Here is a 72089-nt window from a genome sequence, read left to right on the forward strand (position 1 = left end):
GTTCAAGTAAGATTTTTACTTGAATTAAGATAGTTTATAGTTATAGAAATTGAATCAAAGTTTGAATATGAATATTACCTTGAATAAGAAAGATAACCTACTGTATATAACAAAGGTTTCTTGATCTTAGATGATTACTTGGAATGGATTAGAAAGCTTGGAAGTAAATTAGTAAACTTGAAGGGATTTTTGAAGTGTTCTTGAAGTGTTCTTCCTATGATGATTATAGCTTGATTCTTGAAGTGATTTTTGATGAAGATGATGATTAACTACTGGAAAAATACGTTCATAATAGTGTGGGTGTGTTGAGAGAGAATTAGAAAGAGAATTGGAAGTGAAATGGAGTGAATGATGAGTGGTAATTGGTGAGTGGTGAGTGGGGTTAAAAGGAGTTCTAGTTAGTTGACTAGCTCATGGTAGAAGTTAAAATTGATTAGTCATACATGACATAATCAAGAGTGGAATCCCATGCTAGTTCCTATTGGTATATACTCATAGTAAGTACGTTTTGAAGCTGTGTATAATACGGGTAAAAATACGACTAGAATTCTTGATGAAAGAAAAGAATGGGAAAGTAACTGTAACCATTTTCGTTAAGTATGAGTGTTTTGATATATGTCTTGAAGTCTTCCAAAAGTATTTTAATACATCTAAATACACTACATGTATATACATTTTAACTGAGTCGTTAAGTCATCGTTAGTCGTTACATGTAAGTGTTGTTTTGAAACCTTTAAGTTAACGATCTCAATTAATGTTGTTAACCCATTGTTTATTATATCTGATGAGATGTTAAATTATTATATTATCATGATATTATGATATATTAATATATCTTAATATGATATATATACATTTAAATGTCGTTACAACGATAATCGTTACATATATGTCTCGTTTCGAAATCCTTAAGTTAGTAGTCTTGTTTATATGTATATAACTCATTGTTAATATACTTATGGAGATACTTACTTATCATAATCTCATGTTAACCATATGTATATCCATATATATATCATCATGTCGTTTTTGCAAGTTTTAACGTTCGTGAATCGCCGGTCAACTTGGGTGGTCAATTGTCTATATGAAACATATTTCAATTAATCAAGTCTTAACAAGTTTGATTGCTTAACATGTTGGAAACATTTAATCATGTAAATATCAATCTCAATTAATATATATAAACATGGAAAAGTTCGGGTCACTACAGCATTCAAGTCATTGAGTTTATCAATATTATTATTAAGTCAATTATAGTTGGATATATTATGAAATGGTATGCCTGCTGTCAACTTTCGATGTAATGAAAGTTTGTCTTTTCAAAAACGAATGCAATATTTGTAAAATGTATCATATAGGGGTCAAGTACCTCGCGATGTAATCAACTGTTGTGAATCGTTTATAATCGATATGGACTTCATCCGGATGGATTAGGACGGGTCTTCACAACTCTTGTTATGGAGATCCTATCTTTATGCATTAAAAGAACCATTGAAGAAAATGAGGGCTTCAAGTATCACCCTGATTGTCAAAAGTTAGGTATCACTCATCTTTGTTTTTTGCAGATGATCTCATGATGTTTAGTAATGCAGATGCTAGGTCTATTCAATTATTGCACAATGCACTTAATGAATTCAGCAGCTACTCAGGCCTAAAGCCAAACATGCTCAAAAGTACCACTTTCTTTGGTAATGTGACTGAAGTTCAACAAGCTGAAGTCATTGATATCATGCCTTTTGAAGTTGTGAATTTCCCTGTTAGATATTTAGGGTTACCCCTCATATCTACTAGGTTATATGCTAAGGATTGTACCAATCTCATTGATAAAGTCAGAAAAAGAATTCAAGATTGGAAGAATAAGTCCCTTTCTTTTACTGGGAGACTCCAACTTATCAAGTCTGTGCTCATTTCCATACAGGTCAAATGGATCTCCATGTTTGTTATCCCTAAAAGTGTCATTTATGACATTGAAAAGATGCTCAGGTGTTTCCTATGGAGTGGTACTGATAAGGGTAGAGTAATATCCAAAGTCTCCTGAAAGGACATTAGTTATGATAAAAAGCAAGGTGGCTTGGGCATTAGAGACATTCACCTATGGAACAAGACCTTTATGACCAAGCACATTTGGAACCTGGTGTCCAACAAAAAGTCTATCTGGGTGAAATGGATTAAAGAGCATAAGATTGGTGATAGAAATTTTTGGTCCATGGATTGTGAAACTGTGGAGGCTTCAAGTTGTTGGAGAGGTATTTTGAGAATAAAAGAGTCCATCAGAAGCAACATCTTTCATAAGCTTGGAGATAGAAGAGGTACTTCTATTTGGTATGATCACTGGAACCCTAATGGTCCCCTTTATAAATTTGTTACCAAAAGGGACATACTTGAAAGTGGTCTTACCCTCAAAAGCACTGTGAATGACATTAGAGATGGTAATGAGTTAAGATGGCCAGTTGTTTTGCTCCAAAAGTATAGCAATATCCTTTCCTATAAGCCACAATTTTCTATAGGAAACCAGGATGAGGTCAGATGGGTGTCAATTGATGGTAAGCTAGCTGATCATAGTACAAGTAGAGCATGGTTGTGTAGTGACCCGAACTTTTCCATGTTTATATATATTAATTGAGATTGATATTTACATGATTAAATGTTTCCAACATGTTAAACAATCAAACTTGTTAAGACTTGATTAATTGAAATATGTTTCATATAGACAATTGACCACCCAAGTTGACCGGTGATTCACGAACGTTAAAACTTGTAAAAACTATATGATGACATATATATGGATATATATATAGTTAACATGATACTATGATAAGTAAACATATCATTAAGTATATTAACAATGAACTACATATGTAAAAACAAGACTACTAACTTAATGATTTTTAAACGAGACATATATGTAACGATTATCGTTGTAAAGACATTTAATGTATATATATCATATTAAGAGATATTCATACATGATAATATCATGATAATATAATAATTTAAAATCTCATTTGATATTATAAACATTGGGTTAACAACATTTAACAAGATCGTTAACCTAAATGTTTCAAAACAACACTTACATGTAACGACTAACGATGACTTAACGACTCAGTTAAAATGTATATACATGTAGTGTTTTAATATGTATTTATACACTTTTGAAAGACTTCAATACACTTATCAAAATACTTCTACTTAACAAAAATGCTTACAATTACATCCTCGTTCAGTTTCATCAACAATTCTACTCGTATGCACCCGTATTCGTACTCGTACAATACACAGCTTTTAGATGTATGTACTATTGGTATATACACTCCAATGATCAGCTCTTAGCAGCTCATGTGAGTCACCTAACACATGTGGGAACCATCATTTGGAAACTAGCATGAAATATCTCATAAAATTACAAAAATATGAGTAATCATTCATGACTTATTTACATGAAAACAAAATTACATATCCTTTATATCTAATCCATACACCAACGACCAAAAACACCTACAAACACTTTCATTCTTCAATTTTATTCATCCAATTGATCTCTCTCAAGTTCTATCTTCAAGTTCTAAGTGTTCTTCATAAATTCTACAAGTTCTAGTTACATAAAATCAAGAATACTTTCAAGTTTGCTAGCTCACTTCCAATCTTGTAAGGTGATCATCCAACCTCAAGAAATCTTTGTTTCTTAGAGTAGGTTATCATTCTAATACAAGGTAATAATCATATTCAAACTTTTTTTCAATTTCTATAACTATAACAATCTTATTTCAAGTGATGATCTTACTTGAACTTGTTTTCGTGTCATGATTCTGCTTCAAGAACTTCGAGCCATCCAAGGATCCGTTGAAGCTAGATCCATTTTTCTCTTTTCCAGTAGGTTTATCCAAGGAACTTAAGGTAGTAATGATGTTCATAACATCATTCGATTCATACATATAAAGCTATCTTATTCGAAGGTTTAAACTTGTAATCACTAGAACATAGTTTAGTTAATTCTAAACTTGTTCGCAAACAAAAGTTAATCCTTCTAACTTGACTTTTAAAATCAACTAAACACATGTTCTATATCTATATGATATGCTAACTTAATGATTTAAAACCTGGAAACACGAAAAACACCGTAAAACCGGATTTACGCCGTCGTAGTAACACCGCGGGCTGTTTTGGGTTAGTTAATTAATAACTATGATAAACTTTGATTTAAAAGTTGTTATTCTGAGAAAATGATTTTTATTATGAACATGAAACTATATCCAAAAATTATGGTTTAACTCAAAGTGGAAGTATGTTTTCTAAAATGGTCATCTAGACGTCGTTCTTTCGACTGAAATGACTACCTTTACAAAAACGACTTGTAACTTATTTTTCCGACTATAAACCTATACTTTTTCTGTTTAGATTCATAAAATAGAGTTCAATATGAAACCATAGCAATTTGATTCACTCAAAACGGATTTAAAATGAAGAAGTTATGGGTAAAACAAGATTGGATAATTTTTCTCATTTTAGCTACGTGAAAATTGGTAACAAATCTATTCCAACCATAACTTAATCAACTTGTATTGTATATTATGTAATCTTGAGATACCATAGACACGTATACAATGTTTTGACCTATTATGTCGACACATCTATATATATTTCGGAACAACCATAGACACTCTATATGTGAATGTTGGAGTTAGCTATACAGGGTTGAGGTTGATTCCAAAATATATATAGTTTGAGTTGTGATCAATACTGAGATACTTATACACTGGGTCGTGGATTGATTCAAGATAATATTTATCGATTTATTTCTGTACATCTAACTGTGGACAACTAGTTGTAGGATACTAACGAGGACAGCTGACTTAATAAACTTAAAACATCAAAATATATTAAAAGTGTTGTAAATATATTTTGAACATACTTTGATATATATGTATATATTGTTATAGGTTCGTGAATCAACCAGTGGCCAAGTCTTACTTCCCGACGAAGTAAAAATCTGTGAAAGTGAGTTATAGTCCCACTTTTAAAATCTAATATTTTTGGGATGAGAATACATGCAGGTTTTATAAATGATTTACAAAATAGACACAAGTACGTGAAACTACATTCTATGGTTGAATTATCGAAATCGAATATGCCCCTTTTTATTAAGTCTGGTAATCTAAGAATTAGGGAACATACACCCTAATTGACGCGAATCCTAAAGATAGATCTATTGGGCCTAACAAACCCCATCCAAAGTACCGGATGCTTTAGTACTTCGAAATTTATATCATATCCGAAGGGTGTCCCGGAATGATGGGGATATTCTTATATATGCATCTTGTTAATGTCGGTTACCAGGTGTTCACCATATGAATGACTTTTATCTCTATGTATGGGATGTGTATTGAAATATGAAATCTTGTGGTCTATTATTATGATTTGATATATATAGGTTAAACCTATAACTCACCAACATTTTTGTTGACGCTTTAAGCATGTTTATTCTCAGGTGATTATTAAGAGCTTCCGCTATCGCATACTTAAATAAGGACGAGATTTGAAGTCCATGCTTGTATGATATTGTGTAAAAACTGCATTCAAGAAACTTATTTTGTTGTAACATATTTGTATTGTAAACCATTATGTAATGGTCGTGTGTAAACATGATATTTTAGATTATCATTATTTGATAATCTACGTAAAGCTTTTTAAACCTTTATTGATGAAATAAAGGTTATGATTTGTTTTAAAATGAATGCAGTCTTTGAAAAACGTCTCATATAGAGGTCAAAACCTCGCAACGAAATCAATTAATATGGAACATTTTTAATCAATAAGAACGGGACATTTCAGTTGGTATCCGAGCGTTGGTCTTAGAGAACCAGAATTTTGCATTAGTGTGTCTTATCGAGTTTTTTAAGATGCATTAGTGAGTCTGGACTTCGACCGTGTTTACTTGAAAAATGACTGCTTAACAAATTTTGTTGGAAACTATATATTTTTAACATGTGAATATTATGTGATATATTAATCTCTTAACGCGTTTGATATTATGTGATAGATGTCTACCTCTAGAACAAATCCCATTGACTCACCTAATAATAATGAAGAGTCAAATGTAAATTGGAATGATTCGAGGACTGATTCACAAGTTCCCGAAGAGGAATCGGAAGAAGAGTCGGAACCGGAAGAAGAATCGAAACCAGAAGAAGAATCGGAACCGGATGAAGAAATAGAACCGGTGGGGGAAATAATAAAACGGTTAAGTAAAAGAAAATCCTCAACCAACCGACCAAGGTTAATTATGGTCAATGGTGTTTCCGCCAAGGAAGCAAAATATTGGGAGGATTACCAATTCTCTGATGAATCGGATTCCGACGAGAATTCCGATGATGTTATAGAAATTACCCCAACTGAATTTAAAAAGGCAAAAGAAAATAATAAGGGAAAGGGCATAAAAATAGAGAAATCTAATTCCAACCCCGATGAACTTTATATGTATCGTCAACCCCCGAAGTCCTTAAGTTGTAACAATGACCCGGGAACCTCTAAACCACCAGGTTTTTCTAAACCAATGTGGAAAACGATGGCTCATATTAGGGGAACATCATATATCCCTAGAAACTTGGCAAAACGAACCAAAACCGAAGAAGAAGAAACAAGCGAGTCGGAATAAGATAGTTGTATTCGTGTGGTGTAATATATGTAATATAGTGTGCTTATGCTTTATGATATATGTAAAAATTGCTTGTATTAATAAGTATTTTTTTTTTATGAATCTAACTCTTGTCTATTTTACAGTATAAAAACACAAAATGGATAGACAACCCAATATTTTAAGAGACCTACCCGGAGACATGATTGATGAAATCTTGTCTAGAGTTGGTCAGAATTCTTCGGCACAACTATTTAAGGCGAGATCAGTTTGTAAGACATTCGAAGAACGTTCTAAGAATGCCTTGGTTTATAAAAGGCTTTCGTTCGAAAGATGGGGGATATCACATTGGGAAATCCATAAGTTACGATGTGTTTACTTTGACGCATATATTGCGGGGAACCCAAATGCTATTTTACGCAATGGGTTAAGAAATTATTTTGACTCAATATATCCGAATATTGGACTTCGTGATTTAGAAAAAGCGGCTAACATGCAACATAAAGAAGCATGTTATGCTTACGGATTAGTAATGTTCGTTTCTCACCAAAGTGAGAACAAGAACATCGGGCTACAACTATTAAACAAAACGTTCCCACAAGTGACGGAGTCGGTAATTGGGGTAAGAAATGAGGTTTTTAGATTGTTACGGGACTGTTGGACATTACGTAAATCTTGTCCCTTTGACGACGTTACAACACGCTGTCTTATCAACGGCCATAACGGTTATGTTCCACAAGACCAAGGATGGGAAGTAATCCTAGTAAAACCAGAATGCGTGACTTGTTTCTGTACGTATGAATTACGTGTCTTTATTGCCTTTGCTGAACGACTTGTGTACTAGCTAGAATTATCTTCACAACCATCTTGTATCAAATTTATTGTGTGCTATATTTCATGCTATATGTAAAATAAGCGGTATTGTAAGTTTGTAAAATATTGTGTAAAAGTTTGAACGCGAAATATTATTATAATCAGTTTTTCATATAGAATTGTAGTAGTTGAATTGTATATTAGCTACTAAGTATGAACTTAACTGGTAGGTACTACCCGAATTTAAACTTATAAAACGCTAATATGAAGAAAAAGCTTTTATAAATGAGTTCATATTATGCTACGAAATACTATTAACTACTCTTAATATTCTGTATGATTAACTTGTTCCATTTGATTATTTTGAAGGAAATGGCACCGACTACTCGACACACCGTGAATATGAATGAAGAAGAATTCCGTACTTTTCTAGCTTCAAACATAGCCGCAGTACAGGCTGAGCTACATACCAACAATAACCTTGGATCAAGCAGTACAGGAAATCGTGTAGGATGCACCTACAAAGAATTCAATGCCTGCAAACCTTTGGAATTTGATTGAACCGAAGGACCGATCAGATTGAAACGGTGGACCGAGAAGGTCGAATCGGTATTTGCCATAAGTAAGTGTACTGAAGAGGACAAAGTGAAGTACGCTACGCATACCTTCACAGGTACTGCGTTAACATGGTGGAATACCTATCTAGAGCAAGTGGGACAAGACGATGCGTACGCACTACCGTGGTCAGCATTCAAGCACTTGATGAACGAGAAGTACCGTCCCAGAACCGAGGTCAATAAGCTCAAGACAGAAGTTAGAGGGTTACGAACCCAAGGATTTGATATTACCACGTACAAAAGACGATTCACAGAATTGTGCCTATTGTGTCCGGGAGCATTCGAAGATGAAGAAGAGAAGATCGACGCGTTTGTGAAAGGATTACCGGAAAGAATCCAAGAAGATATAAGTTCACACGAGCCCGCCTCCATACAACAGGCATGTAGAATGGCCCACAAACTAGTGATCCAGATTGAAGAAAGAATTAAAGAACAGACTGCTGAAGAGGCCAATGTGAAGCAAGTCAAAAGAAAGTGGGAGGAAAACGGTGATAAGAATCACCAATGCAACAACAACAGCAATTACAAAAATAATCGCAACAATTATCCCAACAATCGCAACATCAATCGCAACTACAACAAATGGCCCAACAACAACAACAACAACAACAACAACAACAGCAACTACAACAATCATCCCAACAACAATAATAACCGCAACAACAACAACAACAATCAGAAGCAGCTATGCCAAAGGTGTGAAAAGTATCACTCAGGGTTTTGCACCAAATTTTGCAACAAGTGTAAAAGAAATGGTCATAGGGCGGCGAAGTGTGAGGTCTACGGACCAGGGGTTAATAGAACGAAAGGAACAAATGGTGTCGGAACGAGTAATGGCGGAGCAAGTAGTGTCGGAGCAAGTTATGCCAATGTAGTTTGTTATAAATGTGGAAAACTGGGCCACATTATTAGAAATTGCCCGAACTAGGAGAACACGAATGGACAAGGCCGCGGAAGAGTTTTCAATATTAATGCGGCAGAGGCACAGGAAGACCCGGAGCTTGTTACGGGTACGTTTCTTATTGACAATAAATTTGCTTACGTTTTATTTGATTCGGGTGCGGATAGAAGCTATATGAGTAGAGATTTTTGTGCTAAATTAAGTTGTCCATTGACGCCTTTGGATAGTAAATTTTTACTCGAATTAGCAAATGGTAAATTAATTTCAGCAGATAATATATGTCGGAATCGAGAAATTAAACTGGTTAGCGAAACATTTAAGATTGATTTGATACCAGTAGAGTTAGGGAGTTTTGATGTGATAATCGGTATGGACTGGTTGAAAGAAGTGAAAGTAGAGATCGTTTGTTACAAAAATGCAATTCGCATTATACGAGAAAAAGGAAAACCCTTAATGGTGTACGGAGAAAAGGGCAACACGAAGCTACATCTTATTAGTAATTTGAAGGCACAAAAACTAATAAGAAAAGGTTGCTATGCTGTTCTAGCACACGTCGAGAAAGTACAAACTAAAGAAAAGAGCATCAATGATGTTCCCATTGCAAAAGAATTTCTCGATGTATTTCCGAAAGAATTACCGGGATTACCCCCACATCGATCCGTTGAATTTCAAATAGATCTTGTACCAGGAGCTGCACCAATAGCTCATGCTCCTTACAGACTCGCACCCAGTGAGATGAAAGAACTGCAAAGCCAATTACAAGAACTTTTAGAGCGTGGTTTCATTCGACCAAGCACATCACCGTGGGAAGCTCCTGTTTTGTTTGTCAAGAAGAAAGATGGTACATTCAGGTTGTGTATCGACTACCGAGAGTTGAACAAACTTACCATCAAGAACCGCTACCCACTACCGAGAATCGATGACTTATTTGATCAACTACAAGGCTCATCTGTTTATTCAAAGATTGACTTACGTTCCGGGTATCATCAAATGCGGGTGAAAGAAGATGATATTCCAAAGACTGCTTTCAGAACACGTTACGGTAATTACGAGTTTATGGTCATGCCGTTTGGTTTAACTAATGCACCAGCTGTGTTCATGGACCTTATGAACCGAGTGTGTGGACCATACCTTGACAAGTTTGTCATTGTTTTCATTGATGACATACTTATTTACTCAAAGAATGACCAAGAACACGGTGAACATTTGAGAAAGGTGTTAGAAGTATTGAGGAAGGAAGAATTGTACGCTAAGTTTTCAAAGTGTGCATTTTGGTTGGAAGAAGTTCAATTCCTCGGTCACATAGTGAACAAAGAAGGTATTAAGGTGGATCCGGTAAAGATAGAAACTGTTGAAAAGTGGGAAACCCCGAAAACTCCGAAACAGATACGCCAGTTTTTAGGACTAGCTGGTTACTACAGAAGGTTCATCCAAGACTTTTCCAGAATAGCAAAACCCTTAACTGCATTAACGCATAAAGGGAAGAAATTTGAATGGAATGATGAACAAGAGAAAGCGTTTCAGTTATTGAAGAAAAAGCTAACTACGGCACCTATATTGTCATTGCCTGAAGGGAATGATGATTTTGTGATTTATTGTGACGCATCAAAGCAAGGTCTCGGTTGTGTATTAATGCAACGAACGAAGGTGATTGCTTATGCGTCTAGACAATTGAAGATTCACGAACAAAATTATATGACGCATGATTTGGAATTAGGAGCGGTTGTTTTTGCATTAAAGACTTGGAGGCACTACTTATATGGGGTCAAAAGTATTATATATACCGACCACAAAAGTCTTCAACACATATTTAATCAGAAACAACTGAATATGAGGCAGCGTAGGTGGATTGAATTATTGAATGATTACGACTTTGAGATTCGTTACCACCCGGGGAAGGCAAATGTGGTAGCCGATGCCTTGAGCAGGAAGGACAGAGAACCCATTCGAGTAAAATCTATGAATATAATGATTCCTAATAACCTTACTACTCAAATAAAGGAGGCACAACAAGGAGTTTTAAAAGAGGGAAATTTAAAGGATGAAATACCCAAAGGATCGAAGAAGCATCTTAATATTCAGGAAGTCGGAACCCGGTATAGGGCTGAAAGGATTTGGGTACCAAAATTTGGAGATATGAGAGAAATGGTACTTAGAGAAGCTCATAAAACCAGATACTCAATACATCCTGGAACGGAGAAGATGTACAAGGATCTCAAGAAACATTTTTGGTGGCCGGGTATGAAAGCCGATGTTGGTAAATACGTAGGAGAATGTTTGACGTGTTCTAAGGTCAAAGCTGAGCATCAGAAACCATCAGGTCTACTTCAACAACCCGAAATCCCGGAATGGAAATGGGAAAACATTACCATTGATTTCATAACTAAATTGCCGAAGACTGCAAGTGGTTTTGATACTATTTGGGTAATAGTTGATCGTCTCACCAAATCAGCACACTTCCTGCCAATAAGAGAAGATGACAAGATGGAGAAGTTAGAACGACTGTATTTGAAGGAAGTCGTCTCCAGACATGGAATACCAATCTCTATTATCTCTGATAGGGATGGCAGATTTATTTCAAGATTCTGGCAGACATTACAGCAAGCATTAGGAACTCGTCTAGACATGAGTACTGCCTATCATCCACAAACTGATGGGCAGAGCAAAAGGAAGATACAAACGCTTGAAGACATGCTACGAGCATGTGTTATTGATTTCGGAAACAGTTGGGATCGACATCTACCGTTAGCAGAATTTTCCTACAACAACAGCTACCATTCAAGCATTGAGATGGCGCCATTTGAAGCACTTTATGGTAGGAAGTACAGGTCTCCGATTTGTTGGAGTGAAGTGGGGGATAGACAGATTACGGGTCCGGAGATTATACAAGAAACTACCGAGAAGATCATCCAAATTCAACAACGGTTGAAAACCGCCCAAAGTCGACAAAAGAGCTACGCTGACATTAAAAGAAAAGATATAGAATTTGAAATTGGAGAGATGGTCATGCTTAAAGTTGCACCTTGGAAAGGCGTTATTCGATTTGGTAAATGAGTGAAATTAAATCCAAGGTATATTGGACCATTCAAGATTATTGATCGTGTCGGACCATTAGCTTACCGACTTGAGTTACCTCAACAACTCGCGGCTGTACATAACACTTTCCACGTCTCGAATTTGAAGAAATGTTTTGCTAAAGAAGATCTCACTATTCCGTTAGATGAAATCCAAATCAACGAAAAACTTCAATTCATCGAAGAACCCGTCGAAATAATGGATCGTGAGGTTAAAAGACTTAAGCAAAACAAGATACCAATTGTTAAGGTTCGATGGAATGCTCGTAGAGGACCCGAGTTCACCTGGGAGCGTGAAGATCAGATGAAGAAGAAATACCCGCATCTATTTCCAGAAGATTCGTCAACACCTTCAACAGCTTAAAATTTCGGGATGAAATTTATTTAACGGGTAGGTACTGTAGTGACCCGAATTTTTCCATGTTTATATATATTAATTGAGATTGATATTTACATGATTAAATGTTTCCAACATGTTAAACAATCAAACTTGTTAAAACTTGATTTAATTGAAATATGTTTCATATAGACAATTGACCACCCAAGTTGACCGGTGATTCACGAACGTTAAAACTTGTAAAAACTATATGATGACATATATATGGATATATATATATATATAGTTAACATGATACTATGATAAGTAAACATATCATTAAGTATATTAACAATGAACTACATATGTAAAAACAAGACTACTAACTTAATGATTTTTAAACGAGACATATATGTAACGATTATCGTTGTAAAGACATTTAATGTATATATATCATATTAAGAGATATTCATACATGATAATATCATGATAATATAATAATTTAAAATCTCATTTGATATTATAAACATTGGGTTAACAACATTTAACAAGATCGTTAACCTAAAGGTTTCAAAACAACACTTACATGTAACGACTAACGATGACTTAACGACTCAGTTAAAATGTATATACATGTAGTATTTTAATATGTATTTATACACTTTTTAAAGACTTCAATACACTTATCAAAATACTTCTACTTAACAAAAATGCTTACAATTACATCCTCGTTCAGTTTCATCAACAATTCTACTCGTATGCACCCGTATTCGTACTCGTACAATACACAGCTTTTAGATGTATGTACTATTGGTATATACACTCCAATGATCAGCTCTTAGCAGCCCATGTGAGTCACCTAACACATGTGGGAACCATCATTTGGCAACTAGCATGAAATATCTCATAAAATTACAAAAATATGAGTAATCATTCATGACTTATTTACATGAAAACAAAATTACATATCCTTTATATCTAATCCATATACCAACGACCAAAAACACCTACAAACACTTTCATTCTTCAATTTTATTCATCCAATTGATCTCTCTCAAGTTCTATCTTCAAGTTCTAAGTGTTCTTCATAAATTCTACAAGTTCTAGTTACATAAAATCAAGAATACTTTCAAGTTTGCTAGCTCACTTCCAATCTTGTAAGGTGATCATCCAACCTCAAGAAATCTTTGTTTCTTACAGTAGGTTATCATTCTAATACAAGGTAATAATCATATTCAAACTTTGGTTCAATTTCTATAACTATAACAATCTTATTTCAAGTGATGATCTTACTTGAACTTGTTTTCGTGTCATGATTCTGCTTCAAGAACTTCGAGCCATCCAAGGATCCGTTGAAGCTAGATCCATTTTTCTATTTTCCAGTAGGTTTATCCAAAGAACTTAAGGTAGTAATGATGTTCATAACATCATTCGATTCATACATATAAAGCTATCTTATTCGAAGGTTTAAACTTGTAATCACTAGAACATAGTTTAGTTAATTCTAAACTTGTTCGCAAACAAAAGTTAATCCTTCTAACTTGACTTTTAAAATCAACTAAACACATGTTCTATATCTATATGATATGCTAACTTAATGATTTAAAACCTGGAAACACGAAAAGCACCTTAAAACCGGATTTACGCCGTCGTAGTAACACCGCGGGCTGTTTTGGGTTAGTTAATTAAAAACTATGATAAACTTTGATTTAAAATTTGTTATTCTGAGAAAATGATTTTTATTATGAACATGAAACTATATCAAAAAATTATGGTTAAACTCAAAGTGGAAGTATGTTTTCTAAAATGGTCATCTAGACGTCGTTCTTTCGACAAAAATGACTACCTTTACAAAAACGACTTGTAACTTATTTTTATGACTATAAACCTATAATTTTTCTGTTTTGATTCATAAAATAGAGTTCAATATGAAACCATAGCAATTTGATTCACTCAAAACGGATTTAAAATGAAGAAGTTATGGGTAAAACAAGATTGGATAATTTTTCTCATTTTAGCTACGTGAAAATTGGTAACAAATCTATTCCAGCCATAACTTAATCAACTTGTATTGTATATTATGTAATCTTGAGATACCATAGACACGTATACAATATTTCAACCTATCATGTCGACACATCTATATATATTTCGGAACAACCATAGACACTCTATATGTGAATGTTGGAGTTAGCTATACAGGGTTGAGGTTGATTCCAAAATATATATAGTTTGAGTTGTGATCAATACTGAGATACGTATACACTGGGTCGTGGATTGATTCAAGATAATATTTATAGATTTATTTTTGTACATCTAACTGTGGACAACTAGTTGTAGGTTACTAACGAGGACAGCTGACTTAATAAACTTAAAACATCAAAATATATTAAAAGTGTTGTAAATATATTTTGAACATACTTTGATATATATGTATATATTGTTATAGGTTCGTGAATCAACCAGTGGCCAAGTCTTACTTCCCGACGAAGTAAAAATCTGTGAAAGTGAGTTATAGTCCCACTTTTAAAATCTAATATTTTTGGGATGAGAATACATGCAGGTTTTATAAATGATTTACAAAATAGACACAAGTACGTGAAACTACATTCTATGGTTGAATTATCGAAATCGAATATGCCCCTTTTTATTAAGTCTGGTAATCTAAGAATTAAGGAACAAACACCCTAATTGACGCGAATCCTAAAGATAGATCTATTGGGCCTAACAAACCCCATCCAAACTACCGGATGCTTTAGTACTTCGAAATTTATATCATATCCAAAGGGTGTCCCGGAATGATGGGGATATTCTTATATATGCATCTTGTTAATGTCGGTTACCAGGTGTTCACCATATGAATGACTTTTATCTCTATGTATGGGATGTGTATTGAAATATGAAATCTTGTGGTCTATTATTATGATTTGATATATATAGGTTATGTGAAGACCCGTCCTAATCCATCCGAAAAAAGTCCATATCGATTATAAACGATTCACAACAGTTGATTACATCGCGAGGTACTTGACCTCTATATGATACATTTTACAAACATTGCATTCGTTTTTGAAAAGACAAACTTTCATTACATCGAAAGTTGACAGGCATGCATACCATTTCATAATATATCCAACTATAATTGACTTGATAATAATCTTGATGAACTCGACGACTCGAATGCAACGTCTTTTGAAATATGCCATGAATGACTCCAAGTAATATCTATAAAATGAGCAAATACACAGCGGAAGATTTCTTTCGTACCTGAGAATAAACATGCTTTAAAGTGTCAACCAAAAGGTTGGTGAGTTCATTAGTTTAACTTAAACAATCGTTTCCATCATTTTAATAGACCACAAGATTTCAGATTTCCATTTCTCATAAACATACGTCCCATGTATAGAGACAAAAATATCATTCATATGGATTGAACACCTGGTAACCGACATTAACAATATGCATATATAAGAATATCTCCATCATTCCGGGATCCTCCTTCGGACATGATATAAATTTCGAAGTACTAAAACATCCGGTACTTTGGATGGGGCTTGTTGGGCTCGATAGATCTATCTTTAGGATTCGCGTCAATTAGGGTGTCTGTTCCCTAATTCTTAGATTACCAGACTTAATAAAAAGGGGCATATTCGACTTCGATAATCCAACCATAGAATGTAGTTTCACGTACTTGTGTCAATTTCATAAAACAGTTATAAAAGTTGCGCATGTATTCTCAGCCCAAAAATATAAAGGGTAAAAAGGCAAATGAAACTCACGATACTGTATTTTATAGTAAAAATACATATGACGTGTGACGACCCGAAAATTTCCGACCAAATTTAAACTTAACCTTATATGTTTCCGACACGATAAGCAGAATTTGTAATGTTGAATCTCAAAAAGTTTGGAACTACATTCATGTAATCAATTACCCTTTGACCGTGTTCGACGATTCACGAACAATTATGAGTATATAGATATGTATATATAATATATAATATTAACTGAAAACATTAACAAAGTATTAGATATATGATACTTTACATGAACGTATTTGTTTCGATATATTTATCGACAGAATTAAGAGATAATATCAAATGATTGAATTATCAGATACATTATGATATGATTACGGGCCTATGTTATGAGGTCCACTGTGATTTAAGAAATCTATTCTTTTTGACAACATTCGGAAAATGGTAAAGTGATTTATAAATAAGAACAAATGTATCAATTAACGGGAACTAGACAAGGGTTAGTGGAAATTCCTGTTTAATTTCCAAGGCATGTTTTATAATATTTTCCTCGTGACCTTGATAAGATAACTATGTTAACTTTCATTTTATTTAATATGAAAATAAGAACGTGGAGTGTAAATAACTTAGATGTTGGATATCGACAAGTTAAGTAACTCGACATTTTTCATTAAGATGATTTCATACGTTTATTTAACCTTTGGACTTTATCCCATGCTTCACCAACAGACTGTAATTTAAAAACTTGAAACCTATTATGAATATATATAATTCTACTTTTCTAAAATGTTTTGTGGTATAACGATTTCCATTATTTTAACCTTTTAACAAAATGATTCTTAAATATATTTAGTTTTGGAAAACAAAATTATCATATTTATTTGATTTAGTTTCAAAAGTACAAAAAACGTTTTCAGTTTAAAAAGAACTTTATTATTAAAACGTATATATCTTTTATAAATATCTAGAACCACTTTTGACAACTCATTACTTAACCAGTATGATAAACATAACGATATTTATATTTTATTTTATTAAATATATATAACGATTTAAATTAATATTATATATATTTATACTCGTATTATACGTATATAGTTTTATACTTTTACTATACTTTAACTTTACCTTTACTTTACTTTTATTTTACTTTAACTTTAATAATTCATACTTTAATAATTCACTTTAATAATTCATACTTTAATAATTCACTTTAATAATTCATACTTTAATAATTCACTTTAATAATTCACTTTAATAATTCACACTTTAATAATTCACTTTAATAATTCATACTTTAATAATTCACTTTAATAATTCAAAAATCTATTATAAATAGAATTCAATAAGTTTCATTATTTCATAGAAACTTGAAAATATATTTCTCTAAACTCTCTCAATCGAATTACATACATATATATATATATATATTTTTTTTGTATTATTTCAAGATATTATTAGTATACATAAAATACTACGACGGAGTTATACTCGGACGATTTCAAAATAAGTTTTCAAACGGGATAGAGCTAAGGAAATTATGGGTTATAGCTATGGAGGTTATGGGTATTGATCGAGGGTATTGCTCGTGAGGTCAACCTAACGTTTATCATTTTCAGTGCCGTCATATACATAATTGCTACGAAATACAGTATTGTGAGTTTCATTTGCTCCCTTTTATATATATATTTTTGGGACTGAGAATACATGCGCTGTTTTTTATAAATGTTTTACGAAATAGGCACAAGTACTAAAACTAATTCTACGTGGGTTTAAACTAGAAATATACCCTTAGCTTGGTAACATTAAACTACTTGTCTATGTACGGTAGGCGCGAATCCTAAAGATAGATCTATTGGGCCTGACAAACCCCATCCTGACTATGGGATGCTTTAGTACTTCGAGGTTATTTTAAACACACCTGATCTGGTGTACTTCAGAGGGTAAAACATGAATGTTAAGGCTTGTTACCGGGTGCCTACAACTTATAGAATACTTTTAAACACTTGCGAGTGTACGGATATTTATGGAAACTGAAATCTTGTGGTCTATTACTATTACGGAAATGATTGATTATGATAAACTAATGAACTCACCAACCTTTTGGTTGACACTTTAAAGCATGTTTATTCTCAGGTATTAAAGAAATCTTCCGCTGTGCATTAGCTCATTTTAAGGATATTACCTGGAGTCATTCATGACATACTTTGAAAGACGTTGCATTCGAGTCGTTGAGTTCATCAAGATTAATATTAAGTCAATTATAGTTGGATGTAATATGAAATGGTATGCATGCCGTCAATTTTTGATGTAAAGAAAGTTTGTCTTTTAAAAACGAATGCAATGTTTGTAAAACCTATCATATAGAGGTCAAATACCTCGCGATGTAATCAACTATTGTGAATCGTTTATAATGTATATGAACGGGTCCTTTCAGTTGGTATCAGAGCGGTGGTCTTAGCGAACCAGGTCTTGCATTAGTGTGTCTAACTGATAATTGTTAAGATGCATTAGTGAGTCTGGACTTCGACCATGTCTGCATGTCAAAAGTTTTGTTTATCATTTTTAGTCGGAAATCATCTACTTACCATCCTTAGGAAATTACCTGCTTATCATTCTTAGTCTAGACACGTCTTGCTGCATTGATTGCATGAATAGTGTATAGACAAAATTCATATCTTAGCGTATCTGCTAAATCATATCTTATCGTATCTATTACCGTAAACTTTGCCTGACATATTCCGTAAATTCCTCCGTAATCTATGAAATCTTTTGATCTATATATATAGATATTCTACGTAGTTAGAATACCACCCGATATCCGGAAAATCATTTCGTATCGAAAAATCCTTTATCAAATCGTCCGAAATGGAATTCGTCATCAGTTCAAGTTCCTCGGATTCCGAAATGGAATCCCACTCAAGCTCCGAAAGCAGTGTGACTGGAATGGATCAACCAATCAGCCATCATCTATTCTGGATGAATTGGGGATGGGTTCGTAGCCTCCTTAATCATTGGAGACAAGAAGAATGCGATCCTTTCCATCCACCACATTGCCCTCTTGGCAATGAACCTGAAGCACTTACCGGCGAACCTGTTCGATACACCATTTTCTCTCATTTCCAGAGTATCTCGTCATGATTATATACTACACCAAATTCTAGATCTTATTTATCCGCTCGTCCGAACCGACAATCACCCAGGTGTAATAGAAGAAGTCAACGAGCTTCGCGCTCGGGTAGTGGCTTTGGAGAATATGGTGCAAAGGTTACAAACACCAGCAGCAGCACCAGCAACATAACAAGTACCACCATCAACAACATCAACAGTACCATTACCACCACCACCAACAATTTCATCGCAAACCTCAACTTCACAATCTGTCCCATGAGCATCGACGTCATACGCCCTGTAGATACTAAGGAATAACACAACGATGAAGTATTGATTCATAACTTCATTGGAAAAACATTCTACGACGATTATGTAATTTCTAAAGTTTATAAATTATCTATCCTAGCCTTAACCATAAATCAAGTGAGTTTAATTTAATATTAACTCATTAAATCTATATTACATCTGAAGAAATATACACATATATTTCCATAAAGACAGTAATAAAATTCTTTTGTACAAAATATTAATTGTGACATTTTTTTTAACGGGTAGGTAATACCCGAGAGATATATAAATTCACAATTAATATGTTACATTCTTCGAATCTGATTCAGCAGATCATCCATTATACTCCCTACTTTCACAACAATATACATTCTTTTATAGAAATCAAAACAACCATAATCATTCAAAAATCTAATTACATATTCTGATTTTGAAATCGCCGAATTCAATTCAAGTTATAACCGGTATCATCACTCTTAGATTCTTACATCTTTCAAAGCTATACTTTAACTTCAAAACTGTGTTAGAACATCGTATGTATATTAACGATTATAATCTGTGTTCAAACCCTTCGAAATACCTGAAGACACTTCAAATAATGAACAATCGAGATGATGATCCAACCACATGTTATTCACAGTTACGTACCTGAAAAACTCTTGAAACTAAAGTCATAATTTAACATGTATCCATGTCAGACCTTTTGACATTTACTAGCTAAAATAACTTTTCAATCCCTTCTAAAAATAGACGGTTTTGTCACAGCTCCAGCAAACCAACTTCAATTGTTCAATCGAATAAGCCTTATTATAATGATTACCCCTTCATCATTATTACCGGGGATCCTTTCATATCTCGCCACATTTGTAGTAAACTTATTAACAACTTCATTGATCTTTGATTTTCCGAAAAATCTTTATATTTATCAAAACCCCATCATTTACTCATCTGCATCTTGTAACGAGAATTGCCATACGAATCATCGAAAATTAGCAATCAGTATTTTGAAATCTCGCAGCATGTCTACACCAACAATTATATGTGTCTATCTTCTGGTCTTATATACTTTGAATGTGAAGTTTCTGAAAAACACCCTAAACTGCGAACTAGTTCTCGAAATACTGATGAAGCAGCAAAAACTATAAACGACCTTAATAGTAAAAAGTTTGATGATAAAGAGTAGTGTGTTAGCAAAGCTCAGAAAAAGAGAAGATTTGGTACTGAAAAATACGGATTGAGCAAACCATGAAGAAGGCTGTGGATAAATCACAAGGACGAAATCTACCTTCAAAGAATCCAAATGATTCCATGTCTGCTGAAGTCATTATCGAATACCTTGCTCCTGACTCTAAACCCTTACGGACAATATTCTTCATCATCATCTGATATTAGAAATTTTAAGATATCATCGTATCTTTCATTATAAATATCCTCCATATTTCTGAAGATATTTTCATAATTATTCTTATCTGAAATCATTTACCTCTTCGTGCTGTCTGTATTACATCATAAAAGAAACTATTTTAGTTTCTAAATTCTGAAACTTTCGAATTTAAAATAGGAATATTTTTGAAGTAGTGTTGGGAACTGAAGCATGAACTAGTATAATAAAATGACACTTGATCAACGTGATTATATTACAGTAAGTCATGCTGAGTTTCTAAATGGAACGTGATGATTCACAGATTATAACGTCATCATGTTCTATGTTACACGACTCTTGTATTCTCTTTAACCTCTAAAATATCAAGAAAATATTTCTTGATGATTCGGCCTTATCCGAGGTATTCTAGTAATTTGACAAGTCAAGATCGTGCCATTACAATTTCCTTCTTAGAACATTAACAATGTTCATTCCGAAATTCATATATGCGAATTCTGGACCATTACAAGCGGTGCTTAATCGCAAGAAGAAGAAACGAAAGGACAAAACTCCGAAATAGAAATTGGGGTATAAATCGCAGCAAATAAAAGAGAGCATTAATTGGGGATGACAATGATTATAGAAGACAGAAGCAGGGACATCGAAATATAAGGGAAGATATAAAACCCAACAACAACCCAGAAATTATAAACCGTATATATCGTTGCATATAGCAATATAAAGACACGGGAGAACAAAAAACACTATAAAACCAAGAGTATAGTAGAAGTAAATAGATTCTTCCGGAGGTAGATGAAAAAGAAGAACGACAGATATGAAAGTGAGGAGTATATCGAGAATCAGCACTGGATGAAGCATATTAACGAATAATTTTAAAGTAAGAATTGAGGGAGAAAGAATAGAAGGTGTGAATTAAAAGGAAACGAAGGAGGTGGATTTATAGTGAAATATCCGACAGAAAAATCAAGATGAATCATCGCATTAAATCGAAGAGGATCATAATTTCCTTAATCATCGAAGAATCAAACCCTATATAGATTACAAAGATTTTCTTTAATCCGGAGATCAACCGTGATGACGTCAAAAGATAAGACGAATCCCTATTTTCTCATTTCACTCTTTTACGATAGCTTCACTCATACGTTTCGAGTAATCGAATTATTTTATCCATATTTCTCAATCATGATAAAACCCTATGAATCAACTTATATTCGTTATAATAACATTCTTATTGTTAGCCATGACGACCTCGATCAAATTTCGGGACGAAATTTCTTTAACGGGTAGGTACTGTGACGACCCGAAAATTTCCGACCAAATTTAAACTTAACCTTTATATGTTTCCGACACGATAAGCAGAATTTGTAATGTTGAATCTCAAAAAGTTTGGAACTACATTCATGTAATCAATTACCCTTTGACCGTGTTCGACGATTCACGAACAATTATGAGTATATAGATATGTATATATAATATATAATATTAACTGAAAACATTAACAAAGTATTAGATATATGATACTTTACATGAACGTATTTGTTTCGATATATTTATCGACAGAATTAAGAGATAATATCAAATGATTGAATTATCAGATACATTATGATATGATTACGGGCCTATGTTATGAGGTCCACTGTGATTTAAGAAATCTATTCTTTTTGACAACATTCAGAAAATGGTAAAGTGATTTATAAATAAGAACAAATGTATCAATTAACGGGAACTAGACAAGGGTTAGTGGAAATTCCTGTTTAATTTCCAAGGCATGTTTTATAATATTTTCCTCGTGACCTTGATAAGATAACTATGTTAACTTTCATTTTATTTAATATGAAAATAAGAACGTGGAGTGTAAATAACTTAGATGTTGGATATCGACAAGTTAAGTAACTCGACATTTTTCATTAAGATGATTTCATACGTTTATTTAACCTTTGGACTTTATCCCATGCTTCACCAACAGACTGTAATTTAAAAACTTGAAACCTATTATGAATATATATAATTCTACTTTTCTAAAATGTTTTGTGGTATAACGATTTCCATTATTTTAACCTTTTAACAAAATGATTCTTAAATATATTTAGTTTTGGAAAACAAAATTATCATATTTATTTGATTTAGTTTCAAAAGTACAAAAAACGTTTTCAGTTTAAAAAGAACTTTATTATTAAAACGTATATATCTTTTATAAATATCTAGAACCACTTTTGACAACTCATTACTTAACCAGTATGATAAAGATAACGATATTTATATTTTATTTTATTAAATATATATAACGATTTAAATTAATATTATATATATTTATACTCGTATTATACGTATATAGTTTTATACTTTTACTATACTTTAACTTTACCTTTACTTTACTTTTATTTTACTTTAACTTTAATAATTCATACTTTAATAATTCACTTTAATAATTCATACTTTAATAATTCACTTTAATAATTCATACTTTAATAATTCACTTTAATAATTCACTTTAATAATTCACACTTTAATAATTCACTTTAATAATTCATACTTTAATAATTCACTTTAATAATTCAAAAATCTATTATAAATAGAATTCAATAGGTTTCATTATTTCATAGAAACTTGAAAATATATTTCTCTAAACTCTCTCAATCGAATTACATACATATATATATATATATATATATATATATATATATATATATATATATATATATATATATATATATATATATATATATATATATATATATATATATATATATATATATTTTTGTATTATTTCAAGATATTATTAGTATACATAAAATACTACGACGGAGTTATACTCGGACGATTTCAAAATAAGTTTTCAAACGGGATAGAGCTAAGGAAATTATGGGTTATAGCTATGGAGGTTATGGGTATTGATCGAGGGTATTGCTCGTGAGGTCAACCTAACGTTTATCATTTTCAGTGTCGTCATATACATAATTGCTACGAAATACAGTATTGTGAGTTTCATTTGCTCCCTTTTATATATATATTTTTGGGACTGAGAATACATGCGCTGTTTTTTATAAATGTTTTACGAAATAGGCACAAGTACTAAAACTAATTCTACGTGGGTTTAAACCAGAAATATACCCTTAGCTTGGTAACATTAAACTACTTGTCTATGTACGGTAGGCGCGAATCCTAAAGATAGATCTATTGGGCCTGACAAACCCCATCCTGACTATGGGATGCTTTAGTACTTCGAGGTTATTTTAAACACACCTGATCTGGTGTACTTCAGAGGGTAAAACATGAATGTTAAGGCTTGTTACCGGGTGCCTACAACTTATAGAATACTTTTAAACACTTGCGAGTGTACGGATATTTATGGAAACTGAAATCTTGTGGTCTATTACTATTACGGAAATGATTGATTATGATAAACTAATGAACTCACCAACCTTTTGGTTGACACTTTAAAGCATGTTTATTCTCAGGTATTAAAGAAATCTTCCGCTGTGCATTAGCTCATTTTAAGGATATTACCTGGAGTCATTCATGACATACTTTGAAAGACGTTGCATTCGAGTCGTTGAGTTCATCAAGATTAATATTAAGTCAATTATAGTTGGATGTAATATGAAATGGTATGCATGCCATCAATTTTTGATGTAAAGAAAGTTTGTCTTTTAAAAACGAATGCAATGTTTGTAAAACGTATCATATAGAGGTCAAATACCTCGCGATGTAATCAACTATTGTGAATCGTTTATAATGTATATGAACGGGTCCTTTCATGACGTCATTGAACAATGCAGGGTTGGCCTCGGATTTACGAACCTATATCAATTGTGTATATATTAATACGTATAATGTAAGTTACAAAATTTCATTTATTAATATGTATTATTTATATATTATAGTTTTGTAGAATTTATTCTAACCTTTATTTTAAAACGTATACTTATATTATATTTTATATATATATCGATTTTATGTATATATATCTATAATGATTTACGTTTATATAAATAATGACATTAATATATTTATATACATATATTTGTGGTTAGTATTGTATTTATGAAATTTTATTAGTTTGTTATGTGAATTATTAATACAATCCTAGTATATACCATAAGTATATATATAGTGTACAAAATATTTATTTGTTAAAATAATAATTTAGATAATAATGATTTACTAATAATAATAATAATTTTATTAATAATGATAATACTAATAGCAAAAAAAATGAAAATGATAACTGTTAATGATACTAATAATAATAACTCTAAAATAATATTAATACTAATACCATACTTATGTTAATAATAAGGGTTCTAATATTTATAAAATGATAAATGATAATCATAATAATACTAGTAAATATTAATGATGATACTGATAAATATGATATTATTAATTGTAAATGTACTGATGATACTATTATTTATAAACCGGTACAAATTCTAATATTGATGATAATAATATATTTTTATTTCCTTCATAATAATAATAATGATAATCATAATCATAATCCTAATGATGATAAAATACTAAAATGATAAGTTTATTACTAATAATAATATTATTAATACCTATCATAATAATAATAGTAATGTCTATAATACTTTCAAATATGATAACAAGTATGATACTAATAATAACAATAACAATAACAATCAAAACAATCACAATAATAATAATAATACTAATAATAATTAATATATAATAACAATAATAAAATTAGAAAAGAAAACTACCTCACATGAAAAGAGTTTAAAAAAAAAAAAGAAACTACCGTCCTCTGGAATCGATCTCGTGACCACATGCTCACACGCAAACACTCTCGACCATCCCACCAATTCTGATTCTCTGTACTAATATCGAATTTAAATTTTATATATAAACTGTTTTTCTTCTATTCCTCTTCTTCTCCACAAGTCTCATGGATTCAATAAAACATCAATAACCAAAAAAAAAAACAAAATCGGGGTTCCCTTTAAAGCTTCAAAACATTACAGAAAAAAAAATAATTTGGGTTCTAAAATAAAAAAAAAAATACTAAAGGCCTACTGCAGCGTCGGTTCTTGGAACAAAAAAAAAATTGATTTCGTAATAGATAACATTATAGATAATGTTTATAACACGAAATAGTTTTCTAAACATGTATAAAAACTACTGGAATCGTCAATTTGATCAGAAACATATACACGAACGCGAATTTGTCTCAAGAACAATTGTTGACTTTTTTTAAACTAAACTTTGACTTCAAAATTCAAGATCGATATAAAGATTTGAGAGTTGAGATTTTGCAGATAGATTCAAAGAAAGATTTCTAACCTTTCTGCATTTTTAGATTTTGAAACTTTATTCGAAATTGAATTAAGAGAAAAAAAAATTGGAGCGTGCAGAGAAGAAGAAAAAAAAATATCGCTGTGCTCTTTAATCCCATTGGATTTCCTTTTTATTTGATTTGCAATTATACATAATCATGTTGTAATAATAGAGATCGGTTGTTAAAAAAATGGAGAAAATGTCAACACAGGTTCACGAGTTGGGAGCAGGAAAGAAACAAAAAAATAATAATAATAGAGATAAAGGATACAGAGGTCACGCGTATAATACAGATCCCTACTGTTTTTTTTTTAATTAATAATAATAATATATAATAACAATACTATTAATATCTAATAATATTAATAAAATTAATAATAATGATAAATATAATATTAATGATAATAATAATTGTAAAAATGATAATAATAATAATAATAATACCATACTAATTATGATAATATTAATATTTTATCGATAATAATAATATTAGTAATAATAATCTAATATATACATCCAATTTCATCTTTATATGATATAAAGTGATATTATGAATACAAATATTGATATTTGACGATACAAATAACATTACTACAACAACTATATTTGTATTTAAATTTAATTTATTAATATCATCTATTATTATGTAATATTTAATAATTATGTAATATGTATTGTAACATATACTGAATATTATATATTTATGCATTTTAATATAAATATATTATAATATTTATTTACATACTAATTATATTATACTTATGTATGTAATTATGAAAAATATAAATGTTTTATATATGTAAGTATTATATATATTTATTAAAATAGTACATTATTTCATCATAGATATATTATAAATTTCTACATATACATAATATAATAATTATGTATAAAATCATATATATATAGTTATATTTATGTATATATGTATACTACCATATATATAAAATCATGTTTTAAATGTTGAGTAGATGATTAATTATGTATATTAAACAATTAACTACAAAGTATAACATTGTACATTTAATATTTTGATAACGTTGGTAAAATATGTTTGAATCATTTATATACAATATACTATATATATTCAAAATGAAAATCTTTAGTTATTAAATGTTATCTTTTATAATAACAAAATTACTTAATAGTTCATTAATACTAATATAATTAGTTTTATATATAATTATTTATATTTACATTCTTAGTTACAATTAAAGGTTCGTGAATCGTCGGAAATAGTTAAAGGTCAAATGTTATCATGAAATAGTTCAAACATAATGAGACTCGGTTTAATAGACTTTGCTTATCGAGTCGAATCATATAAGATTATGTTTAAATTTGGTCAGAAATTCCCGGGTCATCACAGGTTAAACCTATAACTCACCAACATTTTTGTTGACGTTTTAAGCATGTTTATTCTCAGGTGATTATTAAGAGCTTCCGCTGTCGCATACTTAAATAAGGACGAGATTTGAAGTCCATGCTTGTATGATATTGTGTAAAAACTGCATTCAAGAAACTTATTTTGTTGTAACATATTTGTATTGTAAACCATTATGTAATGGTCGTGTGTAAACAGGATATTTTAGATTATCATTATTTGATAATCTACGTAAAGCTTTTTAAACCTTTATTGATGAAATAAAGGTTATGGTTTGTTTTAAAATGAATGCAGTCTTTGAAAAACGTCTCATATAGAGGTCAAAACCTCGCAACGAAATCAATTAATATGGAACGTTTTTAATCAATAAGAACGGGACATTTCAGGTTGGACATGAAAGTCACCAGGAAGGATGTTAAATGGCATAAATTGGTGTGGTTTTCACAAAATATCCCAAGAAATGCCTTTATCCTTTGGGTGGCTACAAACCAAAAGTTGACCACTCAAGACAGGCTTGAAAGCTGGATGGTTCAAGATGATAAACTCTGTGCTTTTTGTAACCAAGTCAAAGATTCCCACAATCACATCTTCATTGACTGTCAGTATGCTAAGGATGTGTGGGATCATTTCAGAAATAAGGCTGCTCTAGATGACATTATTGATATTATCATAAATGCTAATATCTCTTGGGTGGAGCTTATTGAGCTGATGTCAAACAAGAAGCGTAATAAGTCCATCTGGAGTATTATCAGAAGACTTGTTATTGGTTCTATTATCTATCACCTCTGGCAGGAAAGAAATGCTAGACTTTTCAAAAGTGAGCAGAGAAATGTGGATACCTTATCTAAGCATATAGAAGAGGTGGTTAGACTAAGGCTTATGGGATTGAATATTGTTAAATCAAGCCATTCTACTATAGCTGCTGCCATGTGGAAGTTTAATGTTATTGAAGTCAACCCTCAAAGTCAACATGATAGTACAAGTTTTTGATTCTGGTGTTGAGGAGCATTATTGGAGGAATTGGGGTACTTGGGATTTGGTTTGGGCTGGAGATATAAGGGGGAGATGGGAGATGGGTAGATATAAGGGCAGGCCCACATTGGGTTGGGAGTTGGTGATGGATGTGCTAGGGTTCCAGCTGCTGCACCTTAGAACCCTAATTTTGAAAAGTTTGACTTACCCGGGTCAAACCTATGATCCTGATGATCCCTCTTATCATAATGTATTGATTTTATGGAACAAAGAGGATTCTTGCATGATCTTTTATTTTTCTATGAGTATTAGGGTTTCTGGTTTGACTCTGATGAATGTTTTAGGGTTTCTGATGTATGTTGACTTTTTAAGTCAAAGGGTATTTTGGGAAGAAGACTGGTGCTACAAGATTGTTTTGAGGTCTATAATGATATTCAAGTGTAAGTTTGGTCAAAGAAAGCCTATTTATAAAAATGTTAACCAGGTTGGAACCCTAGTCAAAATTACAGTTTTAGTGACTTTTGACTTTTTGAGTCAAAAGTTCTTATGGGAGTTTGGATGGAATTCTGAATTTTCTGCTTGTTTAGTGATGATCTTCAATGGCCAGGATGTTAAATGGAGGTGTAATATTCAAAGTGTTGACCAGAGTGGACCTCCAGTCAAACCTGATACCCTAATTAAAGGCTATAAAATGATTATGTGGTTTTTGGTGTTGAAATATGGTATCACAAGTGTTATTATGGTTTTAAAGTGCAAAAGAGGTTTTTTTTTAAGTGTGCTCTTATCCTCATTCTGATCACAGCTCAATTTGGTATTTTTATGAAGAATTTTGATAATTTATGGTCATGGTTGAATGATTTAATCGATATGATATAGCAACTATGCAAGATTCAATGGCAAATCAATGTTTTTGATCCCATTTTGGATGGAAAAAGAGTAAAGAATTTGTGGTTTTGGCAAAAGGATCAAGGTTGCTATAAAGGTTTGAACTCAGAATGCATTATTTTGAATTTTTGGACTGCAGGGACCGGTGGAGTAAATATAATGTAGATTCAGAAGCTTCACAAGTTAAGTCCTTTGCAGTTTCAAATCTATTACATGGCTAGTCCCCTGCAGATTCAGAATCGTTACATTTCTAATCCTTTGCAGTTTCAGATGTATTGCACGAATAGTCCTTTGTTTGTCATCCTAGTTTGGTATTTTTTCATTGGAAATCCTTTAGACGTCCACTAATTTTTGTCATTTTAGTTCATTGTAAAAGTGTTTTGGAGGTCACTAAAATCTCCCCTCGGGCATGCCCGTTGTAATTGTACATTCTTTTTCCCTTCTATTTGATTTTTCCGGGGCTAAGTCCCTTTATCCAAAAAAAAAAAAAAACCCCTAAACCCCAAACCCCAAACCCCACACCCTAAACCCCTACTGTGACGACCCGGAAATTTCCGATCAAATTTAAACTTCAATCTTTATATGTTTCCGACATGATAAGCAAAGTCTGTAATGTTGAGTCTCGAAAACTTTGAAATTTATATTCAGTTACCCTTCGACTATTATCGACGATTCACGAACAACTATTTGTAATAGATACATGTATATTTAAATCTATGAAAATATAATAGTAATTGGAAAAATAAATTGAAATATTATATGTTATTGTTAATAAAATTATTTATAAATAAAATAAATATAAGATATTGTAATAATAATTATTTAAAACAGATCTATATATATATAAAGTATATTAAATATATATTTTGTAATTTCGAATCTATTTAGTAAACGTCAGAAACACTCAAATGTCATTCGATGGATATTAAGCAAGTTAAATACGAACTTAAGTGATTTTAAATTAAACGGTGATACGAAAAGAAGTTATATAAGTTATAGGCTTATTAAAAGTATATTTAGGATCTAATTATTTAATTTTAACACTTTTTATATTTCACCCATAAATGGGAGGGACAGTTGGTGTAATTTTTATTTATTAAATCAATGATCAAATTTTATACCATAATGATCTACATAAATAAAGATACTTAATTTAAAATTTTGGGATCTTTCTGAAGACTTTTTATTCGCCACTGAGTGAACAACGGGGCACGAAATAATAGTCCGTGAAAACTGTCGTCATAATAAAACTAAATTTATCCGATTACTCACTATTCTCTTTCAATTCACAATACAATATATTTGTTTGTAATATAGTATTATATCTACTTTATGTAATTGAAAGCAACAATTAACCAACCCTCTTGTTAATTCATCCGTAAATTGGGGATGTTTTGTGATTGACACTATTATACTGTTTCTTACTTTTTACTTCTTGTCTCCTCACAAATAAGATCACATGAGTATACATATATGCATAAGATATATCTATAAACCCAGTCTCTTCTCTTTCCCTCTCTAATTCCCTCGTGTTCATCACCAACATTCACCAACCCAACTTAGATATATACATATTTCTGTTTACAGTCTCGACACCTCACAATCGCCATCACCTCACCACCTCCGTAAACTACCACCTTTCTTCACCTCTTACTTCAGCAACCCTCACCACGAATCACCTTGCAAATTCTCGACCACTATCACTCATGATCAACCACTTACTGCTATTAACCCACTATTGTTTGCAATTGATATTAAACCAAAATGATACCATACGATAACTTATGTCTGGGTTTATATCTTTTTATTTTATCAACCAAGAACACACTATCATTATCTCTCTCTCATCTTCCCCTTCCCTTTCTCTTTTCTCTTAGGACGTGAACAACCATCACCACCCATCTCCGAACCACGTCCACCATGACCATCCCCTCAATTATCGACTAACACATCACTATACTAATGCATATGTACTGTGTTTTCTTCCTGTTTGAAACCAAGAACCTTCACCAACTTCACGTGTCATTCTCTTCTTTCCTTTCTATTTTCGTTTTCAGTCACTGCATCAAATATATATTTTTTTTAAACCGAACACCAAGACAACTGAATCACCACCTCCACCTCTAAACCATTGGCGTTTTCTAATTTTTTTTTTCAGCCGGAGATTACTGCTTCCGGTTGCAACTGGTTGCGTTCAAAACCAAAACAAAAAAAGGTTGATGCTATATTTTTTTTCCCTTCGTTGGACTGCTCAAACATTATACCCACAAACAATAACGATTTTTCGGTGATGATTACGAATAATATTAACGAAAAAAAAAAATTGAAAAGCGAAGAAGATGATGAGAGGGGAATAGGGATCGTGATCGATAATGATTATGATAAATAACACGTTGATGAATGATATTGGATAACTATGATAGATGATGATCGATGATTGTGAAACTGTGATGTTGAAGACGATAGTGATAATAAAGGTGATGATGTGTATGCCTTCTGTTGCCCAACGAATGAAAGGATCCAGATGTATATGATGATGAGCTGTAAAGATTTTTGGATAAGCTATTGTTTTAATTCATGTTATATTTTCAAAACGTATGAACTTGGGCCGAGATTCAATTTAACGAATGGGCTGTGTTCATTTGTATTGTTGGGCCAGATTAATGACATTGAAAGAGAAATAAGAAACAGCATAGTAATACGGGTTATATGGGTATCTTCTGTGTATTTATTCAGAAAAAACGGAAATAGAGGGATGGTTAAGGGGTGTGTTGGTTGAGCGAGGGGTCACGAGTTCGAATCCTGTTTAGATCATTTCTTTTTGGAAAGCCTTTTGAAACCTTTAAGGTAGTATTCTATTTATTATTATTATTATTATTATTATTGTTATAATTATTAGTATTAATTATAACTTTTATTATTATTATTATTATTATTATTATTATTATTATTATTATTATTATTATTATTATTATTATTATTATTATTATTATTATTATTATTATTATTATTATTATTATTTCTTATACAAATATTATGTATCATTTATTGTTAATATGATTATAGTTACAACTAGGATTTTATTTATATTTAGTATTAACATCATTATCATTATTATTATTATTATAAGTATTATTATTAATATTATCATTTAGGTTATTATTAGTAGCATCATTAGAAGTAAAAACCATTATCGACATTATATCTATCGTTATTATTATTATTATTATTATTGTTATTATTATTAAGTAAGTTAGTGTTAATATTAATATGATAATCTTAGAATTTAAAAGTATTAGCTAGAGGCTAATAAAATTTAAAGTTAGATTATAAACATAATATAGATCCTGATGATAAATTAAAACTGATGTAAAATATTAATTACTACCACAAAGTTTACAAGTCATAAGGATCAGTATAAAGATATATAAAATTATTATTTTTAACATTAAGATTATAAATTTTTACCTTATTATTATTATTATTATTAGTATCATTCTTATTATTATCATTTCATTATCATTATTATAACAACTATATTATCATTATTATCATCCTTACTAAAATTATTATTTTGATCACTAAAACTATCAATAATTTCACAAATAGATACTTTTATATAAAAATACATTACGCTATATTTTTATTATTAAAAAGATATTAGTTAAGTTACATCAATTGATATATAAATATATACTAAACCTTAATATACAGTTTTTATTATTAATGATAAGTAATGATTATATATAAAATATACAAACTAAATATATAATATATAAAGTTATAAGATATGAAATTGTTCGATTACGAGAAGATATTTTAATATAAATACAAATGATATAGGTTCGTGAATCCGAGGCCAACCCTACACTTGTTCATTGTCGACATATGTATTTTTACTACAAAATATATTAGGTGAGTTTCATTATTCCCTTTTTAAATGCTTTTGCCATATATATATTTTTGGGACTGAGAATACATGCGCTGTTTTATAAATGTTTTACGAAATAGACACAAGTAATCGAAACTACATTATATGGTTGAATGATCGAAATCGAATATGCCCATTTTTATTAAGTCTGGTAATCTAAGAATTAGGGAACAGACACCCTAATTGACGCGAACTCTAAAGATAGATCTATCGGGCCCAACAAGCCCCATCCAAAGTATCGGATGCTTTAGTACTTCAAAATTTATATCATGTCCGAAGGAGGATCCCGGAATGATGGGGATATTCTTATATGCATATTGTGAATGTCGGTTACCAGGTGTTCAATCCATATGAATGATATTTTTGTCTCTATGCATGGGACGTTTATTTATGAGAACTGAAAATGAAAATCTTGTGGTCTATTAAAATGATGGAAATAATTATTTATGTTAAACTAATGAACTCACCAACCTTTTGGTTGACACTTGAAAGTATGTTTATTCTCAGGTATGAAAGAAATCTTTCGCTGTGCATTTGCTCATTTTAGAGATATTTCTTGGAGTCATTCATGACATATTTCAAAAGATGTTGCATTCGAGTCGTTGAGTTAATCAAGATTAATATTAAGTTAATTATAGTTAGATATATTATGAAATGGTATGCATGCCGTCAACTTTCGATGTAATGAAAGATTGTCTTTTCAAAAATGAATGCAATGTTTGTAAAATGTATCATATAGAGGTCAAGTACCTCGCGATGTAAGCAACTATTGTGAATCGTTTATAATCGATACGGACTTCGTCCGAATGGATTAGGATGGGTCCTTTCAGTTGGTATCAGAGCGGTGGTCTTAGTGAACCAGGTCTTGCATTAGTGTGTCTAACTGATAGTTGTTTAGATGCATTAGTGAGTCTGGACTTTGACCGTGTCTGCATGCCAAAAGTTTTGCTTATCATTTAGTGTCGAAAAATTATTTGCTTATCATCCTTAAAGTCTAGACACGTCTTACTGCCCCTATTGCATAGACAGTGTATAGATAAAATTCATATCTTAGCGTATCTGTTATTGTTACCTTTGTCTGACAATTTCCGTAGATTTCTCCGTAATTTATGGGATTTTAGTATTATATATGCATATGTAAATTATGTATTGCAGGGTACTAATCTACATCCTATAATCTATTTCTTATCGAAAAATCCTTCATCTGATCGTACGAGATGAATCCTGCAACCAGTTCGAGTTCCTCAGATTTCGATAGCTATTCCGATAGTTATTTCGACAGCTATTCCGACATAGATGTTCACCTAAGCTCCGAAAACAGCGTCATCGGCATGAATCAACCAATCAGCCATTATCAATTCATCTGATGGGTTCGTAGTTGACTTAATTAATGGAAACGCGCAGAAGGCAATCCCTTCCACCAACTGAATTCACCTCTTGACAATGAACCTGAAGCGTTTACCGGCGAACCTGTTCGAGACACCATTTTCAGTCCCATTTCCAGGGTAACTCGACAAGATCATATTCTATCCACAATTCTGAACCTTATTCATCCGCTCATTCCAACCAACCATCAGTCTGGGGTAATAAAAGAAGTCAACGAGCTTCGCGCTCGAGTAATCAATTTGGAAAACGTGGTGCAAAACCTACCAACTTCAGCAACAGCACCGGCAACACCAGTACCACCAACAACAACATCCGTAGCACAAGCCTCAACACTACACGCCTCAAACTCACAGTCTGTACCTCCAGCATAATCATCATATTACATGATGACCTACATCGATTATCTTCGTTCTACATGACGTTCTACATCATTTATCTTCGTTCAACATGCCGAATATGTAATCTCTAATGTTTTAGAGATTATATATTCTTGTTCTAACGTAAATCAAATGAGTTTAATATCATATTAACTCATTAAATCCATGATTGCATCTGAAGAAAATATATATACAAGTATATTTTCATAAAGATTGTAATTAAAAATTCTTTCGTACAAACTGTTAATGGTGAAAATATTTTAACGGGTAGGTAATACCCGAGGAATATTTAGATTTCACTTTAATAAGTTACACTGTACATTCAACGAAGCTGATTCAACAGTCATTTACTATCCTATTTGCATTCACCGATATACGAATCTGTTCACCACAAAATAACCATTTTCATTCAAATTTCATATTTGGATTTTGGCTTCTCAGAATCCAACAAATGGCATAAAGAAGAAAACATTGGACAAATAAAATCTGTTAGAAACAAACAAATTAACTATGAGAAATTTTGTTAAGAATCCACGCTAACTGTTCCTAGCTAATTGTTCCTAGCTAACTGATTACATTTTATTTATCGCAATTTAATTATCGCAATTTACATTCTCGCAATTTTATTTATCGTCATTTAATTTTTGTTATTTACTTTACGAACTTTATTTATCGTCATTTAATTTCTGTTATTTATTTTTACGCACTTTAAATATCGGGACACGTATACAAGGTTTTGACATATCATATCGACCCATCTATATATATTATTTGGAATAACCATAGACACTCTATATGCAGTAATGCGGGAGTTAGCTATACAGGGTTGAGGTTGATTCTATAATAATATATATACTTTGAGTTGTGATCGAGTCTGAGACGTATACGGGTTACGATACGTATTAATTAATTCGAATATTATATACTAAATTATATATGAATTATTGGACTGTCAACTGTGGACTATCGACTGTGGACTAATAACATTGGACAATTAAAATGAATTAAAATATTGAATATAACATATGAAACTAAACATTTCTTCAAGTTGCCACTTGATTTCATCTTAAACCTCATTTGTATCTTGACGATTACAATCTGCGATTCAAACCTTTCATAATTCTTAAAAACACTTCAATCGATAGGATGAACCAACCGCACTCCATTTACGGAAGAAAAGATTGATACATATATTTATGCACCTGAAAAACACTCGGAACCAAAGTAAACGTTTAACACGTATCTGTGCTAGCTCTTTTGGCGTTGTTATTACCGAAAATAACTTTGCAATCCCTTTTCAAAGTAGCGAATTTTGTCACAGCTCCAGCAAGACAACTTCGACTTTTCGTTCGAAACAACCTTATTATAACCTTGATATATACGCGTGCTCTTTTATTATTACCAACGAACCTTTCATATTCTACCATATTACTAGTAGACGTACTAGCAACCTCGTTGCTTCTTGGTTCAAATCTCTCCGATAAATCATTATATTTATTCATTGAAACCTTATCATATACTCATCCGCATCTTGTAACGAGGACTGCCATGCCAATTATCGGGAGTCAACAATCAGTACTTTGAAAAGGCACAATATATCTACATCAACAGTTATATGTATAACATTTATCTTTTAGAATCATGGTCTCTTATTCTGAAATTCTGAAAAGCACTCCATCTACATATCAATACTCTGAATGTTGAAAAAGCTGAATGAAGCAGCAGAAACTGTAGGCAGCCGTAAACGACTTTAGTCGTCCGAAGTTTGATGATAAAGAATAATATGTTGGAAAAACTCAGAAACGTTGGAACTGGAAAACGGATAGAGTTAACCATGAAGGAGACCAAGGACAAATACAAGGACCATACCCTATATTCAAAGAATCCAGATAATTCTGGATCCGTTGAAATCTTTAGAGAATATCTTGCTCCGAAGTCATGTTAAAATCTTGCGGAAAAATCTTTCTCCATCAACCATCGAACTTAGAAATTCCAAAATATCATCATCAATATCTTCGATATTTCTGACGATCTTTTCATAAATATTCTCGTCCAAAATTATATACCTCTTCGTGCTTCCTGTGTATCATTATATTGGAAACATTCAAAAGAAAATTTAGTACCGAAAAGCAGATTATGCAAAACTATGAAGAAAGTCGTGGACAAATCACAAAGAATAAGTTTGAATTCAAAGAATCCAAATGATTCAATGTCTGCTAAAGTCTTTAGTGAATATCTTACTCCTTACTCTAAACCCTTACGGACAATAGTTTCTATCATCCTCTGATCTTAGATATTCCGAGGTATTATCGTACCTTTCATTATAAATATCCTCGATATTTCTGAATATATTTTCATAACTATTCTTATCTGAAATCATTAATCTATTCGTACTATCAGTGTTACATCATATAGAAACTGTTATTCTTTATATTCTATAAACTTTCGAGCTTAAAATATGAATGTTATTGAAGTAATGTTGGGAATTGATGCATGAGTTAGTATAATATAATGACACTTGATCAACGTGATTATATTACAGTAAGTCATGCTGAGTTTATAATGGGACGTGATGATTCACAGATTATAACGTCATCATGTGCCATGTTACATAACTCTTTCATTCTGCTTAACTTCTGAACATATCAAGAAAATATATTCTTGATAGTTCTATACTCAGTGATTCAGGTAAATTGACAAAACAAATCGTGCTACTACCTTTACTTTCTACATTGTATATTATGATAATTCGAAACTCCATACCTATGAATTCTGGACCGTTACTTGCGAAAAGTAAACAAAAGCATGAAGCTCCGAAATAGAAAGGGGGTATAAATCGCAGCAAATAAGAGAACGCATTAACTGTGGATGACAATAATTATAGGAGACAGAAGCAGGGACATTGAAATATAAGGGAAGATATAAAATCCAACAGCAACGCAGAAATTATAAACCATGGATATTAATACGAATAGCAATATAAAGACATGGCATAATTGAGAATAGTATCACCCCAAGGTTATATTAAAAGTAAGCAAAAATTTCTCTGGTGGAAGATTGAAAGGAAGAATGACAGAAATAATAATTAGGGAAATATCAAGAATTAGAACTGGATTAAGTATTTTTACAATGTTTTGGATGTATGGACTAAGAAAGAAAGTATAGGAATGGTGAGAATAACGGAACGGAAGAGTTTGATTTATAATGGAAATATCAGACAGAGTAATAGAGACAGATCACCGTATTTAATTATAGAGATCTTAATTTCCTTATTCGCCGAAGAATCAAATCTTATAGATTTTGAAGATTTTCTTTAATCCCTTGAATTCCGAAATTCAACCAAGACAACGTCAAAAGCTAAGACGCACCTTATTTTCTAAATTCAACCCTGACTCTGTCAAAAGTTAAGATGAATCTTTACTTTCCTATTTCACTCTTTGGTGATAGCTTCATTCGTACTCTTCGAATAATCGAATTATTTTTATCCATATTACTCAATGATGATAAAACTCAAGTTATCAACTCATATTCATTATGAAAACATTTTTATTGTTAGCCATGACCACCTCACTCAAATTTCGGGACGAAATTTCTTTAACGGGTAGGTACTGTGACGACCCGGAAATTTCCGATCAAATTTAAACTTCAATCTTTATATGTTTCCGACATGATAAGCAAAGTCTGTAATGTTGAGTCTCGAAAACTTTGAAATTTATATTCAGTTACCCTTCGACTATTATCGACGATTCACGAACAACTATTTGTAATAGATACATGTATATTTAAATCTATGAAAATATAATAGTAATTGGAAAAATAAATTGAAATATTATATGTTATTGTTAATAAAATTATTTATAAATAAAATAAATATAAGATATTGTAATAATAATTATTTAAAACAGATCTATATATATATAAAGTATATTAAATATATATTTTGTAATTTCGAATCTATTTAGTAAACGTCAGAAACACTCAAATGTCATTCGATGGATATTAAGCAAGTTAAATACGAACTTAAGTGATTTTAAATTAAACGGTGATACGAAAAGAAGTTATATAAGTTATAGGCTTATTAAAAGTATATTTAGGATCTAATTATTTAATTTTAACACTTTTTATATTTCACCCATAAATGGGAGGGACAGTTGGTATAATTTTTATTTATTAAATCAATGATCAAATTTTATACCATAATGATCTACATAAATAAAGATACTTAATTTAAAATTTTGGGATCTTTCTGAAGACTTTTTATTCGCCACTGAGTGAACAACGGGGCACGAAATAATAGTCCGTGAAAACTGTCGTCATAATAAAACTAAATTTATCCGATTACTCACTATTCTCTTTCAATTCACAATACAATATATTTGTTTGTAATATAGTATTATATCTACTTTATGTAATTGAAAGCAACAATTAACCAACCCTCTTGTTAATTCATCCGTAAATTGGGGATGTTTTGTGATTGACACTATTATACTGTTTCTTACTTTTTACTTCTTGTCTCCTCACAAATACGATCACATGAGTATACATATATGCATAAGATATATCTATAAACCCAGTCTCTTCTCTTTCCCTCTCTAATTCCCTCGTGTTCATCACCAACATTCACCAACCCAACTTAGATATATACATATTTCTGTTTACAGTCTCGACACCTCACAATCGCCATCACCTCACCACCTCCGTAAACTACCACCTTTCTTCACCTCTTACTTCGGCAACCCTCACCACGAATCACCTTGCAAATTCTCGACCACTATCACTCATGATCAACCACTTACTGCTATTAACCCACTATTGTTTGCAATTGATATTAAACCAAAATGATACCATATGATAACTTATGTCTGGGTTTATATCTTTTTATTTTATCAACCAAGAACACACTATCATTATCTCTCTCTCATCTTCCCCTTCCCTTTCTCTTTTCTCTTAGGACGTGAACAACCATCACCACCCATCTCCGAACCACGTCCACCATGACCATCCCCTCAATTATCGACTAACACATCACTATACTAATGCATATGTACTGTGTTTTCTTCCTGTTTGAAACCAAGAACCTTCACCAACTTCACGTTTCATTCTCTTCTTTCCTTTCTATTTTCGTTTTCAGTCACTGCATCAAATATATATTTTTTTTAAACCGAACACCAAGACAACTGAATCACCACCTCCACCTCTAAACCATTGGCGTTTTCTAATTTTTTTTTTCAGCCGGAGATTACTGCTTCCGGTTGCAACTGGTTGCGTTCAAAACCAAAACAAAAAAAGGTTGATGCTATATTTTTTTTCCCTTCGTTGGACTGCTCAAACATTATACCCACAAACAATAACGATTTTTCGGTGATGATTACGAATAATATTAACGAAAAAAAAAAATTGAAAAGCGAAGAAGATGATGAGAGGGGAATAGGGATCGTGATCGATAATGATTATGATAAATAACACGTTGATGAATGATATTGGATAACTATGATAGATGATGATCGATGATTGTGAAACTGTGATGTTGAAGACGATAGTGATAATAAAGGTGATGATGTGTATGCCTTCTGTTGCCCAACGAATGAAAGGATCCAGATGTATATGATGATGAGCTGTAAAGATTTTTGGATAAGCTATTGTTTTAATTCATGTTATATTTTCAAAACGTATGAACTTGGGCCGAGATTCAATTTAACGAATGGGCTGTGTTCATTTGTATTGTTGGGCCAGATTAATGACATTGAAAGAGAAATAAGAAACAGCATAGTAATACGGGTTATATGGGTATCTGCTGTGTATTTATTCAGAAAAAACGGAAATAGAGGGATGGTTAAGGGGTGTGTTGGTTGAGCGAGGGGTCACGAGTTCGAATCCTGTTTAGATCATTTCTTTTTGGAAAGCCTTTTGAAACCTTTAAGGTAGTATTCTATTTATTATTATTATTATTATTATTGTTATAATTATTAGTATTAATTATAACTTTTATTATTATTATTATTATTATTATTATTATTATTATTATTATTATTATTATTATTATTATTATTATTATTATTATTATTATTATTATTATTATTATTATTATTATTATTATTATTATTATTATTATTATTTCTTATACAAATATTATGTATCATTTATTGTTAATATGATTATAGTTACAACTAGGATTTTATTTATATTTAGTATTAACATCATTATCATTATTATTATTATTATAAGTATTATTATTAATATTATCATTTAGGTTATTATTAGTAGCATCATTAGAAGTAAAAACCATTATCGACATTATATCTATCGTTATTATTATTATTATTATTATTGTTATTATTATTAAGTAAGTTAGTGTTAATATTAATATGATAATCTTAGAATTTAAAAGTATTAGCTAGAGGCTAATAAAATTTAAAGTTAGATTATAAACATAATATAGATCCTGATGATAAAATAAAACTGATGTAAAATATTAATTACTACCACAAAGTTTACAAGTCATAAGGATCAGTATAAAGATATATAAAATTATTATTTTTAACATTAAGATTATAAATTTTTACCTTATTATTATTATTATTAGTATCATTCTTATTATTATCATTATCATTATTATAACAACTATATTATCATTATTATCATCCTTACTAAAATTATTATTTTGATCACTAAAACTATCAATAATTTCACAAATAGATACTTTTATATAAAAATACATTACGCTATATTTTTATTATTAAAAAGATATTAGTTAAGTTACATCAATTGATATATAAATATATACTAAACCTTAATATACAGTTTTTATTATTAATGATAAGTAATGATTATATATAAAATATACAAACTAAATATATAATATATAAAGTTATAAGATATGAAATTGTTCGATTACGAGAAGATATTTTAATATAAATACAAATGATATAGGTTCGTGAATCCGAGGCCAACCCTACACTTGTTCATTGTCGACATATGTATTTTTACTACAAAATATATTAGGTGAGTTTCATTATTCCCTTTTTAAATGCTTTTGCAATATATATATTTTTGGGACTGAGAATACATGCGCTGTTTTATAAATGTTTTACGAAATAGACACAAGTAATCGAAACTACATTATATGGTTGAATGATCGAAATCGAATATGCCCATTTTTATTAAGTCTGGTAATCTAAGAATTAGGGAACAGACACCCTAATTGACGCGAACTCTAAAGATAGATCTATCGGGCCCAACAAGCCCCATCCAAAGTATCGGATGCTTTAGTACTTCGAAATTTATATCATGTCCGAAGGAGGATCCCGGAATGATGGGGATATTCTTATATGCATATTGTGAATGTCGGTTACCAGGTGTTCAATCCATATGAATGATATTTTTGTCTCTATGCATGGGACGTTTATTTATGAGAACTGAAAATGAAAATCTTGTGGTCTATTAAAATGATGGAAATAATTATTTATGTTAAACTAATGAACTCACCAACCTTTTGGTTGACACTTGAAAGTATGTTTATTCTCAGGTATGAAAGAAATCTTTCGCTGTGCATTTGCTCATTTTAGAGATATTTCTTGGAGTCATTCATGACATATTTCAAAAGATGTTGCATTCGAGTCGTTGAGTTAATCAAGATTAATATTAAGTTAATTATAGTTAGATATATTATGAAATGGTATGCATGCCGTCAACTTTCGATGTAATGAAAGATTGTCTTTTCAAAAATGAATGCAATGTTTGTAAAATGTATCATATAGAGGTCAAGTACCTCGCGATGTAAGCAACTATTGTGAATCGTTTATAATCGATACGGACTTCGTCCGAATGGATTAGGATGGGTCCTTTCACCTAAACCCCAAACCCCTAACCCCAAACCCCAAACCCCAAACCCTAACCCCTAACCCCTAACCCCTAACCCTAACTCCAAACCCCAAACCCTAAACCCCAAACCCCTAAACCCAAACCCCTAAACCCCCAAACCCCAAACCCCAAACCCCAAACTCCAAACCCTAAACCCTAACCCCTAACCCCTAACCCCTAAACCCTAAACCCTAAACCCTAACCCCCCAACCCTAACCCCCTAAACCCTAAACCCTAAACCCTAAACCCCTAACCCTAAACCCCTAAAACCCCAAACCCCAAACCCCAAACCCCAAACCCTACACCCTAAACCCTAATCCCTAACCCCTAAACCCTAAACCCTAAACCCTAAAACCCTAAACCCTAAACCCTAAACCCTAAACACTAAACACTAAACCCTAAACCCTAAACCCTAAACCCTAAACCCCTAACCCCTAACCCATAAACCCCAACCCCTAAACCCTAAACCCTAAACCCTAACCCTAAACCCTAAACCCCAAACCCCCAACCCCCAACCCCAAACCCCCAACCCCCCAACCCCCAACCCCCAAACTCCAAACCCCAAAACCCCCAAACCCCCAAACCCCAAAACCCCCAACCTCCAAACCCCAAACCCCCAACCCCCAAACCCCAAACCTCAAACCCCAAACCCTAACCCTAAACCCTAACCCCTAACCCCTAACCCCTAAACCCTAAAACCCTAAACACATAAACCCTAAACCCTAAACCCTAAACCCTAACCCCTAACCCCTAACCCCTAAATTCCAAACCCTAAACCCTAAACACCAAACCCCCAACCCCCAACCCCCAATCCCCAATCCCAAACCCCAAACCCCAAACCCCTAAACCCCCAAACCCTAAACCCTAAACCCCAAACCCTATACCCCAAACCCCTAAACCCCTAACCCCTAACCCCCTAAACCCCCCAACCCCTAACCCCAAACCCCAAACCCTAAACCCCAAACCCTAAACCCTAAACCACTAACCCCAAACCCCTAAAGCCCTAAACCCCAACCCCAAACCCCAAACCCTAAAACCCAAAACCCCTAACCCAAAACCATAATCCCTAAACCCCAAACCCCAAGCCCTAAAACCCCAAACCCCAAACCCTAAACCCTAACCCCTAACCCCTAAACCCTAAACCCTACCCCGTAACCCCTAACCCCTAAACCCTAAACCCTAAACCCTATGATCTAATAAAATTTTTCTGGGGTACTGTCCCCTTTTCCTAAACCCTAAACCCTAAACCCTAAACCCTAAAATCCTAAACCCTAACCCCTAACCTGTAGTGACCCGAACTTTTCCATGTTTATATATATTAATTGAGATTGATATTTACATGATTAAATGTTTCCAACATGTTAAGCAATCAAACTTGTTAAGACTTGATTAATATAAATATGTTTCATATAGACAATTGACCACCCAAGTTGACCGGTGATTCACGAACGTTAAAACTTGTAAAAACTATACGATGACATATATATGGTTATATATATAGTTAACATGTTTTTATTATAAGTATGTATCTCATTAGGTATTTTAACAATGAGTTATATACATAAAAATGAGACTATTCATTTAAGAAACTCGAAAACGATATATATAACGATTATCGTTATAACAACGTCTTACTAGGTACATATGAATCATATTAAGATATTGATACACTTGGTTAATTATGTTAAATGATAAGTAAATATATTATTAAGTGTATTAACAATGAAATACATATGTAAAAATAAGACTACTAACTTAATGATTTCGAAACGAGACATATATGTAACGATTATCGTTGTAACGACATTTAACTGTATATACATCATACTAAGATATATTATATATCATAATATCATGATAATATAACAATTTAACATCTCATTTGTTATAATAAACAATGGGTTAACAACATTCAACAAGATCGTTAACCTAAAGGTTTCAAAACAACATTTACATGTAACGACTAACGATGACTTAACGACTCAGTTAAAATGTATATACATGTAGTATTTTAATATGTATTCATACACTTTTGAAAGACTTCAAGACACTTATCAAAATACTTATACTTAACAAAAATGCTTACAATTACATCCTCGTTTAGTTTCATCAACAATTCTACTCGTATGCACCCGTATTCGTACTCGTACAATACACAGCTTTTAGATGTATGTACTATTGGTATATATACTCCAATGATCAGCTCTTAGCAGCCCATGTGAGTCACCTAACACATGTGGGAACCATCATTTGGCAACTAGCTTGAAATATCTCATAAAATTACAAAAATATGAGTAATCATTCATGACTTATTTACATGAAAATAAAATTACATATCCTTTATATCTAATCCATACACCGACGACCAAAAACACCTACAAACACTTTCATTATTCAATTTTCTTCATCTAATTGATCTCTCTCAAGTTCTATCTTCAAGTTCTAAGTGTTCTTCATATATTCTACAAGTTCTAGTTACATAAAATCAAGAATACTTTCAAGTTTGCTAGCTCACTTCCAATCTTGTAAGGTGATCATCCAACCTCAAGAAATCTTTGTTTCTTACAGTAGGTTATCATTCTAATACAAGGTAATAATCATATTCAAACTTTGGTTCAAATTCTATAACTATAACAATCTTATTTCAAGTGATGATCTTACTTGAACTTGTTTTCGTGTCATGATTCTGCTTCAAGAACTTCGAGCCATCCAAGGATCCGTTGAAGCTAGATCCATTTTTCTCTTTTCCAGTAGGTTTATCCAAGGAACTTAAGGTAGTAATGATGTTCATAACATCATTCGATTCATACATATAAAGCTATCTTATTCGAAGGTTTAAACTTGTAATCACTAGAACATAGTTTAGTTAATTCTAAACTTGTTCGCAAACAAAAGTTAATCCTTCTAACTTGACTTTTAAAATCAACTAAACACATGTTCTATAACTATATGATATGCTAACTTAATGATTTAAAACCTGGAAACACGAAAAACACCGTAAAACCGGATTTACGCCGTCGTAGTAACACCGCGGGATGTTTTGGGTTAGTTAATTAAAAACTATGATAAACTTTGATTTAAAAGTTGTTATTCTGAGAAAATGATTTTTATTATGAACATGAAACTATATCCAAAAATTATGGTTAAACTCAAAGTGGAAGTATGTTTTCTAAAATGGTCATCTAGACGTCGTTCTTTAGACTGAAATGACTACCTTTACAAAAACGACTTGTAACTTATTTTTCCGACTATAAACTTATGCTTTTTCTGTTTAGATTCATAAAATAGAGTTCAATATGAAACCATAGCAATTTGATTCACTCAAAACGGATTTAAAATGAAGAAGTTATGGGTAAAACAAGATTGGATAATTTTTCTCATTTTAGCTACGTGAAAATTGGTAACAAATCTATTCCAACCATAACTTAATCAACTTGTATTGTATATTATGTAATCTTGAGATACCATAGACACGTATACAATGTTTCGACCTATAATGCGACACATCTATATATATTTCGGAACAACCATACACACTCTATATGTGAATGTTGGAGTTAGCTATACAGGGTTGAGGTTGATTCCAAAATATATATAGTTTGAGTTGTGATCAATACTGAGATACGTATACACTGGGTCATGGATTGATTCAAGATAATATTTATCGATTTATTTCTGTACATCTAACTGTGGACAACTAGTTGTAGGTTACTAACGAGGACAGCTGACTTAATAAACTTAAAACATCAAAATATATTAAAAGTGTTGTAAATATATTTTGAACATACTTTGATATATATGTATATATTGTTATAGGTTCGTGAATCAACCAGTGGCCAAGTCTTACTTCCCGACGAAGTAAAAATCTGTGAATGTGAGTTATAGTCCCACTTTTAAAATCTAATATTTTTGGGATGAGAATACATGCAAGTTTTATAAATGATTTACAAAATAGACACAAGTACGTGAAACTACATTCTATGGTTGAATTATCGAAATCGAATATGCCCCTTTTTATTAAGTCTGGTAATCTAAGAATTAGGGAACAGACACCCTAATTGACGCGAATCCTAAAGATAGATCTATTGGGCTTAACAAACCCCATCCAAAGTACCGGATGCTTTAGTACTTCGAAATTTATATCATATCCGAAGGGTGTCCCGGAATGATGGGGATATTCTTATATATGTATCTTGTTAATGTCGGTTACCAGGTGTTCACCATATGAATGATTTTTATCTCTATATATGGGATGTGTATTGAAATATGAAATCTTGTGGTCTATTATTATGATTTGATATATATAGGTTAAACCTATAACTCACCAACATTTTTGTTGACGTTTTAAGCATGTTTATTCTCAGGTGATTATTAAGAGCTTGTATGTTGGTGACTAAACATACTTAAATAAGGTGATTATTAAGCATACTTAAATAAGGACGAGATTTGGAGTCCATGCTTGTATGATATTGTGTAAAAACTGCATTCAAGAAACTTATTTTGTTGTAACATATTTGTATTGTAAACCATTATGTAATGGTAGTGTGTAAACAGGATATTTTAGATTATCATTATTTGATAATCTACGTAAAGCTTTTTAAACCTTTATTGATGAAATAAAGGTTATGGTTTGTTTTAAAAATGAATGCAGTCTTTGAAAAACGTCTCATATAGAGGTCAAAACCTCGCAACGAAATCAATTAATATGGAACGTTTTTAATCAATAAGAACGGGACATTTCAGTTGGTATCCTAGCGTTGGTCTTAGAGAACCGGAATTTTGCATTAGTGTGTCTTATCGAGTTTGTTAGGATGCATTAGTGAGTCTGGACTTCGACCGTGTTTACTTGAAAAATGATTGCTTAACAAATTTTGTTGGAAACTATATATTTTTAACATGTGAATATTATGTGATATATTAATCTTTTAACGCGTTTGATATTATGTGATAGATGTCTACCTCTAGAACAAGTCTCATTGACTCACCTAATAATAATGAAGAGTCAAATGTAAATTGGAATGATTCGTGGACTGATTCACAAGTTCCCGAAGAGGAACCGGAAGAAGAGTCAGAACCAGAAGAAGAATCGGAACCAGAAGAAGAATCGGAACCGGATGAAGAAATAGAACCGGTGGGGGAAATAATAAAACGGTTAAGTAAAAGATCCTCAACCAACCGACCAAGGTTAATTATGGTCAATGGTGTTTCCGCTAAGGAAGCAAAATATTGGGAGGATTACCAATTCTCCGATGAATCGGATTCTGACGAGAATTTCGATGATGTTATAGAAATTACCCCAACTGAATTTAAAAAGGCAAAAGAAAATAATAAGGGAAAGGGCATAAAAATAGAGAAATCTAATTCCAACCCCGATGAACTTTATATGTATCGTCAACCCCCGAAGTCCTTAAGTTGTAACAATGACCCGGGAACCTCTAAACCACCAGGTTTTTCTAAACCAATGTGGATAACGACGGCTCGTATTGGGGGAACATCATATATCCCTAGAAACTTGGCAAAACGAACCAAAACCGAAGAAGAGGAAACAAGCGAGTCAGAATAAGATAGTTGTATTCGTGTGGTGTAATATAAGTAATATAGTGTGCTTATGCTTTATGATATATGTAAAAAAATTGCTTGTATTAATAAGTATTTTTTTATGAATCTAACTCTTGTCTATTTTACAGTATAAAAACACAAAATGGATAGACAACCCAATATTTTAAGAGACCTACCCAGAGACATGATTGATGAAATCTTGTCTAGAGTCGGTCAGAATTCTTCGGCACAACTATTTAAGGCGAGATCAGTTTGTAAGACATTCGAAGAACGTTCCAAGAATGCCTTGGTTTATAAAAGGCTTTCGTTCGAAAGATGGGGGATATCACATTGGGAAATCCATAAGTTACGATGTGTTTACTTTGACGCATATATTGCGGGGAACCCAAATGCTATTTTACGCTATGGGTTAAGAAATTATTTTGACTCAATATATCCGAATATTGGACTTCGTGATTTAGGAAAAAGCGGCTAACATACAACATAAAGAAGCATGTTATGCTTAGGGATTAGTAATGTTCGCTTCTCACCAAAGTGAGAACAAGAACATCGGGCTACAACTATTAAACAAAACGTTCCCACAAGTGACGGAGTCGGTAATTGGGGTAAGAAATGAGGTTTTTAGATTGTTACGGGACTGTTGGACATTACGTAACCCTAGTCCCTTTGATGACGTTACAACAAGCTGTCTTATCAACGGCCATAACGGTTATGTTCCACAAGACCAAGGATGGGAAGTAGTCCTAGTAAAACCAGAATGCATGACTTGTTTATGGACGTATGAATTACGTGTCTTTATTGCATTTGCTGAACGACTTGTGTACTAGCTAGAATTATCTTCACAACTATCTTGTATCAAAGTTATTGTGTGCTATATTTCATGCTTTATGTAAAATAAGCGGTATTGTAAGTTTGTAAAATATTGTATAAAAGTTTGAACGCGAAATATTATTATAATCAGTTTTTCATATAGAATTGTAGTAGTTGAATTGTATATTAGCTACTAAGTATGAACTTAACGGGTAGGTACTACCCGAATTTAAACTTATAAAACGCTAATATGAAAAAAAAGCTTTTATAAATGAGTTCATATTATGCTACGAAATACTATTAACTACTCTTAATATTCTGTATGATTAACTTGTTCCATTTGACTATTTTGAAGGAAATGGCACCGACTACTCGACACACCGTGAATATGAATAAAGAGGAATTCCGTACTTTTCTAGCTTCAAACATAGCCGCAGTACAGGCTGCGCTACATACCAATAATAACCTTGGATCTAGCAGTACAGGAAATCGTGTAGGATGCACCTACAAAGAATTCACTGCTTGCAAACCTTTGGAATTTGATGCAACCGAAGGACCGATCGGATTGAAACGGTGGATCGAGAAGGTCGAATTGGTGTTTGCCATAAGTAAGTGTACTGAAGAGGACAAAGTAAAGTACGCTACGCATACCTTCACAGGTTCTGCGTTAACATGGTGGAATACCTATCTAGAGCAAGTGGGACAAGACGATGCGTACGCACTACCGTGGTCAGCATTCAAGCACTTGATGAACGAGAAGTACCGTCCCAGAACCGAGGTCAATAAGCTCAAGACAGAACTTAGAGGGTTACGAACCCAAGGATTTGATATTACCACGTACGAAAGACGATTCATAGAATTGTGCCTATTGTGTCCGGGAGCATTCGAAGATGAGGAAGAGAAGATCGACGCGTTTGTGAAAGGATTACCGGAAAGAATCCAAGAAGATATAAGTTCACACGAGCCCGCCTCCATACAATAGGCATGTAGAATGGCTCACAAACTAGTGAACCAGTTTGAAGAAAGAATTAAAGAACAGAATGCTGAAGAGGCCAATGTGAAGCAAGTCAAAAGAAAGTGGGAGGAAAACGGTGATAAGAATCATCAATACAACAACAACAGCAATTACAACAATAATCGCAACAATTATCCCAACAATCACAACATCAATCGCAACTACAACAAACGGCCCAACAACAACAACAACAACAACAACAACAACAACAACAACAACAGCAACTACAACAATCATCCCAACAACAATAATAACCGCAACAACAACAACAATCAGAAGCAGCTATGCCAAAGGTGTGAAAAGTATCACTCGGGGTTCTGCACCAAATTTTGCAACAAGTGTAAAAGAAATGGTCATAGCGCGGCGAAGTGTGAGGTCTACGGACCAGGGGTTAATAGAACGAAAGGAACAAATGGTGTCGGAACGAGTAATGGCGGAGCAAGTAGTGTCGGAGCAAGTTATGCCAATGTAGTTTGTTATAAATGTGGAAAACCGGGCCACATTATTAGAAATTTCCCGAACCAGGAGAACACGAATGGACAAGGCCGCGGAAGAGTTTTCAATATTAATGCGGCAGAGGTACAGGAAGACCCGGAGCTTGTTACGGGTACGTTTCTTATTGACAATAAATCTGCTTACGTTTTATTTGATTCGGGTGCGGATAGAAGCTATATGAGTAGATATTTTTGTGCTAAATTAAGTTGTCCATTGACGCCTTTGGATAGTAAATTTTTACTCGAATTAGCAAATGGTAAATTAATTTCAGCAGATAATATATGTCGGAATCGAGAAATTAAACTGGTTAGCGAAACATTTAAGATTGATTTGATACCAGTAGAGTTAGGGAGTTTTGATGTGATAATCGGTATGGACTGGTTGAAAGAAGTGAAAGCAGAGATCGTTTGTTACAAAAATGCAATTCGCATTATACGAGAAAAAGGAAAACCCTTAATGGTGTACTGAGAAAAGGGCAACACGAAGCTACATCTTATTAGTAATTTGAAGGCACAAAAACTAATAAGAAAAGGTTGCTATGCTGTTCTAGCACACGTCGAGAAAGTACAAACTGAAGAAAAGAGCATCAATGATGTTCCCATTGCAAAACAATTTCCCGATGTATTTCCGAAAGAATTACCGGGATTACCCCCACATCGATCCGTTGAATTTCAAATAGATCTTGTACCAGGAGCTGTACCAATAGCTCGTGCTCCTTACAGACTCGCACCCAGCGAGATGAAAGAACTGCAAAGCCAATTACAAGAACTTTTAGAGCTAGGTTTCATTCGACCAAGCACATCACCGTGGGGAGCTCCTGTTTTGTTTGTCAAGAAGAAAGATGGTACATTCAGGCTGTGTACCGACTACCGAGAGTTGAACAAACTTACCATCAAGAACCGCTACCCACTACCAAGAATCGACGACTTATTTGATCAACTACAAGGCTCGTCTGTTTATTCAAAGATTGACTTACGTTCAGGGTATCATCAAATGCGGGTGAAAGAAGATGATATTCCAAAGACTGCTTTCAGAACACGTTACGGTCATTACGAGTTTATGGTCATGCCATTTGGTTTAACTAATGCACCAGCTGTGTTCATGGACCTTATGAACCGAGTGTGTGGACCATACCTTGACAAGTTTGTCATTGTTTTCATTGATGACATACTTATTTACTCAAAGAATGACCAAGAACACGGTGAACATTTGAGAAAGGTGTTAGAAGTATTGAGGAAGGAAGAATTGTACGCTAAGTTTTCAAAGTGTGCATTTTGGTTGGAAGAAGTTCAATTCCTCGGTCACATAGTAAACAAAGAAGGTATTAAGGTAGATCCGGCAAAGATAGAAACTGTTGAAAAGTGGGAAACTCCGAAACACATACGCCAGTTTTTAGGACTAACTGGTTACTACAGAAGGTTCATCCAAGACTTTTCCAGAATAGCAAAACCCTTGACTGCATTAACGCATAAAGGGAAGAAATTTGAATGGAATGATGAACAAGAGAAAGCGTTTCAGTTATTGAAGAAAAAGCTAACTACGGCACCTATATTGTCATTGCCTGAAGGGAATGATGATTTTGTGATTTATTGTGACGCATCAAAGCAAGGTCTCGGTTGTGTATTAATGCAACGAACGAAGGTGATTGCTTATGCGTCTAGACAATTGAAGATTCACGAACAAAATTATACGACGCATGATTTGGAATTAGGCGCGGTTGTTTTTGCATTAAAGACTTGGAGGCACTACTTATATGGGGTCAAAAGTATTATATATACCGACCACAAAAGTCTTCAACACATATTTAATCAGAAACAACTGAATATGAGGCAGCGTAGGTGGATTGAATTATTGAATGATTACGACTTTGAGATTCGTTACCACCCGGGGAAGGCAAATGTGGTAGCCGATGCCTTGAGCAGGAAGGACAGAGAACCCATTCGAGTAAAATCTATGAATATAATGATTCCTAATAACCTTACTACTCAAATAAAGGAGGCACAACAAGGAGTTTTAAAAGAGGGAAATTTAAAGGATGAAATACCCAAAGGATCGAAGAAGCATCTTAATATTCAGGAAGTCGGAACCCGGTATAGGGCTGAAAGGATTTGGGTACCAAAATTTGGAGATATGAGAGAAATGGTACTTAGAGAAGCTCATAAAACCAGATACTCAATACATCCTGGAACGGAGAAGATGTACAAGGATCTCAAGAAACATTTTTGGTGGCCGGGTATGAAAGCCGATGTTGGTAAATACGTAGGAGAATGTTTGACGTGTTCTAAGGTCAAAGCTGAGCATCAGAAACCATCAGGTCTACTTCAACAACCCGAAATCCCGGAATGGAAATGGGAAAACATTACCATGGATTTCATCACTAAATTGCCAAGGACTGCAAGTCGTTTTGATACTATTTGGGTAATAGTTGATCGTCTCACCAAATCAGCACACTTCCTGCCAATAAGAGAAGATGACAAGATGGAGAAGTTAGCACGACTGTATTTGAAGGAAGTCGTCTCCAGACATGGAATACCAATCTCTATTATCTCTGATAGGGATGGCAGATTTATTTCAAGATTCTGGCAGACATTACAGCAAGCATTAGGAACTCGTCTAGACATGAGTACTGCCTATCATCCACAAACTGATGGGCAGAGTGAAAGGACGATAAAAACGCTTGAAGACATGCTACGAGAATGTGTTATTGATTTCGGAAACAGTTGGGATCGACATCTACCGTTAGCAGAATTTTCCTACAACAACAACTACCATTCAAGCATTGAGATGGCGCTGTTTGAAGCACTTTATGGTAGAAATTGCAGGTCTCCGATTTGTTGGAGTGAAGTGGGGGATAGACAGATTACGGGTCCGGAGATTATACAAGAAACTACCGAGAAGATCATCCAAATTCAACAACGGTTGAAAACCGCACAAAGTCGACAAAAGAGCTACGCTGACATTAAAAGAAAAGATATAGAATTTGAAATTGGAGAGATGGTCATGCTTAAAGTTGCACCTTGAAAAGGCGTTGTTCGATTTGGTAAACGAGGGAAATTAAATCCAAGGTATATTGGACCATTTAAGATTATTGATCGTGTCGGACCTGTAGCTTACCGACTTGAGTTACCTCAACAACTCGCGGCTGTACATAACACTTTCCACGTCTCGAATTTGAAGAAATGTTTTGCTAAAGAAGATCTCACTATTCCGTTAGATGAAATCCAAATCAACGAAAAACTTCAATTCATCGAAGAACCCGTCGAAATAATGGATCGTGAGGTTAAAAGACTTAAGCAAAACAAGATACCAATTGTTAAGGTTCGATGGAATGCTCGTAGAGGACCCGAGTTCACCTGGGAGCGTGAAGATCAGATGAAGAAGAAATACCCGCATCTATTTCCAGAAGATTCGTCAACACCTTCAACAACTTAAAATTTCGGGACGAAATTTATTTAACGGGTAGGTACTGTAGTGACCCGAACTTTTCCATGTTTATATATATTAATTGAGATTGATATTTACATGATTAAATGTTTCCAACATGTTAAGCAATTAAACTTGTTAAGACTTGATTAATTGAAATATGTTTCATATAGACAATTGACCACCCAAGTTGACCGGTGATTCACGAACGTTAAAACTTGTAAAAACTATACGATGACATATATATGGTTATATATATAGTTAACATGTTTTTATTATAAGTATGTATCTCATTAGGTATTTTAACAATGAGTTATATACATAAAAATGAGACTATTAATTTAAGAAACTCGAAAACGATATATATAACGATTATCGTTATAACAACGTCTTACTAGGTACATATGAATCATATTACGATATTGATACACTTGGTTAATTATGTTAAATGATAAGTAAATATATTATTAAGTGTATTAACAATGAAATACATATGTAAAAATAAGACTACTAACTTAATGATTTCGAAACGAGACATATATGTAACGATTATCGTTGTAATGACATTTAACTGTATATACATCATACTAAGATATATTATATATCATAATATCATGATAATATAACAATTTAACATCTCATTTGTTATAATAAATAATGGGTTAACAACATTCAACAAGATCGTTAACCTAAAGGTTTCAAAACAACATTTACATGTAACGACTAACGATGACTTAACGACTCAGTTAAAATGTATATACATGTAGTGTTTTAATATGTATTCATACACTTTTGAAATACTTCAAGACACTTATCAAAATACTTCTACTTAACAAAAATGCTTACAATTACATCCTCGTTCAGTTTCATCAACAATTCTACTCGTATGCACCCGTATTCGTACTCGTACAATACACAGCTTTTAGATGTATGTACTATTGGTATATATACTCCAATGATCAGCTCTTAGCAGCCCATTTGAGTCACCTAACACATGTAGGAACCATCATTTGGCAACTAGCTTGAAATATCTCATAAAATTACAAAAATATGAGTAATCATTCATGACTTATTTACATGAAAACAAAATTACATATCCTTTATATCTAATCCATACACCAACGACCAAAAACACCTACAAACACTTTCATTATTCAATTTTCTTCATCAAATTGATCTCTCTCAAGTTCTATCTTCAAGTTCTAAGTGTTCTTCATATATTCTACAAGTTCTAGTTACATAAAATCAAGAATACTTTCAAGTTTGCTAGCTCACTTCCAATCTTGTAAGGTGATCATCCAACCTCAAGAAATCTTTGTTTCTTACAGTAGGTTATCATTCAATACAAGGTAATAATCATATTCAAACTTTGGTTCAAATTCTATAACTATAACAATCTTATTTCAAGTGATGATCTTACTTGAACTTGTTTTCGTGTCATGATTCTGCTTCAAGAACTTCGAGCCATCCAAGGATCCGTTGAAGCTAGATCCATTTTTCTCTTTTCCAGTAGGTTTATCCAAGGAACTTAAGGTAGTAATGATGTTCATAACATCATTCAATTCATACATATAAAGCTATCTTATTCGAAGGTTTAAACTTGTAATCACTAGAACATAGTTTAGTTAATTCTAAACTTGTTCGCAAACAAAAGTTAATCCTTCTAACTTGACTTTTAAAATCAACTAAACACATGTTCTATATCTATATGATATGCTAACTTAATGATTTAAAACCTGAAAACACGAAAAACACCGTAAAACCGGATTTACGCCGTCGTAGTAACACCGCGGGCTGTTTTGGGTTAGTTAATTAAAAACTATGATAAACTTTGATTTAAAAGTTGTTATTCTGAGAAAATGATTTTTATTATGAACATGAAACTATATCCAAAAATTATGGTTAAACTCAAAGTGGAAGTATGTTTTCTAAAATGGTCATCTAGACGTCGTTCTTTAGACTAAAATGACTACCTTTACAAAAACGACTTGTAACTTATTTTTCCGACTATAAACTTATGCTTTTTCTGTTTAGATTCATAAAACAGAGTTCAATATAAAACCATAGCAATTTGATTCACTCAAAACGGATTTAAAATGAAGAAGTTATGGGTAAAACAAGATTGGATAATTTTTCTCATTTTAGCTACGTGAAAATTGGTAACAAATCTATTCCAACCATAACTTAATCAACTTGTATTGTATATTATGTAATCTTGAGATACCATAGACACGTATACAATGTTTCGACCTATCATGTCGACACATCTATATATATTTCGGAACAACCATAGACACTCTATATGTGAATGTTGGAGTTAGCTATACAGGGTTGAGGTTGATTCCAAAATATATATAGTTTGAGTTGTGATCAATACTGAGATACGTATACACTGGGTCATGGATTGATTCAAGATAATATTTATCGATTTATTTCTGTTCATCTAACTGTGGACAACTAGTTGTAGGTTACTAACGAGGACAGCTGACTTAATAAACTTAAAACATCAAAATATATTAAAAGTGTTGTAAATATATTTTGAACATACTTTGATATATATGTATATATTGTTATAGGTACGTGAATCAACCAGTGGCCAAGTCTTACTTCCCGACGAAGTAAAAATCTGTGAATGTGAGTTATAGTCCCACTTTTAAAATCTAATATTTTTGGGATGAGAATACATGCAAGTTTTATAAATGATTTACAAAATAGACACAAGTACGTGAAACTACATTCTATGGTTGAATTATCGAAATCGAATATGCCCCTTTTTATTAAGTCTGGTAATCTAAGAATTAGGGAACAGACACCCTAATTGACGCGAATCCTAAAGATAGATCTATTGGGCTTAACAAACCCCATCCAAAGTACCGGATGCTTTAGTACTTCGAAATTTATATCATATCCGAAGGGTGTCCCGGAATGATGGGGATATTCTTATATATGCATCTTGTTAATGTCGGTTACCTGGTGTTCACCATATGAATGATTTTTATCTCTATGTATGGGATGTGTATTGAAATATGAAATCTTGTGGTCTATTATTATGATTTGATATATATAGGTTAAACCTATAACTCACCAACATTTTTGTTGACGTTTTAAGCATGTTTATTCTCAGGTGATTATTAAGAGCTTCCGATGTCGCATACTTAAATAAGGACGAGATTTGGAGTCCATGCTTGTATGATATTGTGTAAAAACTGCATTCAAGAAACTTATTTTGTTGTAACATATTTGTATTGTAAACCATTATGTAATGGTAGTGTGTAAACAGGATATTTTAGATTATCATTATTTGATAATCTACGTAAAGCTTTTTAAACCTTTATTGATGAAATAAAGGTTATGGTTTGTTTTAAAAATGAATGCAGTCTTTGAAAAACGACTCATATAGAGGTCAAAACCTCGCAACGAAATCAATTAATATGGAACGTTTTTAATCAATAAGAACGGGACATTTCATAACCCCTAACCCCTAATACCTAACCCCTAAACCCTAACCCCTAACCCCTAAACCCTAACCCCTAACCCCTAACCCCTAACACCTAACCCCTAAACCCTAAACCCTAAACCCTAAACCCTAAATCCTAACCCCTAACCCTCAAACCCCCTAAACCCTAAACCCCTAACCCCCAAACCCCAAACCCAAAACCCCAAACCCCACCCCCAAACCCCAAACCCCAAACCCCCAAACCCAAAGCCCCAACCCCTAACCCCTAAACCCTAAACCCTAAACCCTATGATCTAATAAAAATTTTCCGGAGTACCGTCCCCTTTTCCTAAACACTAAACCCTAAACCCTAAACCCTAAAACCCTAAACCCTAAATCCTAAACCCTAACACCTAACCCCTAAACACTAAACCATAACCCCTAAACTCTAAACCCTAACCCCTAACCCCTAACCCCTAAACCCTAACCCCTAACCCCTAACCCCTAACACCTAACCCCTAACACTTAACACCTAAAACCCTAAACCCCTAACCCCTAACCCCTAACCCTAAACCCTAAACCCTAACCCCTAAACCCTAAACCCTAAACCCCCAACCCCCAACCCCAAACCCCAAACCTCAAACCCTAAACCCGAAACCCGAAACCCCCAACCCCCAAACCCCAAACCCCAAACCCCAAATCCCCAAACCCCAAACCCCTAAACCGTAAACCCCAAACCATATACCTCAAACCCCTAAACCCCTAACCCCTAACCCGCTAAACCCCCCAACCCCCAACCCCAAACCCTAAACCCTAAACCCTAAACCTAAACCCCTAACCCCTAACCCCTAAACCCCAACCCCAAACCCCAAACCCCTAACCCAAAACCCTAAACCCTAAACCCTAAACTCCAAACCCTAAACCCTAAACCCTAAAACCCCAAACCCTAAAACCCCAAACCTTAAACCCTAAACCCTAAACCCTAACCCCTAATCCCTAACCCCTAAACCCTAAACCCTAACCCTTAACCCCTAACCCCTAACCCCTAACCCCTAAACCCTAAACCCTAAACCCTATGATCTAATAAAGTTTTTCCGGGGTACCGTCCCCTTTTCCGAAACCCTAAAACGTAAACCCTAAAACCCTAACCCCTAACCCCTAACCCCTAAACACTAAACCATAACCCCTAAACCCTAACCCCTAACCCCTAACCTCTAACCCCTAACCCCTAAACCCTAAACCCTAACCCCTAACCCCTAACACCTAACCCCTAACCCCTAAACCCTAACCCCTAAACCCTAATGAAAGGACCCGTCCTAATCCATCTGGACGAATACATTATATTTGGTTACATCGCGAGGTACTTGACCTCTATATGATACATTTTACAAACATTGCATTCGTTTTTAAAAGACAAATTTTCATTACATCGAAAGTTGACGGCATACATACCATTCATAATATATCCAACTATAATTGACTTAATAATAATCTAGATGAACTCAACGACTCGAATGCAACGTCTTTTGAAATATGTCATGAATGACTCCAAGTAATATCTCTAGAATGAGCAAATGCACAACAGAAGATTTCTTTCATACCTGAGAATAAACATGCTTTAAAGTGTAAACCAAAAGGTTGGTGAGTTCATTAGTTTAACATAAATAATCGTTTCCATCATTTTAATAGACCATAAGATTTTCATTTTCATTTCTCATAAATATACGTCCCATGCATAGAGACAAAAATATCATTCATATGGATTGAACACCTGGTAACCGACATTAACAAGATGCATATAGAATATCCCCATCATTCCGGGACACCCATCGGACATGATAATTTCGAAGTACTAAAGCATTCCAAATTCCAGAATGGGGCTTGTTGGGCCCGATAGATCTATCTTTAGGATTCGCGTCAATTTGGGGGTCTGTTCCCAAATTCTTAGGCTACCAAGCTAAAAAGGGGCATATTCGGCTTCGATCATTCAACCATATAATGTAGTTTCGATTACTTGTGTCTATTTCGTAAAATAGTTATAAAAGCAGTGCATGTATTCTCAGTCCCAAAAATATATATTGCAAAAGTATTTAAAAAGGGAGTAATGAAACTCACCTAATGTATTTTGTAGTAAAAATACATATGACAATATTGAACAACTGAACAATGCAGGGTTGGCCTCGGATTCACGAACCTATATCAAGTATATATATTATCACGTATAATTAATATGTAATAATAATCAAACCCGTTTGAAGATATTAATACTTATTTAAAATAATAATGTAATATTTATATAGTTTTCATATATGTAATTGATATATTTTTATATAAATAACTTTTGGTTCGTTAAAATAATGATTTTAATGATACACAATTAGTGTTGGTAATAATAATAATTATAATTAGGTTTAATAATGACAATATTAATTTTTGATAATAATACTAGTTATTTTATTTGTAGTAATAATAATAATGATAATAATAATATATTGAAAATAATGGTACTTATAATAATGAAAATACTAGTAATAAAAATAATGATAATAATATTAATAATAATAATAAAATCATGTTTAATGATAATGATAATAATATTGATAAAAATAACAATAATAATGATACCTTTAATAATATAATAATTTTAATAATACTTTTAATTAAAATAAAAATTTTCATTATAATGACAATTTTAATAAAAATGTTACTTTTAATAATAATAATAACAATAAAATCACTACCTTAAATGATGAGCTTTCTAAAAAAAAATTACCCAAGACCAGGCTCGAACCCATGACCTCTTGGTTAAACCAAACAACACCCTAATCATTCTTCTACACCTTGATTTCTGATTTATATAGGATTCTAAATCCTCTTAAGCACGATTTTTCTATCACCTTCTTCTCATAACAATATCATATATCATCGTCATCTCCACATATCAAATCAAAACAGAATTAGCAGTAACAATAAGGCAGCTGTAGGTGAGGGTTGTTGAATAAAACAGAAGGGTGTTAGCACTCAGATTAACAGCTGTTAATTGGTGTTGTAGGTGTAGCTAGAGTTTGAACAAAAACATTTAGCATCATCATCTTATAATCACGTTATCATTATCATCATTTAACACTTCCATCATCACAACATAAAATCATTATCATCATTCTCCATCTGCAGATTGATTCGGGGTATTTGGCTTGGGTTTTATAAGTTGAAGTAGCCCAATAAGTTCACCTAGCTGGACCTCTGCTCGACAAGCATACTCAACAGCCCAATCACAATTTGATTCTCGACCCAAAAAAAAATAAAACTCTCGGCCCTTTTAAAAAGTGGCTCTTTTTGTTTATTCAATTCACACGTTTGATAATTAAAAGAAACTTTACAAATAGTATAACAGCCATTAAATTAGAATTATGTGCCGACACTTTCAAAATACCGTATTAATTCGTACTCCGTTGATAATTAGTGGCGAATAAAAGTCTTCGGAAGAATCCCAAATTTTTAGATTAACTATATTTATTTATTTTGGTTATTATGATATAAAATTCAGTCATTAATTTAATAAGTAAAAATTACAACAACCGTCCCTCTCATTTATGGGTAAAATATAAAAAGTGTTAAAACTTAACAAATAGTTCCTAAATACATTTTTAATAAGCCTAAAATTTATAGAACTCATTTTCGGATCACCGTTTATAATATAAGTTCCTTTTTAATTCGTTTACTATCAATTGAATGACAAATGAGCGTTACCTTCGTTTACTAAATAGCTTCGAAAAATATATATTTTATATACTTTATTTATATATGTAGATACTTTTTAAATAATAATTATTATATACTATTATTATTTTACATAATTAATTCTAATAATCACATTACATAATATTCAAAATTATTATTATGTATATATATATATATATATATATATATATATATATATATATATATATATATATATATATATATCTATACACATACAAATCTATTTACAATTATTTGTTCGTGAATCATCAGAATTGGTCAAAGGACAAATGAATTCAAGTAAACAGTTTCAAACATTTTGAGGCTCAACTTTATAGATTTTGCTTATCGTGTCGAAATCATTTAAAGATTAAGTTTAAATTTGGTCAAAAATTTCCGGGTCGTCACAGTACCTACCCGTTAAAGAAATTCCATCCCGAAATTTGATTGGGATGGTCATGGCTGACAATAAATATGTTTTCATGACTCATACAGGCTGAAAATTAGAGTTTTATCATCAGCGAGTAATTTGGATAAAACAATTTGTTTATGTGAATCGTACGAGTGAAGTTATCACGAGAGAGTGAAGTGAATGAAATAAAGGTTCGTCTTAACTCTTGACGTAGTCACGGTTGATTTCTGGAATTCAAGGGATTTAGAGAAAATCTTCGTAAAAAGATTTGGTTCTTCGGTAATTAAGGAAGTTAGGATCTTCTTTGATTAAATGTAATAATCTGTCTCGATTGTTCTGTCTGATATTTCACTATGAATCCACCCTCTTCATTTCCTTTATATTTTGGAGTTCCATACTTTTGTTTTCTCTTCCCGAATTTAAGTTTAGCGAATAATGATCCAGAATTCATAGATATGAAATTCGGAATGAACATAGCTAATGCTCTAAGAAAGAAATTATGATAGCACAATTTGACTTGTGAAATTACCAGAATTCAAGAGAAAAGATAGAACTATCAAGAAAATATGGTCTTGACATGTTTATAGATTTAGATAGAATGTAAGAGTCGTGTAACATGGAACATGATGACGTTATGGTCTGTGAATCATCATGTTTCATTAGAAACTCATCATGACTTACTGTAATATAATCACATTGATCAAGTGTCATTATATTATCCTAACTCATGCATCAGTTTCTAGCACTACTTCAAAAACATTCATATTTTAAATTCAAAGATTTACAGAATATAGAAACTAAAACAGTTTCCTTTTATGATAGAACACAGATAGTGCGGAGAGATGATTAATATCGGACGAGAATATTTATGAAGATATCTTCAGAAATATTGAGGATATTTATAATGAAAGATACGATAATATCTTAGAATTTTAGAATCAAATTGTGATGAAGAAATTCATTCACGATGATTTAGAGCGATTAAGGAGCAAGGTATTCGCTAAAGATTTCATCAGAAACAGAATCATCAGGATTCTTTATGTACAAGTTTAGTCCTTGTGATTTGCTCAGAGTCTCCTTCATGGTTTGCTCAATCCGTTTTTTTCAGTACCAAATTTCCTTTTGAGCTTTTCCAATGTATCTTTCTTTATCATCAAACTTTTGACTGTTAAGATCGTTTATAGTTTTCTATCATTTCTACTGTTTCAATCCGCTTTTTCAAACTTTGGAGTATTGATTCGTAGATTGAGTGCTTTTCAGAATTTCAAAATGGAAAATCAAAATTCTATAAAATAAATGTTATATATATAACTGTTGATGTAGACATGCTGCGAGTTTTCAAAGTACTGATTACTGATTCCCGGTAATTCGTATGGCAGTTCTCGTTGCAAGATGAGTATATGATAAGGTTTTAACGAACAAATATAATGGTTCTTCGGAGAAACTTAAGCCGGTGAGTAATGAAGTTGCTAATAAGTTTACTACTAATGTGGTGGAATATAAACGGTTCTCCGGTAACGATGATGAAAAGGGCATCATATATATCAAGGTTATAGTAAGGCTAATCCGAATGAAAATCAAAGTTGATTTGCTGGAGCTGTGATAAAATTGGCAAATTTGAAAAGGAATTGCAAAGTTATTTTGGGTAATAATAAGGCTAAAGGAATTAGCACAGCTACGTGTTAAACGTTTACTCAGTTTTTGAGAGTTTTTCAGGTGCATAACTATATGAATAAATCTTTCCTTCTGAAGATGAGATACAGTTGGTTCATTCTCTCGATTGAGGTATTTTCAAGAATAATGAAAGGTTTGAACTCATATTGTAATCGTCAAGATACAAATGAGGTTTAAGATGAAATCAAGTGGCAAACTTGAAGAACTGTTTAGTTTCATATGTTATAATCAATATTTTAATTTATTTTAATTGTCTAATGTTGGCAGTCCACAGTCGATAGTCCACCGTTAACAGTCCAATAATTCATATATAGTTTTTTTAATATATAATATTCAAATTAATTAATATGTATCGTGACCCGTGTACATGTCTCAGACTCGATCACAACTCAAAGTATATATATTATTATAGAATCAACCTCAACCATGTATAGCTAACTCCAGCATTACTGCATATAGAGTGTCTATGGTTATTTCAAATAATATATATATATGATGATAAATAAAGTGCGTAAAATAAATGCAGAAATCAAATGCCGATAAATAAAATTGCGAGAATTAAAATTGTGATAATTAAATTGCGATAAATAAAATGTAATACGGAATTAACAGTTAGCTATGAACAGTTAGCTAGGATTTCGTTAGCGTGGTTTCTTAACAAATTTTCTCATAGTTAATTTGTTTGTTTCTAACAAATTTTATTTTGTCAAATGTTTTCTTCATTATACCACTTGTTGGATTCTGATAGGTCAAAATCCAAATATAAAATTGAATGAAAATGGTTATTCTGCGGTGAACGGATACGTATATCTGTGGATGTAAGTAGGATAGTAAATGATTGTTGAATCAGATTCGAAGAATGTACAGTGTAACTTATTAATGTGAAATCTAAATATTCCTCGGGTATTACCTACCCGTTAAAATATTTTTACCATTAACAGTTTGTACAAAAGAATTTTTAATTACAATCTTTATAAAAATATACTTGCATATATATTTTCTTCAGATGTAATCATGGATTTAATGAGTTATTATAATATTGACTCATCTGATTTACCGTTAGAACAAGAATATATAATCTCTAAAACATTAGAGATTACATAATCGCCATGTCGAACGTAGATAAATGATGTAGAACGTCATGTAGAACGATGATTATACTCGAGGTACAGAATGAGATGTTGAGGCATGTGATGTTGAAACTTGGGTTGTTGGTGGTACTGTTGGTGCCGGTGATGTTGCTGAAGCTGGTACATTTTGCACCATATTTTCCAAGGATACAACTCGGGCGCGAAGCTCGTTGACTTCTGCTATTATTCCGGGATGATTGTCGGTCGGAACGAGTGGATGAATAAGGTTTAAAATTTTAGATAGAATATAATCGTGGCGAGATATTCGGGAAATGAGGGTGAAAATGGTGTTTCGGACTGGTTCGCCGGTGAGTGCTTCAGGTTCATCGTCAAGAAGGAAATTTGGTTGATGGAAGGGATCGCCTTCTTTTTGTCTCCAATGATTTAGTAGACTACAAACCCATCAGATGAATTGGGGATGGCTGATTGGTTGATCCATTTCGGTCACTCTGCTTTCAGAGCTCGAGTGAAAATCCATATCGGAATAGCTGTCGGAATCCGAGGAATTCGAACTGGTTGAGGAATTCATCTCGTACGATCAGATGAAGGATTTTCGATAAGAAATAGATTATAGGATGTAGATTAGTACCCTGCAATACATAATTTACATATGCATATATAATACTAAAATCCCATAAGTTACGGAGGAATCTACGGAATATGCCAGGCAAAGTTTACAGTAACAGATACACTAAGATATAAATTTGTCTATACACTATTTATGCAATCAATGCAGTAAAATGTGTCTAGACTAAGAATAATAAGCAGGTAATTTCCTAAGGATGAAAAGCAGATGATTTCCGACTAGAAATGATAAGCAAAACTTTTGACATGCAGACACGGTCGAAGTCCAGACTCACTAATGTATCTAAACAACTATCAGTTAGACACACTAATGCAAGACCTGGTTCGCTAAGACCACCGCTCTGATACCAACTGAAAGGACCCGTCCTAATCCATCTGGATGAATACATTACATTTGGTTACATCGCGAGGTACTTGACCTCTATATGATACATTTTACAAACATTGCATTCGTTTTTAAAAGACAAACTTTCATTAAATCGAAAGTTGACAGCATGCATACCATTTATAATATATCCAACTATAATTGACTTAATAATAATCTTAATGAACTCAACGACTCGAATGCAACGTATTTTGAAATATGTCATGAATGACTCCAAGTAATATCTCTAGAATGAGCAAATGCACAGCGGAAGATTTCTTTCATACCTGAGAATAAACATGCTTTAAAGTGTCAACCAAAAGGTTGGTGAGTTCATTAGTTTAACATAAATAATTATTTCCATCATTTTAATAGACCACAAGATTTTCATTTTCATTTCTCATAAATATACGTCCCATGCATAGAGACAAAAATATCATTCATATGGATTGAACACCTGGTAACCGACATTAACAAGATGCATATAGAATATCCCCATCATTCTGGGACACCCATCGGACATGATAATTTCAAAGTACTAAAGCATTTCAAATTCCAGAATGGGGCTTGTTGGGCCCGATAGATCTATCTTTAGTATTCGCGTCAATTTGGGGGTCTGTTCCCAAATTCTTAGGCTACCAAGCTAAAAAGGGGCATATTCGGCTTCGATCATTTAACCATATAATATAGTTTCGATTACTTGTGTCAATTTTGTAAAACAGTTATAAAAGCAGTGCATGTATTCTCAGTCCCAAAAATATATATTTCAAAAGTATTTAAAAAGGGAGTAATGAAACTCACCTAATGTATTTTGTAGTAAAAATACATATGACAATATTGAACAACTGAACAATGCAGGGTTGGCCTCGGATTCACGAACCTATATCAAATATATATATTATCACGTATAATTAACATGTAATAATAATCAAACCCGTTTGTAGATATTAATATTTATTTAAAATAATAATGTAATATTTACATAGTTTTCATATATGTAATTGATATATTTTTATATAAATAACTTTTGGTTCGTTAAAATAATTATTTTAATGATACACAATTAGTGTTGGTAATAATAATAATTATAATTAGGTTTAATAATGAAAATATTAATTTTTGATAAAAATACTAGTTATTTTATTTGTAGTAATAATAATAATGATAATAATAATATATTGAAAATAATGGTACTTATAATAATGAAAATACTAGTAATAAAAATAATGATAATAATATTAATAATAATAATAAAATCATGTTTAATGATAATAATAATAATACTGATAAAAATAATAATAATATGATACCTTTAATAATATAATACTTTTAATAATACTTTTAATTAAAATAAAAATTTTCATTATAATGACAACTTTAATAAAAATGTTACTTTTAATAATAATAATAATAACAATAAAATCACTACCTTAAATGATGAGCTTTCTAAAAAAAATTGCCCAAGACCAGGCTCGAACCCATGACCTCTTGGTTAAACCAAATAACACCCCAACCATTCTTCTACACCTTGATTTCTGATTTATATAGGATTCTAAATCCTCATAAACACGATTTTTCTATCACCTTCTTCTCATAACAATATCATATATCATCGTCATCTCCACATATCAAATCAAAACAAAAATAGCAGTAACAATAAGGCAGCTGTAGGTGAGGGTTGTTGAGTAAAACAGAAGGGTGTTAGCACTCGGATTAACATCCATTAATTGGTGTTGTAGGTATGGCTAGAGTTTGAACAAAAACATTTAACATCATCGTCTTATAATCACGTTATCATTATCATCATTTAACACTTCCATCATCACATCATAAAATCATTATCATCATTCTCCATCTGCAGACTAATTCGGGGTATTTGGCTTGGGTTTTATAAGTTAAAGCAGCCCAATAAGTTCACCTAGCTGGACCTCAGCTCGACAAGCATACTCAACAGCCCAATCACAATTTGATTCTCGGCCCCAAAAAAAATAAAACTCTCGACCCTTTTAGCAATTAGAAATTCCAAGTATTTAATTAAATTTTAGCCCAAGCTACAATATGCAATGGTCTAACAGTTTACAAAAGTCCTGAATAAAAATTGTCTAACTAATAGGGATAGTAGGGTTTGGTTGCTTATCGAATTTGTCGGCCATAAAGTAAAAAGGAATATCACTCATTTAGTTGTAAAGGTCCACGATGTATTAACAAATAAGAATATAGATTTATTCCCGAACCTTTATGCAGAAGAAAACAGTCCGACATATTGAGGCAAAAACGAGTGAGTTTCTTGATAGGAACAGTTGTGATATAAATAATTCAGCATGAAGATTGATAGGGTTGATTATGGTTCACGAAAGAAAAGAATATAATGAATGATGTTGATGGTTCCGATTGTTACAACAGAAGAGAAAAAGGTTCGATGGTGGTTGAGGTTGAATATGGTGGTGTGTCCATGGTGGTCTCCGTTGGTGGTTGTCGATAAAAAAAAATACGAGAAAGAAGTTGGTGACAAGAGAAGGAGAATATGGGTTTCTTGGTGATCGTTTTTCATGGTTGGAGGTGTAGGGTTGTTCTTGATGACGGTTGTGGGTTTGATATGGGTGGGTTTGTGGTAATCGATGATGAGATTTAGTGGTTGTATGTTAACCGATGAAGGTGGCAGGGTTGTGTTGGTCTCATCAAGCTGAAAATAAAAACAGCAACAAATAATTATCAATGTTTTGGGTTTCGTTGCACATGAACTAAAAATGAATGGGTTTTGGGTTTATGGTTATGGTGGTTAAAGGGTATGGTGAGTGGTTATTCACGATGGGAGGGATGGTAGCTCGATAGTTTCCTTGGGTTGTAATAAGAGGGTGAAGTTCATGGTGGCGGTTTAATGGTTGTAGCCGTAAGGAAGAAGAAAGAAACTAAGGTGATGGTTGTTTCAAGAGTAAGGGTGTTAAGTATCATGTAGTACATGTATATATAAATATCTATATAATCTGTATGAGTATGATTGAGAAGAAGAAAAAGCAAAACAGTGGCTCTTTTTGTTTATTCAATTCACGCGTTTGATAATTAAAAGAAACTTTACAAATACTATAACAGCCATTAAATTAGAATTATGTGCCGACACTTTCAAAATACCATATTAATTCGTACTCCATTGATAATTAGTGGCGAATAAAAGTCTTCGGAAGAATCTCAAATTTTTAGATTAACTATATTTATTTATTTTGGTCATTATGGTATAAAATTCAGTCATTAATTTAATAAGTAAAAATTACAACAACCGTCCCTCTCATATATGGTTAAAATATAAAAAGTGTTAAAACTTAACAAATAGTTCCTAAATACATATTTAATAAGCCTAAAATTTATAGAACTCATTTTCGCATCACCGTTTATAATATAAGTTCCTTTTTAATTCGTTTACTATCAATTGAATGACAAATGAGCGTTACCTTCGTTTACTAAATAGCTTCGAAAATTATATATTTTATATACTTTATTTATATATGTAGATACTTTTTAAATAATAATTATTATATACTATTATTATTTTACATAATTAATTCTAATAATCACATTACATAATATTCAAAATTATTATTATGTATATATATATATATATATATATATATATATATATATATATATATATATATATATATATCTATACACATACAAATCTATTTACAATTATTTGTTCGTGAATCGTCGGAATTGGTCAAAGGACAAATGAATTCAAGTAAACAGTTTCAAACATTTTGAGGCTCACCTTTATAGATTTTGCTTATCGTGCTGAAATCATTTAAAGATTAAGTTTAAATTTGGTCGGATATTTTCGGGTCGTCACAGTACCTACCCGTTAAAGAAATTCCGTCCCGAAATTTGATTGGGATGGTCATGGCTGACAATAAATATGTTTTCATGACTCATACAGGCTGAAAATTAGAGTTTTATCATCAGCGAGTAATTTGGATAAAACAATTTGTTTATGTGAATCGTACGAGTGAAGTTATCACGAGAGAGTGAAGTGAATGAAATAAAGGTTCGTCTTAACTCTTGACGTAGTCACGATTGATTTCCGAAATTCAAGGGATTTAGAGAAAATCTTCGTAAAAAGATTTGGTTCTTCGGTAATTAAGGATGTTAGGATCTTCTTTGATTAAATGTGATAATCTGTCTCGATTGTTCTGTCTGATATTTCACTATGTGTAATGACCCGCACTTTTTCGATCGTTCTATACTTATAAGATTAATATTTACATAAATTAAACCATACCAACATGATAAGCAATCCAAATTGTTGAGATTTATGTTTTTGAAAAGAGTTTTACACAACGTTTGACCGTCTAGTTTGACCGATGATATCACGAACTATATAACATATGATAATTATACGTTTGTGTATATATATGTATATATACATATTTAACATGATCTAAAGAATGTTTTAATACCTCATTTTGTATTAATAACAATAAGTTATAAGTATATTTTGAAACTACTAACTTAAGTTTTCAAAACGATAACCATACGTAACGTCATTTGACATAAATACTTATGACCTATAATGTTAATACATATATCATATATATAATGTATTTAATCACTTTTTAAGGACTTAAATACATAAAACCATATAAGTATATTCACAAAAGGTAGCTATATTTGAATCCTCATTCCGTTTTCACAAGATTTCTATACGTATATCTGGGGTATATGTAAACGTATCATACCTACCTTCTATACGTATTTACTATTGGTATATACACATCAAATCACCACCAACCAGCCCTTGTTCATGCCCTAGGTATAAGGTAATTGGAATTTGGAAGCTTATTGACTAATTACATAAGATAACAAACTAAAATCTTGTCATGAACACCTTATTTCCACGTTTTTTATAAGATTCATGGGCACTTCATTTTGATTCAAATTTCTACATCATTTCTTAGTTAAACACTCTTCCATAACCCTTAAACACCTTCAACAATTCAGCAAGTTACCATGAAGATCTAGCTCAAAAACAACCCTTAATCATCATAAGAAAAACCTTCCAAGAACACTTCAATAATCCTTTCAAGAATACAAGTTTATTTCCAACCTTTTGATCCAACTCCATTACTCTTTTGGTTCTAGGTTTTTACTCCTCTTTTACAGCAATCTTGTCCAAGTAACTTGAGGTAGTAACTTTGTTCATAACCTTATTCGATTCATATATATATATAGCTATCTTATTTTATGGTATAAAATTTTAACAACAAGAACATAGTTTGAATGTTTTCAAACTTGTTTGCAAACTAAATAGATCCTTCTAACTTAACTTTTAAAATACTTCAAGACCTATAATATATCATAAATATATTCTAATTTAACAAGGTATAACTTGGTTTTTCAAAGAACACCTTAAAAACTGTTTTTACGACGTCGGAGTGCAACCGGGGGCTGTTTTGGGTTGGATAATTAAAAACTATCTTGAACCTTGAATTGGAGATTTATTTTCTGGAAAAATGATATTTACTATGAATATGATAACACATAAAAATTTCATGATTTAACTCAAAGTATAAGTATTTTTAGAAAAATAATCATTTAAGGTTGTTTACATGATGGAAAATGATTAACTTCATAAGTTTCACCAAAGTTTGACCTATGACCTGTGATTTCGAATACAAACTAAGGTATTTACAGTTCATATTCTTAAAGAAGGACTCGATCCAAGGAAGTGGCAAGTTGAACCAACGAAAACGGAGTTGTAACGAAGAAACTATGACCAAAACAAAATCGGATATCCAAGACTAGTTTAGCCACGAAAATAATTGGAGAAAAATTAAATAAATCACATCTTTTTAAAATAACATGATATTTTATATATATGTACTCATAATTTAATTTTATATATTTCAGGATCACCCGTAAACAATACGAGAAGATTAATCATAAGATTCCATGATTGTACGCAACACGTCATTTGACAACACCGGTACTTTATGTACGCAACACGTCATTTGACAACACCGGTACCATGGGTCAAGATTAATCCCGACCAATACGAATACGATGGGGGTTTTATTTATTTCGATGGGGGTTTTATTTATTTATTAAACACCTAAATATGAACCATTAAAATTGAATTGCTAACTACGGACTAAGAAGACATTAAAAGTATTATAAGTATATATATGTGACGATTGTTTAAAATGAAAATATATTGATAAATTATATATGGATAGGTTCGTGATATCAACCGGAGACCAAGTCAAAATATATATATCTTCAAGGCAAAAGTGAGTATATAGTCCCACTTTTAAACTCTAAGTATTTCGGGATGAGAATACATGTATTTTATGTTTTACGTTATAGACACAAGTAACTGAAAAATATATTCTACGTTGAGTTGTACCACTGGCATACTTCCCTGTAGCTTGGTAACTATTATTTACAGCGGTATTGTAAACGCGA

At 32.4% G+C, this 72089-nt stretch overlaps 1 protein-coding gene across 1 annotated transcript; it reads left to right on the forward strand.

Annotated features, from left to right (window-relative positions):
• Nucleotides 1-2110: 2110 nt before the first annotated feature.
• LOC139894257 (uncharacterized) lies at nt 2111-28571 on the forward strand. Its single transcript, XM_071877456.1, has 2 exons — nt 2111-2577; nt 27968-28571. Exons 1-2 carry the CDS (start codon nt 2111-2113, stop codon nt 28569-28571), a joined length of 1071 nt encoding a protein of 356 aa, XP_071733557.1.
• Nucleotides 28572-72089: the final 43518 nt, after the last annotated feature.

The sequence above is a fragment of the Rutidosis leptorrhynchoides genome, chromosome 2 (genome assembly GCF_046630445.1).
Source record: "Rutidosis leptorrhynchoides isolate AG116_Rl617_1_P2 chromosome 2, CSIRO_AGI_Rlap_v1, whole genome shotgun sequence".
NCBI lineage: Eukaryota > Viridiplantae > Streptophyta > Magnoliopsida > Asterales > Asteraceae > Rutidosis > Rutidosis leptorrhynchoides.

Bases quoted from the DNA above. Each gene is read 5' to 3' on its own strand.
- LOC139894257 (XM_071877456.1), top strand. From the start codon at position 2,111: ATGACCAAGCACATTTGGAACCTGGTGTCCAACAAAAAGTCTATCTGG. The intron at 2,578-27,967 runs GTTGTGTAGTGA...GGGACATTTCAG, and splicing joins CATAGTACAAGTAGAGCATG to GTTGGACATGAAAGTCACCA.